The 72,089-nt window shown below is 39.3% G+C and overlaps 3 protein-coding genes and 1 long non-coding RNA gene across 4 annotated transcripts in view; 2 read left to right on the top strand and 2 right to left on the bottom strand.

Annotated features, from left to right (window-relative positions):
* Positions 1-4,323, top strand: part of LOC124280285 (arrestin domain-containing protein 3-like) — a 17,500-nt gene extending 13,177 nt beyond the window's left edge. The window contains exons 6-9 of the mRNA XM_046716184.1: positions 220-232; positions 3,347-3,589; positions 3,680-3,927; positions 4,165-4,323. Coding sequence (XP_046572140.1) covers positions 220-232; positions 3,347-3,589; positions 3,680-3,927; positions 4,165-4,323 — 663 coding nt within the window. The remainder of the gene's footprint in view (positions 1-219; positions 233-3,346; positions 3,590-3,679; positions 3,928-4,164) is intronic.
* A 756-nt stretch (positions 4,324-5,079) lies between these two features.
* LOC124280262 lies at positions 5,080-9,061 on the top strand. Its single transcript, XM_046716164.1, has 5 exons — positions 5,080-5,202; positions 5,600-5,705; positions 7,554-7,699; positions 8,340-8,663; positions 8,706-9,061. The coding sequence occupies exons 1-5, from the start codon at positions 5,181-5,183 to the stop codon at positions 8,954-8,956; spliced, it is 849 nt and encodes a 282-aa protein (XP_046572120.1). The 5' UTR covers positions 5,080-5,180; the 3' UTR covers positions 8,957-9,061.
* A 17,100-nt stretch (positions 9,062-26,161) lies between these two features.
* Positions 26,162-46,520, bottom strand: LOC124280257. Its single transcript, XR_006899631.1, has 4 exons — positions 46,419-46,520; positions 38,334-38,340; positions 33,403-33,406; positions 26,162-26,173 (listed from the first exon to the last, which is right to left on the bottom strand). It is a non-coding gene; the product is annotated as an uncharacterized LOC124280257 (long non-coding RNA).
* Positions 46,521-70,340: 23,820 nt separating this feature from the next.
* LOC124280274 overlaps positions 70,341-72,089 on the bottom strand; it is an 8,570-nt gene continuing 6,821 nt past the window's right edge. The window contains 1 exon segment of the mRNA XM_046716174.1: positions 70,341-70,384. Coding sequence (XP_046572130.1) covers positions 70,341-70,384 — 44 coding nt within the window.

Here is a 72,089-nt window from a genome sequence, read left to right as displayed (position 1 = left end):
ATTTATGGTGCCACGGTGCTGTGTACTGGTTTGCGGACTGTGTTAGGTTCGAATCCTAGATTTCCGCGACTAATATTCTTCGTGCGTCAGTACCATTTCTCTTTGGTTCAACCAATGTGGTTAACGTCTAACACCTCAGTGTCCTCAGTATTACTTTCCAAATTCGAACAACCTGAAACTGAAACCTTTCACCCATGAACACTTATGAATGCCTTTGAGATAGTGGTCAAATGTAAGTTACATATTATTGGGGATTACACTTTCTCAATACAGTACACATTCCAGTGCTTCTGGGGAATAACTTCCATTCAGGATTAGAATCTACACTCTCGGAGAGAGATGTATCTTATCACCACACAATACAGTCACAAGAAGCTTACACCAGTATTTCATTGTACTGTCTGTGGAATAAGAGCGGCTAACGGCATGTGAGTAACCTATGTGTCACATGATGTCAAATAAGTGTCATACACATGGACATAAGATGGGTTTTTTTATGTGTGCAATTTGAGAGTAAAGTTTTAAAAAGTTGAGTAAAAGCACTGGAAAGTTTTACAGGAGAACAGGTTTCTAATTCAGTAATATATATGACAAATGCTAAATCATTTCATCACTGTACAACCAAACTACTTGAGATATCCAGTGACCATCAGTCGTCAACTGCTTACTATTTTCTGTCTTTAATTCCGGTCAGACACTTCCTACATAACGGAAGCTGACCATTTGTCAGCATACGTTCAACATCACATTGAAAATTATCCATGCCATGTACTCATGATTACAGTCTGACCTTTAAACAGCGGAAGCTGACCGTATGTGACACTACACCCCGCTGAAAATTATCACCAACCATGTACATGATTACAGTCTGACCTTTAAATTACAATAAAGTCAATTTCTGGTCAATAGCCCAGACCGCTAACTTTGCGAGCACAGGAAGCCACACACAGGAAGCTAAAGACATTAACCCTCACAGGTCCGCACCAACTGTCACCTACTTGAACATATCTGTACTCGCATAAGCATAAGTGATACAAATGACAGCATTAAATGCTTAAAAATGGTGGTCAGTTTTAATGACTGGATGGAGGTGCTTTTAACAAACATAACACCTTACACTATTTCATCCAATCACAGCTGCCACATGTCTCTTCAGTTACGGCTCAGCGAGCAAGCGATTCTGCTGTTAGTAGTAGTACTGACAGCAGTGCATAGACAGCACCCTTATATGCGCTCTGATATTTTGACCTAATAAATAACAGCTAAATTCCCCCTCATTGTGTGATATTAATTCTACGTTTTGCTTAGTCTGTCTCACAGTCCCTGAACCACATTATTTCCCCTACTGCCATGCCCTCTCTGCAGTGCTAAAGCCCTAAATAAAGCAAGTCTAGATTTCCTCAGGTTCTGAATCTCTGGTGTCCCTAGGGCTCCTTTTCAGTTTAAACGGGCTGGTTTGTTACTATCAAAATTATATATATATTCAGAGACTAAGCATAAGTCTAAGGTTTGCTGTGTTTACACTCTAGTCGGCAAACTCATAAAATAATAATCCGAACCACTAAGGTGAACCTGAAGGTCACACACACACCGGAAGGGAACACCCGAAGGAGGGTGGGGTTCAACAATCGATTAGGTCACCCAAAGGTCACACCTATGTTACGTCATAAAAACAAAATGGCCGTCTTTTTGGGCCTCAACCCCTCCCCTTACAACATATATGTTCATGTCCCAGTTCGTCGGAAGACAAAGAGACACACAGTTTTAGATCCATGTATTTTAAGTGTCGTGCAATAGCGACTAATGCTAGTGTCCCAAGTCGTCAGAAGACACGAAGTTTTAGATCCATGTCTTTAAGTGTGGTGCAATAGCGACTAATGCTAGTGTCCCAAGTCGTCAGAAGACACAATGTTTTAGACCCGTGTCTTTAAGTGTTTTGCAATAGCGACTAATGCTAGTGTCTCAAGTCGTCAAAGACATAAAGTTTTAGATCCATGTCTTGTAAGTGTCACGCAAAAGCGGCTAATGCTAGGCTAGTGTCCCAAGTCGCCAGTCCCGGTTTATTCCTGTTCCTAGTCGTGTCAGCTCGGGTGTTTGTTCGACTGCGACTGAACAGTTAAAGGCACTGCATGACACCACACTTCTCTAACAATACATTATGCGTTTCTCTCAGTAATGCTAACTATCAGCCGTCGGGGAAGCTACCATATAATTTATTCCTAAAATAATTACGTATTTAGACTGCAATATTAAAATGAAAAGTTCGAATCCAATTAATGAAGCGTTTCATTAAATCGCCCTCCACCGGCCAAGCATTATTTCAAGCGAGCCCCATAGAGTTATGCGCCCCATAGAGTTATAAGTATATCTTACAACTGACCTGTGAATTAAATTAGTGCAACACCGCGTGCGATAGATTTCCATATTGGGGCGCGGTGGGCGAGCTGGCTAACGCGCGCAAGGCTAGTGATCCAGCGAAGTTGAGATGTCGGGGGTCGAGCTCACCTGTGACCGGGTGTAAAAACCTTTGAGTCAACTTTGTGTGCAGACTCTTTCCGTGTTGTCACAACCCCTAGTGTACAGTACACAGCCCTGTGCAGTTAAAAGAAACCACGAATCCATTGGTATATGACCAGATGGTGGCCACATGAATACGTGCAAACACCTAGTTGCGGGTACAGCAACGTGGAGTGAACTTGGACAAAGTACTGTGACTATGTGTTCCAGTCCACCCAGCTGTGAATGGGTACCTCGTTAGGATGAGAAAGCCACAATAACTCGGTGTGCCTAGTGGCTGCAAGAGTTGTATACTCCCCAGGCAGTTGAGTTTGATAATACAATGTGCCGTTGAGATTGACATCCAATGATCGAGGGAAATAAATACCAGCGCCTTGAGCATGCACTAGTTGCGTGGACATGTGCGCTATATATAAATATCCTATATTATATTATTATGGAGCAATTGTTCACATTCCATATATGGCAAGTGTTCTCTGTTTGGAAAATGCTCGCTTCGAAGTTTCAATTATCAATTTCAGGCAAGTTGTAATGTCTTATGTTGCATCAATAGGAAGCTATTGTGAGGGCATGCGCTCCAATATATATAACACAGGCCAAATTATTGTTGAAAATGTGTGTCTAAAAACCTTCTGGTTTTAGTGTGTATGAGTGTGTGTGTGATTCACGCCAACTTTGTCACTGCAGGGGACAAAGGAAATGGGCTTCACAATTTGTATCCATGCGGTGTATCCAACCACAAAACGTTGAATCTAAAATGTTCAGCGAAAGTGACATTGACACTGATTAACATGTACCATCAGGTTGCTGTTCATTTGGATCCTTTCAGGGATTGATGCCTCCAGTGACATAACCTACACCAAATGCAACCGGGGATTCCATGTCTGTCGGAAATCAGACGGCAATTTTGTGAATTTCAATTACATCCCCATGTGTGCCAACGTTGTGAACTACACATTTCCCCTTCCCCCGAGCCCTGCTGGTGGAGCTGGAGGGGCACGCCCTGCTGCAGCTGCTGCTTCAAGATCAAGCCCTGCTGCAGCTGTTGCTTCAAGACCAAGCCCTGCTGCAGCTGTTGCTTCAAGACCAAGCCTTGCTGCAGCTGTTGCTTCAAGACCAAGCCCTGCTGCAGCTGTTGCTTCAAGACCAAGCCCTGCTGCTTCTGTTGTTGTAGGACCACGTCCTGCCGCTGTCGCCACTAAAGCACAACCCAAGACGATTTCTCCAGCAACCTTTGTCCAAGCTCCATCTCCTGTCCAAACTCCTCTCCAAGCCCATCCCCAGGGCACTCCACAAGTCCCGCCACAAGCCAAACTGCAAGTTTCTACTTCTGCAATGGACCTGCCCCCATCCTACGAAGATGTTCTGGTGATGGATAATTTAGCTGCTACTACAGAAACTGCCTTCACAGTAAGTAGGCAAAGTTTCGGGAAAAGATAACCTCTAACAGCTGCAGATCTAAACGGTTCAAAGTGTTTATGGTCTGTGTTCTTTTCCAACCGGACCCGACTTGAGCAAAAATCTCCTTTTAAGAACTTGCGTATGTTGAAATGAAACCACTGAGTATATATAGTCATTATCTTTAAAATTGACTAAAAATTGTATATTTATGGCTAAAGTGCACATTTGTCGGTATTTCATTTCTAGGTAGTGATGGAATACAAACCGTATGGGGTTCTTTTCCTTCGGTTCCCAGACACCAGTGTTCAGGAGTTCAGAGACACCATTGGGAGAGACCACCAGAGTCGTGCGGAGTGTGAGGGAGAAATCATTGCATTTGCGCCACAGGTGATAAAAATTGTGTAATGCATGGATGGGAATTACCCCCTTGAAATCATCTGATGTACAACCATCGGTCAGCTCCAACAATGTTGTTAGGATCAGGATTTAGATCTGGGTACAGTGGGAATGTAACAAAGTATTAAATCGAACAGAAAATATAGATATTGTATATCCAGAATCCATGTGTATGCAGTCGTCTATGAATGAGTGAGCTTGGTTTTACCTTGTTTAAAACAATGTGGCAATCCCAATGCAATCAGATTTTAGGGCTCCTTTCTGCTGAACAAAAAAGATCCCCTCAGGACATCTCATTACATTTCACGTCACAACGACCAATGAAATGAGTGATATGATGTCGACACTAGCCAGTCAGAAAATAGTTTACTCAAGCTGTATGATGTTAGTTTCAAAATGCCAATACATGAATACAAAATATTTGTACAAAGTTATTAATGTCATTCAGGTTTTATTAAATATAATTATTATGAGTGGGTGTGTGTGTTTGGTTTTACGGCGCTTTTAGCAATATTCCAGCAATATCACGTCGGGGGGACACCAGAAATGGGTTTCACACAATTTGCCCATTTTCAATCAAACCCGAGTCATGACGAGCGAACGCTTTAACCACAAGGCTATACCCCAAAATATATATGAGGATGTGTCAGTAACAAACTCAAGTATTTTCCGAAAACATCAAATGTTCGTTTAGCATGCTGGATGTCCTAAAAGATGTCCGAAATTATTATAGGTTCTACACGATTCTAACGAATGGCCAGCACGAACGTCTGTCGCCATTTTGAAGTTCCCTTCTGTGGTTCAACAAGACTACAGGGGTCGCTGATCCAAAATGGCTGGGAACTTGCGAGGCCATTGCTGCAAAAATGACTGAACAGTACAGAAAAGGTGTATATATTTGCAATATATACTAGTAGTTCACAGACAAAAAAGCATACACGTTCACATGAAAAGTGAAATGAGTGTACATTTAACACTTTAATCGGCAATATTCACACGTCTTCCTGAAAATACTCGAATCTGGACCAGGCAAACACTTGGCTTAAGAGATTGGGGATGGTCTCAGGGGGTTATCAAATTTTGCCAAGAAAACGAACAGTGTTACGTTAGTTATTTTTCATGTGGGCAACCCTACCTGATTTTCATGACACCAGTCTCCTCTCCCTTAATCTCATCGTCTCACCACCCCACCATCCATGATAAATGACCAGTCCCTTGACTTCACTTTTGATAACTATTAGTGAAATATGTCAGTACCATAATCTGAAACCTTCTATATTGGCAGCTAACAGTATCTTTGCATTGACGGCAGCCAGGTACAAGCTACCAATGCAAAAAGCCAAAATGAACAAATACGTTAAACAGTATGCTAAGACGCTACGTCATTTAAGGTAAGTTTCGTTGCGATGAAATGTATTTCCATCCTTAGCGAAGGTTGCTGAATACACGTGTTACCTGTTTTCACGCAAGTAGAAAAAGAAAATATACCAAAATGATGGGTTTTTTTTCATATTCAGCCTGAAAGATATAATGCTTCAGTTATGAACGTATTGTAAAGACAAGCGCGAATAAAGAGTTTGTGGAAAGGAGGGGTACAGGTTTTATTTCATTAAAGAAAGAGAACTACTTGAAAGTGATTCATACACACGTGGTTGTACACTCTTAAAAGAAAAGAAACGCATAAGTCACTTTTAGAAGAATTTTTGCGTTTAAGAGCAATTATTTCAAGTAATTTCAATGGTAAAAGAATGAAAATTCACACGTCTATAGACAAAGTCTACAATATTGCGTCAAAGTCAGTACTTTTAATGACCACCATTGGCAGCAATTACTGCTCGGCACTGTCTCGGCACAGACTGGTTAAGTCGCTCTTGCGGAAGTCTTCCCCACTCTACCTGTAATGCGATGGCAAGTTGTGGAAGTGTCTGATGCGTGTTTTGACGTTGACGTACACATCGATCGAGTTCATCCCATAAGTGTTCTATCGGGTCTGGATCTGGTGATCGGGAAGGCCATGGCAAGACATTGACATTAGAATTGGCAAGGCAGCAGACCGAGACACGTGCTGTATGTGAAGTAGCGTTTTCGTGCTGAAACAACTCCCTCTGTCGATCCATAATCGGAATCATGTGACGTAAAAGGAATTTGTTGATGTACCAATTTGCTGTCAAATTCCCCTGAACCACCACTAAATTAGATCTTTGTGTATCTCAAACCACACCACGACACTGCCTCCACCAGACTCGCCTCCAGTTTTTAAGGTGCCAGTTCCGTACCACCGTAAGCATTTGTGCCGATGAAAGTCTCTCAAAACAGGGGCGACAATTGACCTTCTTGGTCGAATCCCCACTTTACGAAATCGATTCCTAACAGTTTTGGTCTGAATTTCTTCTCAAACCAGGGATGCGTTGTGCAATCTCCACATGACGCAAGTCAGCAACCCGGATGTAGCGGTCCTGGGCTTGGGTAGTAACTCTTGGACGGCCGCTTCTCGAGCGATCTAGGGTGGAATTGGTTTGCAGTTAAACGATCCCAAAGGCGAGATCCCAAAGGCAACTGCAGTCTGCGACTCGCCATCTTTAAGGTGGCCTATGGCGATGTTGCGATTGGCGGCACTCAGTCGTGACATGATGGTTTCCTCTTTTCCAGGCAAAAACAAATGACAAAATTAAACACAACGTTTGCATTTACATAGTGATCGGTATCGCATGCTTTTCCGCTTACTTGCACGGGCATTTTGCTTTGCATGTTTTCTTCGTTTTGGGGAATATTTCTTAAAATGCCTGTAAAACAATGGGAAAACCGAAAAATTGCCGCGTTTTTGCGCTGAAGCTATTTACAATCACACAAAGATGATGTTTTGGAAAGTAATAGAATATTTGTATTGTTGTTGCCGCAGCTACATACGTCAAATATTCTCAAAATCACCTATGCGTTTCTTTGTTTGAAGAGTGTATTAGGTATACAGTCTGAATCATACTATGGATATTTCTTACACTTACTGAAATGAGTTTGTCTTAAATATTTGACAATGATGCCACAAAGAGTGAGTGAATTTGGATTTTACGCCGCTCTCAGCAATATTCCCCCAAACCGAGGGAGACACCAGAAGTTTGCTTCACGCATTGTACCCATGTGGGATATTTAATCAGGGGCTACGGCGTCACGAACCGCTTTATTCCGCCAGGCCACCCTACAGCACCAACATGATATACAATGACATCGATTCGTTTTTACAGACTGTTACAGACGGGGGTGCTTCTAGTTTCTACTCCAAAGTTCACCACATTACGAGGCAGCTGGCTGGAAGACACAAATATCCTCAAGGTGACTCAGTGGGAGACTATGGATCTTTACTTTGAGTACAGACGCAAAAGAAAAACGGGTAAATATGTTTGTGATCAACCTTCAGGATTCAGAGCTTTTGGTGATAAGTTGTCATCGAAGCAACAGTATTTCAGCCTGAAATATATCGCCCCACTTGCTTAGTCTGGGAACTGGAACGTTCTTTAGAAACGTTTATGAAATGTACCGTTCAAGATTATCAGGGAAGGCCTAGTTACTCATAATGCTGCAAAGCATTATTATGTAATTACTTTTTGTCCTGAACAATCCTTGTCCATCTCACTATAAAGATAATTCTTTTTGTTATCTAACGCTCTAAAATCTAAATCAACATTCCAGCTATATGGCGGCGGTCTGTATATAATCAAGTCTCAACCAGACAATCCAATGATTAACATCCTGACCACGCAAGTCAGCGAATCTCAGTACTCCGGCTCAGCAATTTGTCGTAACTTACGACAGGCATGGGTTGCTGAAGACCAATTCTAACCCGGATCTTCACGGGTCTCACTAAAGAAGTGATGATTGAGGACTAGATGTGCAATGTTATGGCACTGGGTTCAAGAAGACGTCGGTAAAAGGGTTGTATTGCTGGCAAGAACCTGTAGTTGATTATAGCATCCAAAACCATACCATAAACATGTCAACTCTCACGTTAAAACATTGCATTTCGTCCACAGCTCCCTTCAAAGAAGCATGTGATTTGCTCGAAGAAATAATGGGCATACCGCCAGCAGTTATTTTCCAATCTGAGAATTTGTCTCTCTTTCAAATGACATCAATACAAATGACTGAGAGATCTGACAGCCCAGCCGTTGAATTCCAGTCACAGAATACTCAAGCTCAAGCTAAAAGCAATGCTGCAGGGGATGTGAGCAAGGCTTCAGGGGCTGTGGCTTCAGGAGAACGACAGGCAGAGTCTACAAGATCTGAGAGCCCAGCGGTCGAGTTGCAGTCAGAGGATATCGATAATGCTGAAACCCAAACTCAAATTGAGGCTTCAGGTGATGTGAACGAGGCTTCAGGTGATCTGAACGAGGCTTCAGGGGATGTGAACGAGGCTTCTGGGGATGTGAACGAGGCTTCAGGGGATGTGAACGAGGCTTCAGGGTGTGTAAACGAGGCGACAACGAGGCTTCAGGGGATCGACAGGCAGGAGTGTCTACAAGATCTGACAGCCCAGCGGTCGAGGTGCAGTCAGAGGATATCGATAATGCGGAAACCCAAACCCAATGCGAGGCTTAAGGTGATGGGAATGAGGCTGAAGGGGGAAATCAGGAAGAAACTGTTGACATGAAATCCCCAATAGCAGACTTATCGTAATGTATTTGAAGATTTGCCGCAGGACGTAAAAGCGTTCAAAATATGTTAACGGGCAATTGCAAGTGACATTTGTGGGAAGGGTCATTTCGTGTGGGGCTGCCTCCATGGTGTAGGGTCGTCCGCCCGGGGTCGCGGGTCGTGTGTTGTTACAGGCGAATTTGTTGTTTGTTGAATCTTAAGTCCAGGGAAGGCTGGGGCTTATTGACCTATTCCAATACATGTATAGTAATGGTCGCTTGATTATCCGTTCACCCTGTTGACTGGAAATCACTTGGTAATACCCATTCTGTACAGATGGAAGGATATAAGTAGATCCAGGAACTGGAGACTGGTTTCCAATATGATGTACAAGGAGTGTTCGTATGTATTACTGCAACCAGTGTGCTTGTCATTAAAGTGTCTGTGACATTTATTTGTGTGCTACCTGTAAATAGCGTGAAGGTCACCTGTAAATCATGTGACTGTGACCTGTAATTAATGTGACTGTGACCTGCAGTTTGTTTCACTGTGACACCCTGTTTCTAGGCATGATAAACAGTATGTCCAATTAGTGTTATTCTGTGTTACTACGACCGATAATTAGTGTGCTTCTAACCTGTAATTAGTGCGCCTGTGAAAGTAATAAACGTGACAGTTACCTGTAAAAAGTATTGCTGTTACCTGAGAATCATGCGGCTGTGATCTGCAATTAGTGTGACTGTGACACCTGTAATCAGTGTTCCCCAGACTAGTGGTTAGCGTTACTGTGTCCTGTAATTGTCCTGTAAACGCAATTGCTACCTTTAAATCCGTGACCTGTAAAAAGCGTGACTGTTTCCTGTACTTTGTGTTACTATGAGCTGTAATACAATTGCCTGTGACGTGATCGTAGTTGAGTGATCATAGGTTAATGTGACTTAAAGTATTATTGTTATCAAAGACTATTGTGACTGTTATCATTGGCTAATCTTACTACCATAGGAGGTAGATACAATTGTGAGTTTATCAATGATTTTCACGCAAAATGTAAATAACGTTGATACCTGTACATAGCGTGACTGTTACCTTTATTTTGTGTGACTGTAATACAACTGCCTGTGATTTGTAATGTGTGTGACTGTGATCATAGATTTAAATGTCTCTAATCAGAGGTTAATCTTACTGCCAGATGAAGTGAGTGAGTTTAGTTTTACGCCTGACTCAGCAACATTCCAGCTATATGGCGGAGGCCTGTCAGGACCAGACAATCCAGTGATCAACAACATGAGCATCGATCTGCGCAATTGGGAACCGATAATACCAATTATTATCATGCAAAATTCAGCAACCGACTTACTAATGATTTCAGAACCACATCTCAGAGCCTTTCTTATGGTTTACACATATGCAGTATGTTTCACATGATCGATGATAAAGAAATCCATTGATCACCCAGTGATTTTTCCAGTTTGAAATATAAGCATCCATTCGCTCACTTGTTATTGATACATGTTACAGAACATGTAAGGCAACAGGCTGTCCCCCAAACGAAATGTTTTAGCTATTCATCCATTTGGTTTACAACAGGGATGTATGTTGAGTCCAATGTTATTCTCAATATTTATAAATGCTTTTTGGTTTGGTTTGGTTGTTTAAAGCTGCACTCAGCAATATTACCGCTAGACCATGATGGCCTGTAAACAATCGAGCGTGGACCAGATAATCCAGTTATCAACATCATGTGCATCGATGTACACAATTCGGATGCGGTGACATGTGTCACCCGATCCCGTTAGTCGCCTCTTACGACAAGCAGAGGTTGCTGCACACAAATCCTAACCTATCTTAACGGATTATTTATATATGAACTTTTAGTAGTAATCACAAATTATGGCAAACATAGAATACAATTGTTTCAAGATATACTTGGAATTCTAATGATGTTATTTTCGGATGATGTAAATCTTGTGTGGTCTTCAGTGTAGTTAGACACTTGAGAATCGTATGCAGATAAGTGGGGAGTAACTGTAAATTTAGATAAATCTAAAGTTCCAGTTTTTGGGAGAGGTAGGAAATTAGCTGTTAAGGAAAACTGGTTGTATGGGAGTAAAATTAAAACGGTAAACAGTTACAAATATCTAGGTTTTGTGTTCACTTGTAATTTTATCTTAGACAAGTGACCTTTGAACTTTAAAGTCGTAGCAATAAAGGTTTAGTGGAATTAGCTATAAACGTAAGGAAATTAGAACCCATACCTATGGAAGTATTTTTAAATATTTGACACGCAAATTCAGCCAAGATATTTTTACGGGTCACAAGTTTGGGGATTAAAATATAGGAATGCATTGAAAAAACTCGCTTACAGGCATGTAAATAATTCTTAAATGTCGGTCTGCAAACACCAAATGCTATAGTATACTAGCCACATAAAGAAACTGTGCATTGTCAAAATACGATAACAATGTCAAAGGTACATATAAACTTTAATGGAGGGATTATGAGACCATAACAAGTCGGGAGAATTTCAACTGAAAAGTCAATCACAATGACGTCACGAGTGCACAAGCGGGACAGGGGTCAAACGACCATGTCACAAGCTCAATAACGGGTATGTCCACCATCGGCATTGAGAACAGCAGTGCATCGGCGACGCATAGAGCCTATCAAACGTGCAAGGAAGGCTTGTGGGATGTCACGCCAGATTCTCTCAAGTTCTGTTGCAAGGTCAAGGACGTTATCTGGCGGATGAGGAAGACGGCGTAGATGTCGATCCATCTCGTCCCAAACATGCTCTATCGGGGAGAGATCCGGTGAATTTGCAGGCCAAGGCAGTAAGTCAACGTTGTGTTGTTGCAAGAAATCCATAGCAACCCTTGCCGTATGAGGGCGGGCATTGTCCTGTTGGAATGTTAACCCAGGGCCATGACGTTGCAGAAAAGGAATTGCCACAGGACGAAGAATCTGATCCCTGTAGCCCACACCAGTTAAGTTGCCCTGAACAATCACCAAAGGAGTTCTTTGGCGTGCTGTTATTCCATCCCAAATCATCACGGAACCACCACCAAAGCGATTCCTCTCCAAGACACAGGCCTGTGCATAACGTTCTCCCACGCGTCTATAGGCACGTTGACGTCCATCACTATGGGAAATGTTAAACCTGGACTCATCTGTAACAACAACATTTCTCCACCAAAACAAGGGTCTGCGGACATGATTTGTCGATGACGTTGTGTCAGGATAGGCCGTATGGCGGGACGTCGTTGTCTGATCCCGTGATGATGTAAACGTTGTCGAACTGTGTTGGGGTGGATACGGCGAAGTCCTGGGATGGTTCGGGCAGTCATCACTGCAGTCTGAAACCTGTGGAGAAGATTGGTCACCCTTATCCTAATTTCCTGTCTTGGCGTTGTTACACGTGGACGTCCAGAACGTGGCCGATCGATGACGTCATTTGTGTTCTGGTAGCGTCTCACCAGTGCAGAAATGGTGTTCCGGTGGCAGTGGAAATGTGAAGCCACTTGTCGTTGAGACATTCCCCCACGGACCATCCCAATGGCCTCATGACGTTGTGCAGTCGTGAGCATTGGCATGCTATGCGTTTCAATAACCGGTTAATTTTTTGAACGATCGCAAGGGCAGGGGTTGAGCTTTCCAAAGTGACAGTATTGTGTGGCATTCATTTGCTCTAGTTCTCTTTCCCGGATACACGTGCAACAACGTATTGCACGTCTCAAGGACGAACCCACTGACGTCACGGAACGTGGCACGTGCATGCATGTCACTAATCTTGAATCTTGAATCCTTATGTATCTACACAGGTTTGATAAATTTAGATTTTAAATTTTTGTATGCACAGTTTCTTTATGTGCCTAGTATATATAAATCAAAAATCAAAAATCAAATTCTCCGAACTCGTCATGCGGCACCCGAACTGGAGCGGCTTAAGAGGACTGACTTCTACAGAGCATAATGTTTTATTTATACAAAGAAAACCAGAATGCTGAGACCCCACCACAAGAGGAAGAGTACGAAGACCATCATGTCCAAAGAATGCGTTAATATCATTTGTGGTCTGAGATGTGTCGGAACAGGAAGGGGTTACGTTTCTGTGGCTGCAACAAGGTCTTCTGTTGATGACGAGCACTGTGGTGATGATGGCGAGAGAACTCTGAGTGAGAATTAAAATCAGATAGACAACCATTCTTGACAGGGATCAAGACTTCGGCAATATATCAATGATAAAGACCAGAAGCACCGAATAAGACATGTATATAGAGATGAGGTACGACATCCTTTCTCCTGTGTCGATGGGCACTAGGAATGAACCATCGTTCAGGAGAGACAACAGACACATAGGAAACAAAATGTTAGTCACGTACAAAGTTGACTGATGTTCTATTTGTATCTTGTAGAAATTTGTATTTGATACAGTTTCCGATGATGCGTTTACAATGTGCCTCTCAGATACGTTTATGGTCGCAGTAGGCACAAACGTCCAAACAGATGGTATAATTTATCATAAGAAATGGAGAATAAATCATCTGACATCTCTGACTATCAAATGGAAACATCATGCTATCAACATTGCAAGTGGTTTGGAAGGTACTCGCAACTCTCGGCTAACCGGTCCGTCATTATTCACAACCAAAGGGGTATCACCTTCAACAAACGATCTTGAGCTGACACTGTTGGATATGAGATGCTTTGGTGACTAGACATCAGTGGGAGAGAGGATAATGACTGGAAGTCCGTCATAAGTGTTCGTATTCCACGCCAAACCAGAATCAGCCAATTGTGAGAAAAACTTTGCAGAAAATGTCGCAACAGAGTTAGCAAATTGTAGTCAAAGAACGGGAAATGGCCAATATATGCGAGTGATGTTAAGAGGTTGGAAATCTCTAGTCGTAGGTAATATCTCCGGAGAATAGTTTGTGAGTAGTTTTCTTCGTAAGACTTTACGTATCGCTCGATTGATGGTGATACTCAACTGAAGATTCACGATCACCACCAACAGAGTTACGACTAAGGCAGAAAAAGGCATGGCAGAGCAGCTGCAGATGTAAGATGTCACTGAGGAGCGATTAATTTAACTCTTGGTTTGTCGAAATGCATTTACTGTGGTCAACACTATGATGTCAGGCTATCCAGTTGATTAGGCAATCTTTTACATCCTGCAGACTCATGTTTAATAAGTGAAAAGCATTTGATTGTAGCTCTTGAGTCTTTTAGGATTTTGAAACATGGCCATGCAGAATGTACAATGCATATCATGCTTCCGGTGAATGTTTGCTTTTTCGAATTGTAAGATATACAGTCAATAGATATCAAGTATTACTGCTTATTGCCCTAGACACGCTTAAGACATTCCACAATACTGCAGCTAATCTCAATGTGAAGTCATACATTACTTTGATATTTCACCTGCAGTAACATTTTACACAGAGATGTAATGCAATAGAACTGGGACCTGATTCGTAGCTGTAAATGAATTATATCACTACAGGATATACCTACTTACTCATTACACAACCATACATTATATTCCATGAATTGCTGGACCACCCGAAGCATTACACGCTAGTTCATAGTTAAAACGACCATAGTTAAAAGGAAACGCATCTGGTTCAAGCTTGCTTATATCAGGCGATTTAAATTTCAATGCATCATGAATCCACACATGAATCCATGACAAGTGTGGTTGTATTGAGATATAGATATAGATTTCAGACGGCCTCTTTATAGCTGAAATATTGCTGAGTCCAAACAACAACAACCAAAAGATGAGAAATTACGTCCATACTACCAATTTCCATATTCGTTCTTGCATCCTGTTCCCTCCAACTGTAGGGAAGCCGAAGTATTCTTTACAAGGAACAAGGAATGACACCATCATATTCTACGAATTGCAATTGCTAGTTGTTACGGTTTAGGAATTGCCGTGACAAAAGGTTTGTGAATCCCCTTTGAACCAGCAAAATAGGTCACTGACAAGTCTACAATATTCAATAATTGGATAAACAATGAGCGAGGTTACAATGAATGACAGCACAAATTTTAACACAGTATTATGGAGTCACAAATCTAAAGTATTAGGTCACAAATCCAAAATATCAACTAAATGTCTATAATTACCGCATTCTTGATTCTTGTCAATGTACTGACTGAAGATTTGTTGATCTCATCAGTTGAGACGAGGTCAGCGGAGAGACAGATGAGCGTAAATCCAAAGCAGTCCTCCAGGTCCATTAGTTGTGGAGAAATCCAGCAAATACGACGACAGAAGACAAAGACTGAATCGCTTCTCGATTCTTCCGGAAGCAGAACATCAAGGGGTAGGTAACTCTTAGCGCAGCTCCTCAGTCCACTCTCGACAGGAGGAATTACATAGCTTAAGCAAGATGCGAGTTAAAATCATACTCAGCACCTTAAACAGTTGTAACTAGTTATAGTTATAGTTAATCAATGTGACATCCTAATTAACAAAAAGACAACCACACACTCATAACAGAGTTTTATATATCACGATGTCATCTTTCTATGTTTGCTGACTAGAACAAAATGTTCTTCTGTGATAATTAGAATCACGAAGGCATTCATTAAGTACAATACAATACAATACATTCTATACCCTGCTTGTCTCAACAATCGACATCGATTTATATCATCGCAGAATACTTGTTAAAAGGATCACTCTTATACAGATTTATTATGTCAGTCAAATAACAATTATCACGCAAAATAGATGATCAAAGGACAAAAGCATTGCAAGTAATTCCAATGCATGTGATTGGAAAAGGAAACAATGTTGTAGCTTGTATCTTCCGTAAACAAAAACGTAATTGAATACGACCGAAAACAGACTGATCAGTGGTATGTATTAATATTGCATAAATCTCACGATAACGTCATAGTCGACCATTTCTGATTGTGAATGTATTGCAAGTTTTATCCGGAGTCTTGAATAACTCATGGAATACTGAAGGTGAGTTCATTTCATTGATAGAGGCATCTGACGAGGTTTAGCTATACTATCTGAAAAAACAAACTATACATGGAAAAAGTGGATACATAATTGTTGAGAAATACCTCCATTTTGTAACTGTAAGAAATCCAAACAGCTCACATTTCACATACACAGTGTCTTGAATGAAACTTCTTTTGGGGTCACCCGTGAAGATCCGGGTCAGAGCTGATCTCCAGTAACCCATGCGTGTCGTAAGAGGCGATGGGAGGTAAGGCTTGCTGACTTGGTCGACACATGCCATCGTATCCAACATTCGTAGATCGATGATTATGCTGTTTGTCTGGTCCATCCTCGAATATTTGCAGACCGCCGCCATATGGCGGGGATATTGTTGGGTGCAGCGTTTAGCAACTTACAACAACCAACAACAATTGGGGCAGACACAAGCCGACATTTACAGAGCATGGTGTTCTATTTACACAAAGAAAACCAGAATACTGAGACCCCACCACACGAGAAAGAATACGAAGAACATCATGTCTATAGTATGGGTACCAGTTGTGTCATTAGTAGTATTAGATGCTTTGGGATAGGTAGATGGTATTTTTTCTTTGGCCAAAACAAGATCCTCCTTTTCTACAGGCGCCCTTTTTCATGATGACCAGTGTGGTTATGATCGCGAGACAACATTGAGTGAGAACTAGAATCAGATACACGGCCATTCTTGATAGGGATCCCGACTTGGGCATCACATCGATGATGAAGACCAGAAACACAGAATAAGACATGCATATGGAGATCAGGTACGACATCCTTTCTCCTGAGTCGATGGGCAGTAGGAATGAACAGGCATTCAGGAGAGACAACAGACACAAGGGAAACAAAATGGTGGTCACGTAGAAAGATGTGGAGGTATGGAGAGCTAACACTGTTCTGTGGTGATTTATAGTCCGTGTTTATAGTGTGTTATTCAGTTATAGTATATCCTTTTCCATGCTGTCAAGCTCGCTTTAACTAAAATGTTTTTACCGTCTAGTTACTGTACTGTCCTTTGCGGGGTTTATAGTGTCAGTGTCAATGTCAGTCTAATCTCGTCACGAGGTTTGTGAAATACGTCTGTGTGAACTTGAACTTGAACTCACAACACCATACTGATATCAAAACTTTACAAACAAAAGCAAGTAGCAGTCTAGAATTATTCCCACGAGATATCAGCTTCAAATAAAGATTATTAACTCAATTAGATTTACAACAAATCTCTGAACTTATATGCCGATTTTAACAAAGATTTCTATCAAAATATTCTAATTATCACCAAGACGTATTCAGGGTAGAAAGTTTATTTTGATTTCTTGCCCTGAAGACTTCCCTACATAATCACCATCATGAGTGACACATTTCTCCCAACATTCCTTGACCTTGTGCAGACCATTTGAACAGACCTCCCTGATTTCATTGAAAACCAACCCTCCAAATCTTCAATGACCTCATTGGTATCGTTAAAAATCTTGGCTCATCTGTGAGGGACATATGACCGGTTTGAAAATGCCTTTTCCATCTCCTAGCAGTATCATAAGATGGGCTATCTTCACCACAAACAGATTTCATCTCCTCGTGAATCTGTGGTGAAGTTCAAAAACTTGATAACGCTGCGTGCCTCTATTTTCTCCATACATGGGGTTATTCATGGTTTGGATCAACTAGCACAAGATTGAATACAGTGATGTAAATAGTTTTGGTCCATTAACTAGATAAGGATCACTTATGAATGTTACCTTCAATTTTTCGTCATAATTTTTCAATAAATTCATGGCGATAATTAGAACTTTTTGATATCGCCCGTATGGTTAAACGGCTTGGGCCAGTATGACCATTAAGAGATTTGACTGAACCACAACACAGCTATTAGGTTCGGTTGTGACTTGTTGCTCCTGTGTGATGAATGCAACAGTATCTATAGTCAATACAGTTATGTCATATACTATTTACCAAAGCAGTTGTCAACTGTTCCCCTACTTGAAAGAATGCATCAATTTATATACCATAAAATAGAATCCATTTTTCACCGATTCTGTTTAAGCATTAGTGTCTCAGCGGTGGCTGTACGAGGCGGCTGCCCTTGGAGAAATCCCAGTATGACCCAACGGGTACGCGTAATTTGCATACTTGCAGTAGGAAGGAACAGGTGTTTAGGAGAGACAACAGAAACATGGGAAACAAAACGGTGGTCACGTAGAACGTTGACTGACGATGCATGTGTAGCTTAATGAATACTACGCCTGAAATGTTTCTTATGATGTATTTACAATGTGCAACATTTCAGACCACGTCGCTATGAAGGACGACATAGACGTCGATAGTGATGGTATACTTTGGCAAAATAAATATTTGACATCTCTGACTTTCAAATGGAAACATGGTGATGTCAACTTTGCAAGTAGTTTGATTGGTACTCACAAATCTGTGGGAAACCCGTCCGTTATCAAACACCGCCAAATTATTATCACCTTCAAGAAGTGACTTCGAGTTGGGGATGAGAGAGATGGAGAGAGAATAATCATTGAAACACAATCGTAGTTCCTCCCAATCTTACTTAAGTAATGTAGAAAATGTCACAGCAGAGTTGGCAAAGGAGATAGTTGTTATTACACACTGCATTGTAGATTACATGCTCGCAACGAGGAGGTTGGGGCATAGTGGGTCTGGAAGGTGGCATTCTGATCATCACATGGTATGAGCTGGTATCACTAGTCAAATCCTTCTTGACATAGACTAAAGAGTACTGATTCTTTCCGGTGGAATTTCCCTGCATTCCTCCCGCAATGTATTGGAGAGTATGTGGCCATGTATTGATTTTAACGTACAATTATGTGTTTGTGGAGATCATTTCACAAGTGCACTCTTTGGTACAAATCCGGAGATGTAGAAAAACATGCTTAAAGTATGATGAAAGTCAACAGTGTCCTTTTTATGGGAGAATCACAGTGAAGCTTGGCTGTTTAGATCTCTCCCTCATACATGATCATTCATCATCGTTTTACGAAAGTCATGCTCAAGAAATAGAATTGTTTCATAAATTTGGGAAAATTGAATGGTGTTTAACTTAGTGTGGGATTATAGACGGCGGTGCCACTCAGGGGTTAAGTTCCATAAAATCATTGTCTCTCTTAAATGAAATGTGAGTACATCTTAATCAATTTATATACATTCAACTAGTATTGTAATTCATAGTTAATGTGTTGTTTTTTACTATTGATTGTACCATACTACTATTGATTGACTTACGTTCCCGAATTATTTCATTTGAATAATTGACTAGACTCAGCACATGTTTACAGTGAGTGCCACTGGTGGGGCAGGATACGCTCACCGTTTTGCGAACACCTGGTATCATCACTGTTTCATAGACACGTGCTGTGTAATCGTATCGCATATGGACAATCACTGGATTGTCTGATCCAGACTCGAGTTTCATTGTTCAATCGATTCTGTTTTAGCAGAGGTTTCTATTCTATATACAACTAAAGGGGGCGATGGGGTAGCCTAATGGTTAAAGCGTTCGCTCGTCACGTCGAAGACCTGGGTTCCATTCCCCACATGGGTAAAATGTGTGAAGACCATTTCTGGTGTCCCCCATCGTGATATTTCAGCAATACTGCTAAAAGTAGACTCACTCACAAGAGGCTAAAGTGATGGCACAGATCGTACCAGGGAAGTCGTAATGAAACGTAAGTTTCCATGATGCACAGTGAGGCGGTCTTGCATTAGTTACTAGTGGTCTAAGGCAAAGTTTTAGTTTGTCCTAAAAATCTTCTGTTTAAATAGTGACGTGGAGTCTTTTAAACTTGAACAGTAACATCCAACTTATTGTTTCATTGCCCGTCGTAAACAGGCATTTAATAACTAACTCTTTCTCATTGCTATATCGGTGCAAAATGCAAACTTACTCACTCAATTTATCTGTGGACAATCTTTGAACGTTGAACTTTTAGAGTGACATCTGAGAACATGCATCAAAAGTCCTGAAATGTCCACACCAAAGGAGGTGCTGGAATATTTTTCCAAATAAAGTGAAAATTATTTGCTCAGTGTTATATATTATACCCCCATTCCGATGCAAACCCAGTTCTTACAGCTTTCATGCGAGGCTATTTGTTCAATAAGTAAATTTAAAAATGTAGTGTAGAATGCTCAACTAAAGTGAATTTCAGAGTGAGAAACAAAACACAGACCATTTAACCTTTTATTGCAACATGAAGCATGGTTACGAAGAAACACTGTTAGTGTAGAAAAAAACACCATCACCATCAATCAGTAATTTGCAGAGAAAGTTCAGTATCAGATAAGGACATTTATATCTCACAATCATTGAAATGTCCATTGCTATGAGTGAGCGAGTGAGTGAGTGAGTATGGTTTAACGCCGCTTCCAGCAATATTCCAGCAATATCACGGCGGTGGACACCAGAAATGGGCTTCAAACATTATACCCATATGGGGAATCGAACCCGGGTCTTCGCTTTAACCACTAGGCTACCTCACCGCCCCTCCATTGCTATGAAGTAATAGAAGCTTGGTATTTTCTTTCGTCGACGTCATATATTTTAAGTGTCTGCTGCTTGTCCAAGTCTACAACTCATATGCAACGTCTTAACATGTTGACTGTACAATGCACAAGCAGAAATGATTTACAAATACGCATAACAATTAATGCAATGTAATTACTTTCTTCAAAATAAGTTCATTGTTTGACAATATTCACTAGCAACTGACAAAACATAATTACACTTCTCAATTATTACTTTACATCTTCCACAAGCAGCTTCGACCCACACCCACAGCTTACAGCAGGCAATAGTAGCTTTCATTGCTCAAATGTAACTTAAAACATTTCATATATCTAAATAGAAGGACAAAAGAAAACATGACATGTCGTACATTTTACATGACTCCCAGACTTGTGAAGGCGTTAGGAATTCCTTATTCAATCAATTTGGCGACACGTTACAGAAACAAGCACATATATCCCCTGTGAGATTTTCCTACATCACAAATATCTTCTCCCAAACCAGTCGCCTGGACGTGTGTGATCCGAAGCTGTGAAATATCTGTTACCAAAAAATGTTTCTCTGTTTAACGTTCTTAGACATCACTACAACAAAAGAAACACAAGGTGTTTCTGGAATACAGTTGCGCTTGATTATATTTCATACGGTCAGTTACGATTCATACTTTCATAACCATGGCCTAGATTTTCGAAGCTCTGTTAGCGCATGTTAATGCATGACACTTACGACTATATTAGCGCAACGAGAGCTTCGAAATTAGTTCTTGGCCCATATCGCATGCATTTCACGATACCGTTATAATCGACAGTTTACAAATGTCAAATGTGGTATTAGAATATGAGTTAACACACACGAGTCATTTGATTGAACGTTTCCGAAACGTTGTCATTTATGAAAACAAGTGTGTGACAAAAAAGTTGCAACCACTGAGACTTGGGAATGATGTATGCTTTCTGAGAAAAATATATATTGAAAACTACGGGAACATAATTGTTGAGAAATACTTCCCTTTGGTGGTTTTGTCACTGAAATACATATATGCACAGTGTCTTGAATCGTTTGTCCATATTGATAGACTGTATTAGACTATACAATGACATATCCTAACAGGTTTGTTTGTTTAGCTATGCCGCCAGGATCACTTGATGTCACGACTCGAATTGGACGGCAGGAAACATTCTGCCCGGAACATCTTTATGTTCTATGTCTAAACAAAGAAAACCAGAATGCTGAGACCCCACCACAGAAGGAAAAACACGAAGAACATCATGTCCAAAGTATGTGTACCAGAAATGTCAGTTGTGGTCTGAGATGTGTTGGGACAGGCAGTTGTTACTTTTCTGTGGCGAAAACAAGATCCTTTTTTGATACAGCTGCCCTTGTTGATGACAACTAGTGTCGTAATGATGGCAAGACAACTCTGAGTGAGAACTAAGATCAGATACACGGCCATTCTTGACAGGGATCCCGACTTGGGCATCACATCGATGATGAAGACCAGAAACACAGAATAAGACATACATATGGAGATGAGGTACGACATCCTTTCTCCTGAGTCAATGGGCAGAAGGAATGAACAGGCGTTCAGGAGAGACAACAGACACATGGGAAACAAAATGGTGGTCACGTAGAAAGTTGACTGTCTATGCATGTGTAGCGTGAAGAATACTGCTCCAAAGTTTGTTTCCGATGATGCATTTACAATGTGCCATTCAGACGAAGTTTCTATCCAAGTAGACATAACCATCGATACAGATGGTATAACGTGGCACAATGAAGGAGCTAAAATAATCATCTGACATGTCTGACTATCAAAGGGAAACATGGTGCTGTCAACTTTGCAAGTAGTTTCATACGTACCTACAAATTTTTGGGAAACACGTCCGTCATTAAACACTGCCAAAGGAGTATCCCCTTGAAGAAGTGACCTCGAATCTACACTGTTGGGTATGAGTGGCTTAGGCGTCCAGATATCGGATGGAAAGAGAATAATCATTGAAACACCATCGTAGTTTTCCGTATTCCATGTCAAATGAGGATCCTCCCAATCTGATTGAAATAATGCAGAAAATGTCACAGCAGAGTTAGCAAAATCAAGTCCCATAATGGAAAGTGGCTGAAATGTCAGAGATATGTTGAGAAACTTGAAGTCTTTGGTGGTAGGTAAAATCTCGGGCGAATAGTTTGATAGTAGTTTGCATCTCAGGTCTTGATGTATCTCTCTTATGATGGTGACACTCAATGGAAGATTCATGATCACCACCAGTACAGTTAGAACTGGGGCAGAAATATACATGGCGGACTAGCTGTGTCTGTGGCTTGTCAGTCCTGCACGAAATGAAATTCCTAAGGTCTACACTTCGAACTTATACCCTACAAATATCCATTTTGTTTGTACAGGACAAATGAAGTAATGTAGTTTATGTGATGTTAGAAATGTACTTAAAATATCGGTGTTTTTCATCCTGCTGTGTGATATTTGATCAATTAAAAGCCTGTTCCTCTCATTGGTCCGTGATTGAAGCATTTCAAGTACAATGCATACATGCATATCGATGTACTGTGTTTTTTCAAATCATTCTGCATACTGGCAATGAATGCCAAAGCATCATTATCTATAGATGGCCATGGTCATGTTTAAAGCATTTTAAAATACCTATACAAGTATGGAAAGACGTACGTTTGACATTTGCGCAAACATGTTGATCTGCATGAAAGAAAATAACGTTATAGAACACTGTTGCAATACCTGTCTTTATCAATAATTCTCTAGCACTATGGTTGAAGATATGCACCAGTTAACGAGTCGTCAGTGTTGTCATTTCAAACAACAAAGGCGTTATCATTGATTGAAAGGAGTTGGGAAATTATTTGATGAGGATCTGTGTCTTCTTTCAACGAGCTTCACGGGCAAAATTGGCTTTAAATCTGGCGGAATTGGAAATTGTTCAGGTACATGTATTTTCAGGTCATGAAGCCGGTCAGTGGCTAAAAGCCTAAAGCCAGACTCAAGAGTAGGACTCTTATATAGTGTATTCACGTGTTTGATTTACTATGCCTGTAGTTGTTTCCTCGGCAATTGCTATAACTGACGAGAATGTGTTCTCTGATACCGCGTCAATCACAATGAAATACACAATACTCACACAATTCTAAAAGCCTATTGGCTGATGTCAGTTTTTGCTTAACGGTAATTGTACTGATCACATAAGCATATGTCGAGTTGATCTCCCACCATGACCATTTTAATCACATGGGTTCTTACCTGAACAGATATACGGTTCTCTGCCTCTGTGGTGTGACAGTGATGAATGTTTTCAGCTGTGAAGGAACATGCCGTTCAATTATTGACGACTTGCACTCCCTCTTCATATTTCGAACACTACTCCCCAGTAGAGCGTCTTATCTGTGACAGACTAGATCCACATTTCATTTATATTGTACTATCTACCAGTGTATTTCTAGCTTATCTCTTGTTTGCTAATAATATACGTGAACAAGCGTCGATTTGAATTTCTGTATATGACAACTCTATGATGTTAGATGACGAACATATATTGTAAATGTCTCTTTAATTAAACAGGAAAAGTAAAGAGAGAGAGAGAGATATTATTTATTTCCTCAAGAAATCACGAGAGAGTTTCGTCAAGCCCGTAAAGATCGGGACAGGCCACATTTTTCATTTTTTTTCTCATTATATACCAACGGTTGAATGGCTCCTTCGCCTTTTCTGCGAACACATGTAACTTGATTTGTAATTTACCAATACATGGCATGATGCTGTCACGTCACAGTGGTAAGCAGCCTGTCGTTCCATCTTTGTTTACAGTGCATTCATGTACATAACACTGGAGTGATTTCCCGTTAGTCCTGGTTTCGTGGGGGTGTCCTAGTCCACCCGAAAAGGTACCAAGAGTCATTTCTTCTAAATTTCAAGCCTGAAGACAAATTTAGCAAGAAGGAAAATTCGGATATAGCAATTATATTATAAAAGGTAAATACTCACAAGAACGTACATAACATACACATCTAAAAAGTGATGGCAACAGAAATCCTGTAAATAAAGAAGTGCTAGACAAGGAAAAAAAGAAGAAGATATTGTTCTATAAGTTTTTGCCTCGGGAACTACTTTTTGACAGATAAATGACAAGGGAGGAAATAGTGTGTGTCACTTTTATTGGATGAACATTGTCTCACTGGACGTATGTTTATCATCGATCATTAGTTCTCGGTTGGAAGCGGATCTACTTTCAAGCGAAAAATCTGTTATAGAGGTAGATAATAAGAAAACAGCGTCATTCTTTCGGTGAAATATATTGTGATTGGTATATTTAAGATCAATATTGTCAGTTATATTTCAATTATTTCAATAATTTTTCTGTGTATTTCTTTCTTCGTTGATGGGTGTGTGTGTTTTGTTATGTTTTGTTTGCGTGTGAAATATAAGGTAGTCACTGATAGAATGATGGATGTTTTGGTCAAGATCATGGAAATACTTATTGTAAGCTAAATACCAGCCACGAAGATTTATCGGTAAACTACATGCTACAACAAATGTTACACGACTGTGATAACTGAACAAACCATCATTAGACACAATAAACAACGTACAATTAATGCATAACATTCATTTGTATAGAAAACAATTGTTTGGTTACAAGCAATATTCGTTGACAATAAGCTTCAATTTACATCTTGCACAATTTACATAAGAATAATTGTCGAGGGAAAACCATAAATAAGTATTATCATTTTTTAAAGAAAAGCGAGGGTAGCGTCTAAACATTACCATGTTTATATTTTAACACTCCTAGATCTACTATTCATCAGTATATGTATATGCTTACATAAAAATATATAAACACATGCTCAATTCATGAATTAATTTCTATGTAGGCATAGGTACACACACTCCACTGTCGCATCTAATATACATAAATACATGTGTGAAGAAAGCTCGCAATCGTTTTATAACTTTCGTCGAAGATTATTTGTGTTGGAAGTAATTAACAAAATTATAACATATAGCCTAAATAAATTTGGAAATCGAAAATGAATGGTATACGTTGCAAATTACAAATTTGTGTCTTTCCGTAGTGATCTGAATGATCGTCTTCACTTGACAGATCTTCTTCACGTTCTGTGCTGCTGTCAAAATCTATTTACACCTAATATTAATGTGTGCGAATATGTAAGGTCATTGTGCGAAAATTCAATATTTATGCTAGTGTTACGTTACTATCAGATGAGGCCATGGCGAACGCTAGGTATCTACAAAACACAGTACTGAAGCAGTGAGTCAACTATACACTAGGACGTAAGGTCACTTGATGTTCATTAACTATCGGTAGTTTCCGGAACACAAGTAGTTTGTTTAATGTTTTGTCTATAAATGTTGACTTTAGAAACTTTTTACATGCTTTATAAAGTATTTGATTTACGATTTTTACCTCACCTGATAACTCTTATATTACAATTTGGAGGCAAAGTACAGTCACAGGTATCTGTGCTCCACTGGCAATTTGAGCGGTATAAAAAAGTCTAAAAAGTGAGTGAGTGTAGTGTTACGCCGCGCTCAGTAATATTCCAGCGACATGGCGGCGGTCTGTAAATAATTGAGTCTGGACCAGACAATCCAGAAATAAACAGCATCCAATTACGCAATTGGGATACGATGACATGTATCAACCAAGTTAGTGGAGCTGTCCACTCCCGTTAGCCGCCTCGTACGACAAGCATGGGGTACTGAAGATAAATTCTAACCCGGATCTTCACGGGTTCGTCTTGAAAAGGTATCTTCAGTGAGTAGAATTGTAACCAGTGTTTTAATGAGGTTGTGATGAAATGCATATAAACATGTTATTTCTGAAGACAATTGTAGTAAGCGTACAACAGTTAGATAATGTACAATATATAAAGCTGGGGAAATTGTGCAATTACATATTGTGGAAGGCATTAAGTTACCTTAAGTATCTTGCTGTATATGGACATGACATTGTCCCACGTAATATGTCAGGTTTGTTTGGCAATACCATAAACATGTCTTTATGCCACTACACGATGATGACTGAGTGAAATGTTCTTTTAGGAACGTTCTTTTAGGTCCGACTTGATCCTGCGTCTTCAGTGCTTGATGTTCTATTTATACAAAGAAAATTAGAATGCTGAGAGCCCACCACAGGAGGAAAAATATGAAGAACATCATGTCTAAAGTATGTGTACCAGTAGTGTCATTTGTTGTCTGGGCTGTGTCAGAACTGATGTTTGATATTGTTGTTTTTATACAGCAGCACTTCTTGCTGATGACCAGTGTGGTTATGATGGAAAGACAACTCTGAGTGAGAACTAGGATGAGATACACGGCCATTCTTGACAGGGATCCAGACTTGGGCATCACATCAATGATGAAGACCAGAAACACAGAATAACCCATACATATGGAAATGAGGTACGATATCCTTTCTCCTGAGTGGTTTGGCAGTAGGAATGAACAAGCGTTCAGGAGAGACAACAGACACATGGGAAACAAAATGGTGGTCACGTAGAAAGATGACTGACGTTGCATGTGCAGCGTAAGGAACATTGCATTTGGCATCATTTCCGATGATGTGTTTACAATGTGCCACTCAGATGGCGTTTCTATCCAAGTAAACATAGACATCAGGGCTTGTGGTAAAACATGGCACAAAACAGGAGGTAAAATATTCATATGACACGTCTGGTTATCAAATGGAAACAGTGTGCTGTCGACTTTGCAAGTAGTTTGATAGGTACTCACAAATTTCTGGGTAACTTGTCCGTCATTAAACACCACCAAAGAAGTATCACCTTCAAGAAGTGATCTCGAATCAACACTGTTGAGTATGATTGGCTTTGGTGTCCAGATATCGGTTGGGGAGGGAATAATCATTTCAAGACCATCGTAGTTGTCAGTATCCAATGCCAAATCAGGATCCATCCAGACTGACCCAACAAATGCAGAAAATGTCACAACAGAGTTAGCGAAGTCAAGTCCCAGAACGGAAAATGGCTGAAATGTCAGCGTTATGTTGAGAAGATCGAAATCTTTGGACGTAGGTAATATCTCTGGTGTATAGTTCGTGAGTAGTTTGCTTCTTAGGTGTTGGTGCGCTGATCTGTTGATGGTGACACTCAATGGGAGATTCATGATCACTACAAGTATAGTTACGACTGGGGCAGAAATATGCATGGCAGACAAGCTGTGTGTGGCTTGCCCCTCCTGAGCGACTGATTTGACTACAGGTTGTATGGAAATGCAATGGCTACGGTCATCAATATGATGTCATGTGACGAACTTATATTGTCAATATCCCGTACACATAATAAGTAAACTAATTAACTTGAACGACCCCACGTTAATTGCTGTTAATCAATATAATACAAATACATTTTATCATTCATCGGTTTCTGAAGAGGAATTCTAACCCTGATTTTCACGGGTGATATGTTTTACAACTTAACATAAATGGTATTCTTTTTCGAAAAGACCTGGGGTCTGTTGTGATATTATGATATATAATATGTGAGAATGCACGGGTATTCAGTTGCGGGAGAGTGTAGGACAACATTTAACATCTGTATTCAGAAGATAATGTTTAACACATAATTTCAGTTAAAATACGGATACACAAGTCAGCAATATTGGCATTCTTGCATGCATGACAATTTTGTTCCTGAACATATATTGAAACAAATTCAAAGAAACAGATTATTTTTCAGTGCAAAGCCCAACCCAATTTATATTATGGTGTTTAAAACCTATGGTACCCAATACATCTTGTCATTTACATGTTCAAACAACAGATTATAGCACTTTCTTTTTGTCACGATTTTCGGGCGTAGACAATTAAAGTCTTGTTTGTGGTGTATTCATAGTTTTCATATCACACACACACACACACACACACACACACACACACACACACACACACACACACACTTTATTAGGGTACCTGCTGGCAAACGAAAGCTTCCTTCACTCAAACACACGCTTTGATGATCACAGCTGGTGACTTTCCATTTTATCTGTTGAAACACTGCAGTAGTTCTATGCCTGTTATTACTGACACTTGTTTGGGAAATGCAAGTGTTGTTGCTGCATGTCCTATGTCGAATTTTCGCATCATTGACTTGAACGCAGGGACGTACATTCACTTTAAAAGCTTTTACTAATTTCACCAGGAAAATATATTGAGCTTGGTAAATAATATCCAAAACCAATTTGTGAAGAAACACGTCGGTTGCCCAATGATAAGAGACTAACGTGTTCGTGTCACATGTCAAATTCAGTGAAAGTCCTTGTTACTGGCATTCGTGGAGCACCCAGGTTGGGCGACCCATCAACGACGATGGAAATTGATATCAACAACAACACCTCCAGGCTGGCGTTTGTTCTAAAATATAGAGCAACAAAACAGGAACCCTACAACCAGGCAGTTATGTTTGCATCCATGTACAAAGATGTTTTTTCCTGTTTTTTGATAAACATTAATTGACTCATTGACTGATTGGAGACATGTAATCTTGTTGTCTCTTTTATTACCCACCTAATAGCTTTAGTTGATAGTATGATCGAAATGTATTTGTTCTCATTAGCCCATTCTGGTTCCATTATCTCAACAACGTATTTACTGATCACAAGTTTTATGCAGATGCGCTCATTTGTTTGACAATAAGTAAATGCCGATATACCAAGAATACTTTTATCCCAAAAAAGTGGTATGTAAACAGCATCATGACGTCAGTCCTAAACTAATTTTTCATTTCTACTGTTTATTTGCTGGGATGAAGTAAAATGACGATTTGAACTCTACGTGGAAGGATCTTTAGAATATTCCACAAACGTCCTGAAGCGTGGTATATCAAATGCTGAAGGTAATGGACCATTCCTCAATATGAAGCGAAAGTTATATCCGGCCGTCATGTTTTATCAGTAAAAGCATTTGATCGTAGCTACGATTTTAAAACAAGACGATGTGAGATGTCACTGCTGTGCGCATTAATTTAACTGTCGGTTTGTCGAAATGCATTTACTGTTGTTAACACTATGATGTCAGGCTATCCAATTGATTGGGCTTCACAAGCAATCTTTTTAACTTCTACAGTGTCATGTTTAATCAGTGAAAAGCATTTGATTGTAGCTCATGAGTCTTTTAGGATTTTGAAACATGACCATGCAGAATGTACAATACATTTATACATATCATGCTTCCGGTGAATGCTTGCTTTTTTCGATTTGTAAGATATACATTCAACAGATATCAAGTACTTACTGTTATTGCCCTAGACACGCTTTACTTAAGGCATTCCTCAGTACTGCAGCTAATCTCAATGTGAAGTCATATATTGATATTTCACCTGTTATAAGATGTTACACAAAGATGTAATGCAAAACGAAGTCGGACATGATTCGAATGTGTGAATGAATTATGTCACTACAGGCTATACCTACTTGCTTACCACACCGCCCTATCTACTTCCGCCATCATACTTAAAAGGAAACGTATTTGGTTCAAGCAGGCTTTTGTCAGGCGACTTAAATTTCAATACATCATCGGTTCATTCACGAAACTAAATCAATCGTTCGCTTTCCAAAACCAACAAACTGTGCCACCTAATCTACATTTTAATGCCTTCAAATGTGGGCACGAATTAACGCGAATCCATGACAGGGGCTGAGATGTTCTGTGTAGTAGCGAGGTTTTCTTGAAAACAACTGAAACACACACTTGATGAAATGCTTTGCTGTCACACCACATTAGCGGAAACAAAAAGAAAGAAGCAATATCATGGAATGGAACAACAGAAATGTGCTTCACACATTGAACTCGAACCGGGTCTTTGACAATCGGACGCTGTAACTAAGATGGAAAATTACATCCATATATACCTCCCATTTACGTATCTTCTTGCATTCTGTTCCCTCCAACAGTAAGACTCTACTATTAGACTCAACTTACGCTTGTATTAACTGATGTAACAAGGAACATGGAATTACATCATGGTATGCTACTGACTGCAATTAGGTGTTTTATATATCACGATTACCTCTTTCTATGTTTGCTGACTAGAACAAAATGTCTTTAATTGGCAATTAGAATCAAGAACATACATGCATTAAGCAATAATGGATATATAATTCTGTACTACTTTTCATTCTATACCTTGTTTGTGTCTCATAGATCACCATCGCTTTAAGCATCATTTAGACATCATCTCGGAAGACTTGTGCAAAGGAACACTATTTACACAGTCTTCTGATTAGGTCGGAATCACTTAAAAGAGGAAGACATGATCACAATCAAATCAAATATCCTTTGTTTGCTGTCCTGAAAAGATTTCATATCAAAGCTTCCCGTTAGTTAAATCCACATTCAAACGGTACATATACAGTACCTTAATTTAATCATCCAGTCCCAGAACAATCGGATGTTACACATCGGTTCCATCAGTTATTTAAAGCGGATGCACATCATATAATTTGCTAATAGTTATTGGTAATTGTTCAAGATATCAGGGTGAGATGAGTGAGTTTAGTTTTACGCCGCTTTAGCAATATTCCAGCAATATCACGGCGGGGACACCAGAAATGGGCTTCACACATTGTACCCATGTGGGGAATCGAACCCGGGTCTTCGGTATGACGAGCGAACGCTTTAACCACTTAGGCTACCCCCCACCGCCCCTTAAGATATCAGGACATTACTGTGGTCCACTCATATGAATTGGTATTAAGCAATGAGGACTGATATTCACCAGATGGTGAACCTCTGACTATCAAATTGAAACGTTTAAGTCCTCTCACTATATGTCATAAAAAATGTCAATTCAGAATCGAATCAATCAAGCACGATTTAAACAATACGGGAAAAGGGACTGAAGAGTCGTCCTGTTGGTACAATTTAATGAACAATGTTACTTGTTATAAACTAACTGTGTAAACTGAATGATATTATTTGTGGCTGTGCTCTGGACGGGGGTTGAAAATAGTGTACCCTAATAAGTTATACCTAGCATGGTTTCAATAGCAGTATATGTGTTAATTTTTTATTATTGGCAAAAACGTGTACACTCCCCAGGTAACCAGGGAGCCATGCGGAAGTAGTTTCAAAGGTACCCATGGCCCAGGTATGGAGAGCTAACGATGTTCTGTGGTGATTTATAGTCCGTGTTTATAGTGTGTTATTCAGTGATAGTATATCCTTTTCTATGCTGTCAAGGTCGCTTTAACTAAACTGTTTTTACCGTCTAGTTATTGTACTTTGCAGGGTTTTTAGTGTGAGTGCCAATATAAATTTAATCTCATCACGATGTATGTGAAACGTTTCTGTGTGAACGTATATTTTAACTCACTTACTAACAACACCACACTGATATACATCATATTCCATTAACTCGACAAACATTGCCAAACCATAGGTAGCTCACCCTACCTCTGAGATATTACTTCAAGAAAGAAACATACGTATTTGCTTCCATTTTGCTTTAGGCAGTCAGCATAGACTCCAATAGCTCAACGGTTGACACACGTCAATTTTCAGTGACGTGCGTGACACAAGCAATATATTCCAACTAATTTATCAGTTTCCTGATTCCGTGCATGAATGCACACGAATCCATGACAGGATTAAAGTGGCATATAAGTTCAGACATTTGTTGTAAATCTAATTGAGTTATAAATCTTTATTTGAAACAGATATCTCGTGGGAATAGTTCTAGACTACTACTTACTTTTGTTTGTAAAGTTTTAATGTATTGTTAAACGGCTGGAGTCACTATGACCATTAACATGACCATAAAATGATATTTTGTACATTTCACATGACGGTAAGATAACTTCGTTGTATGCTTCTCTCGAGGGTAATACGGGATGGTGTACGCCTCTTTGTAGGAGTGTCACCGACCCAGTAGGCTCTGACTGAAGTAATGCAGAAAATGTTACAGCAGAGTTAGCAAAGTAGATATTGGTTATTACGCACTGCATTGTAGATTACATGCTCACCACGGGGAGGTTGGGGGTAGTGGGTAGGAGGATGGCATTCTGATCAGCACCTGGTATGAGCTGGTGTCATTACTCAAAAACGTCTTGGCATAGAGTGAAGAGAACTGTTTCTTTCCGTTGGAATTTCCCTGCATTCCTCCCACAATGTATTGGAGAGTATGTTGCCATATGTAGATTTTAACGTACATTTATATTATTGTGGAGATCATTTCACAGGTGCATTCCTTCGTATAAATCTGGAGATGTGGAAGGCATTGATGCTTAAAGTATGAAGGAAGTCAACAGCGACAGACATGACCCGTCCGTGGTATTGCTTTGTCACAAACCGAAACATCAGTCTCATTAACCTATTCAGACAGTGACCTACTTTGGTTACACTGAATTCCAATACCTTGTTTCATAAGAAAATGGTATTTACCACTTAAACTTTAATAACATCGTATTTCTATATTTTAAGGCGAGGTGTCGGCAGCATGACCTTAACTATGACGTCACAGACTGTCCCTGTTTGATGAGGTCGTAAAATGATTGACAATGCATCTGGCACACTAGTTACACCTGTTATGTGTTTATTTGCGCTTATTTATTGTAGTTCTGTAACGCATAATGTGATTGATATAATATATAATCCGTACCAGACCGACAAACTTTTCTAGCGGGAGAGCATCGTTTTGAGATTTCCACGTTTTCCAGGTTTTCGTTTGTCAGAGCTCGCTGTACGACAGAGCACGCTGTACGACGTGTTTGCAAGCATTAGAAGGAGCGTAGTGTTGCAATATACAAGTGCTTAGAAGTATCAAATACTACTGATTAATAATTGTGTTTCCAGTTAAATGCATTGGTCCCAAAATTCTGGATAAGTCATTGTACTAAGTTGCGCAATAGGACGGGACCCAGTCAATAGGAAACGAGACTGTTGTGTAATCAATGTTTTGACTTGCTTGGGTCACCTCCCTCCGTTGGTTGCTTATCGGAAGAAGATGATATGGTCGATGTACCGACTAGCAGCGAGCTTCCCATAAACCATCACCAAGTGAGATCACCGTTTGTGGGATATTGTTCCCACACCGTCCAGCTTCCGCCATTGAATCTGCCGATCTGTTGTTTCGATTGTAAACGCAATAGACGATCGTAGAAATCGTGGTTCATTATTAAACTAGACTTTCAGAGTCCATGCCCGAACATACAAACGTCGCATTAATCGGACGCAATTTCTTATTGTTATTCTTATTGCCCAACACCCTCCTCAAAACAGGTGCATGTCCAGGTGCACGTCAAAAGAACCGACTACGTAAGGGATGGTTGACGTATTTCTCCTTTAGTAATAATATTCCTTTATTCAACAAGTGTAAAAATATTTCACCTGATCAATAAATTATATATGAACAACGTTGGACAATAATGAAAAAACGATGTCACAAGGGATAACTTATATCCCGAGAGAGGGAAAGTAATTATCATATTGACGTCAGTTTGTTATTAGATAACTTTAAATGTACTTAATCGGTCTACCACCACCTGCAATTTGGATCGAACCTCATATTAGAGAAAGTAATGTCGACTTCAATATGATATATCCATACCGGATTCTGTCGACTCCTCCTCTACCACCACCTGCAATTTGATCGAACCTCATATTAGAGAAAGTAATATCGACTTCAATATGATATCTCCATACCGGGTTCTGTCGACTCCTCCTCAACCACCACCTGCAATTTGGATCGAACCTCATATTACAGAAAGTAATATCGACTTCAATATGATATCTTCATACCGGGTTCTGTCGACTCCTCCCTGGTAATTAGTAAGGCCTGAAGTAGATCTTTCCATCGCTTAGTTAAATACATCTGACACATATCGACTAATATATCAACAGGAATATACTATTACGAAATATGTATGATACCTATCATTCAATTGTAACAGATGGGTCCAAGGATGGTACCAAGGTGTCAAAAACCACTGTCGTTGGATCTGAAATTATATCCAGGATTCCTGATAATAGTTTCACTGCTTAAATCCCGGCTATCCAAATAGTCTGGGAATACATTCAGCACCAATCTCAGCATAAGCAATTTATCACCTGTTTTAGAACTGCACTGTCCAGTTGAGAACGTCTTGTGTTGGTTACCAAGTCAGCTGGTGACACAAAGGCTGATACTGTAGCAAAAGCCGTTCTTGATAAACCTGTGTATTCGTTATTTAATGCAAAGAAAGTGGAACATCCGAGTGGGTATAAACAAATTTTAGGTTATACTTACTGGGGTTGTCAGTCAAGACAGGACCAAATACGACTATTTCCAATTGGCCATGTGCAGTTTACTTTTGGTTATTATTTGTTAAAAAGTGAGGATCCTCCATTCTGTGTCCTTGTGATTGGAGAATCACAGTGAAGCACGTTTATCCATTATCATTCATCATCTTAAAATCGTTTTACGAATGTAATGCTCATTTAATTCTTGGGTTTTTCAAAAGAAATGAAATTGTTTGAAAACTTTTGAAATTTGAATGGTGTTTTAACTTAGTGTGAGATTATAGACAGCGGTGCCACTCAAGCGGTTCCATACAATCATTGAGTACATCTTAATCAAATTTAATACAATCAACCAGTATTGTAATTCATAGTTAATGTGTTATTTTTGACTATTGATTGTACCATACTACTATTGACTGACTTACGTTCCCGAATTATTTCATTTGAATAATTGACTAGACTTAGCACATGTTTACAATGAGTGCCATAGGTGGGGCAGGATACGTCGCTCACCGCTTTGCGAACACCTGGTATCATCACTAATTCATAGTGATTCATAGACAAGTGCTGTCATCGTATCGCATGGTGACAATCACTGGATTGTCTGATCCAGACTCGATTTTCATTGTTCTTTCGATTCTGTTTTAGCAGAGATTTCTATTCTATATACAAGTAAAGGGGGTGATGGGTAGCCTCATGGTTAAAGCGTTCGCTCGTCACGCCGAAGACCCGGGTACGATTCCTCACAGGGGTAAAATGTGTGAAGACCATTTCTGGTGTCCCCCGTCATGATATTTAAGGAATACTGCTAAAAGTAGACTCACTCACAAGAGACCAAAGTGATGGCGCAGATCGTGCCAGGGAAATCGTAATGAAACGTAAGTTCCCATGATGCACAGTGAGGCGTTCTTGCTTTAGTTGCTTGTGGTCTAAAGAAAAGTTCTAATTTGTCCTAAATCTTCTGTTTAAATAGTGACGTGGATTCTTTTAAACTTGAACAGTAATAACTATCTTACTTTATTTTATTGCCTGTCGTAAACAGGCATTTAATAACTAACTTTTTCTCATTGCTATATCGGTGCAAAATGTTAACTCATTCAATCAATTTATCAGAGGAAAATCTTTAAACGTTGAGTAACATCTGAGAACATACATCAAATGTCCTGAAATCTCCATGTGAGTGAGTATGGTTTTACGCTTGTAGCAATATTCCAGCAACATCACGGTCGGGGGCACCGGAAATAGGCTTCACACAGTGTACCCATGTGGGGTATCGAACCCGGAACCCGCCACACAAAAGGAGGTGCTGAAAGATTTGTTTTCCAAATACAGTGAACATTATTGGCTCAATGTTATATATTATACCCCCATTCCGATGCAGTTCTTAGACCTTTTATGCAAAGCCATGTGTTCAAGAAGTAAATTATAAAATGTAGTGTAGACTGCTCAACTACAGTGAATTTCAGAGCGAGAAACAAAACACAGATCATTTAACCTTTTATTGCAACATCAAGCATGGTTACGAAGAAACACTGTTAGCGTAGAAAAGACACCATGACCATCAATCACTAATTTGCAGAGAAAGTTCAGAATCAGATAAGGAAATTATATCTCACAATCATTGAAATGTCCATTGCTAAGTGTGGGCGAGTGAGTGAGTGAGTATGGTTTAACGCCGCTTCCAGCAATATTCCAGCATAATCAGGGCGGGGGACACCAGAAATGGGCTTCAAACATTAGACCCATATGGGGAATCGAGCCCGGGTCTTCGCTTTAACCACTAGGCTACCCCACCGCCCCTCCATTGCTATGAAGTAACAGAAGCTTGGTATTCTCTTTCGTCAACGTCATATACTTGAAGTGTCTGCTGCTTGTCCAACTCTACAACTCATATGTAACGTCTTAACATTTTGACTGTAAAATGCAGAAACACATCTCATGTAAAAATACGCATAACGATTAATGCAATCCCCTTACTTTCTTCAAAAGTTTATTGTTTGACAATACTCACTAGCAACTGACAAAACATGATTACACTTCTCAATTGTTACTTTACATCTTCCAAAAGAAGCTTCGACACACACCCACAGCTTACAGCAGGCAATAATAGCTTCCAATGCTCAAACGTAGCTTAAAACATTTTATATATCTAAATACAAGGACAAAAGAACACATGACATGTCGTACAGTTTACATGACTCCCTGACTTGTTAAGGCATTAGGAATTCCTTATTCCATCAGTTTGGTGACACGTCACAGAAACAAGCACATATATCCCCTGTGAGATTTTCCTTCATCACAAGTATCTTCTCCCAAACCAGTCGCTTGGACGTGTGTGATCCTAACTAGTGTTTACATGAGGCTGTGAAGTATCTCTGACCAAGAAAGGTTCCTCTGTTCAAAGTTCTTAGAAATCACTACAACAAAAGAGACACAAGGTGTACAACTGGAATACAGTTGCGTTTGATTATATTTCGTATACGTTTGTGTCTTGCCTTCTAATCAGTTACGATTCATACTTTCATAACCATGACCTAGATTTTTGAAGCTCTCTTAGCGCTAAGATAGTCGTAAGTTAATGTTAATGCTTGGCACTTACGACTATCTTAGCGCAAAGAGAGCTTCGAAATTACTTCTTGGCCCATATCGCATGCATATCAGGATACCGTTATAATCGACAGTTCATAACTGTCACATGTGGTTTCAGAATATTAGTTAACACACACGAGTCATTTGATTGAACGTTTCCGAAACGTTGTCATTTATGAAAACAAGTGTCTGACAAAAAAGTTGCAACCACTGAGACTTGGCAATAATGTATGCTTTCTGAGAAAAATATATATTGAAAAGTACGGGAACATAATTGTTGAGAAATACTTCCTTTTGGTGGTTTTGTCACTGACATACATATACACAGTGTCTTGAATCGTTTGTCCATATTGATAGACTATATTAGACTAAACAATGACATATCTTAACAGGTTTGTTTGTTTAGCTATGCCGCCAGGATCACTTGATGTCACGACTCGAATTGGACGGTATGAAACAATCTGCTCGGAACACCTTGATGTTCTGTGTCTAAACAAAGAAAACCAGAATGCTGAGACCCCACCACAGAAGGAAAAACACGAAGAACATCATGTCCAAAGTACGAGTACCAGAAATGTCACTTGTGGTCTGAGATGTGTTGGTAACACTAGTTACTTTTCTGTGGCAAAAACAAGATCCTATTTTGATACAGCTGCCCTTGTTGATGACGACCAGTGTGGTTATGATGGCAAGACAACTTTGAGTGAGAACTAAGATCAGATACACGGCCATTCTTGACAGGGTTCCCGACTTGGGCATCAGATCGATGATGAAGACCAGAAACACAGAATAAGACATGCATATAGAGATGAGATAGGACATCCTTTCTCCTGAGTCGATGGGCAGAAGGAATGAACAGACGTTCAGGAGAGACAACAGACACATGGGAAACAAAATAGTGGTCACGTAGAAAGTTGACTGACGATGCATGTGCAGCGTGAAAAATACTACGCCAGAGCTTTCTTCTGATGATGTGTTCACAAGTATCCATTCGGACGAGGTTTCTATCCAAGTAGACATATACATCGATACAGATGGTATAACGTGGCACAATGAAGGAGCTAAAATAATCATCTGACATCTCTGACTATCAAAGGGAAACATGGTGCTGTCAACTTTGCAAGTAGTTTCATACGTACTAACAAATGTTTGGGAAACACGTCCGTCATTCAACACCGCCAAAGAAGTATCACCTTCAAGAAGTGACCTCGAATCTACACTGTTGGGTATGAGTGGCTTTGGCGTCCAGATATCGGATGGAGAGAGAATAATCATTGAAACACCACCGTAGTTTTCCGTATTCCATGTCAAATGAGGATCCTCCCAGTCTGATTGAAATAATGCAGATAAAAGTCACAGCTGAGTTAGCAAAATCAAGTCCCATTATGGAAAATGGCTGAAATGTCAGAGATATGTTGAGAAATTTGAAGTCTTTGGTGGTAGGTAAAATCTCGGGCGAATAGTTTGATAGTAGTTTGCGTCTCAGGTCTTGATGTATCTCTCTTATGATGGTGACACTCAATGGAAGATTCATGATCACCACCAGTACAGTTAGAACTGGGGCAGAAATATGCATGGCAGACTAGCTGTGTCTGTGGCTGGTCAGTCCTGCACGAAATGAAATTCCTATGGTCTACACTTTGAACTTATACCCTACAAATATCCATTTTGTTTTTTGTTTGTACAGGATAAATAAAGTAATGTAGTTAATGTGATTGTTACTAATGTACTTAAAATGTCTGTCTTTCATCCCTCTGTGTGATATTTGATCAATTAAAAGCTTTTGCCTCTCACTCGTCAGTGATGGAAGCATTTCAAGTACAATGCATACATGCATATCGATGTACTGTGTTTTTTCAGATCATTCTATATACTGGCAATGACTGCCAAAGCATCATTATCTGTAGATGACCAAGATCATGTTTAAAACATTTCAGAATACCTGTACAAGTATGGAAACGCGTACGTCTGACATTTGCGCAAAATTGTTGATCTACATGAAAGAAAATAATGTTATAGAACATTGCTGCAATACCTGTCTTTATCAGTAATTGTCAAGTAATTTGGTTGAAGATATGCACTTATTAACGAGTCGCCAATGTTGTTACTTCAAACAACAAAGGCGTTATCATTGATTGAAAGGAGTTGGGAAATTATTTGATGAGGATCTGTGTCTTCTGTCAACGACCTTCACGGGCTAAATTGGCGGATTTGGAAATTGTTCAGATACATCTACTTTCAGATCATGAAGCCGATCAGTGGCAATTAGAAGTGGAAATGGACTTAAAACCCAGGTTCAAGAGTAGTACTCTTATATAGTGCGTTCACAGTACAACCAGAAACTATTGAGAATTTAAGATTGTATTATTTTTTTTCACTCATTACTCACGTATTAAATGTGAATATTAGCAGAACACAACTCCAGATTCAAAGACAGATGAACTGTTAGTATTTTGTCAAGTCACCATGGGCAGCAATGCAGGCTTCAATGCGGCGGGGCATACTTCTGATCAAAGAAATTAGAAAGTCGTGGTCCATGCTGTCCCAATATCGGAACACCTCTTCTTTCATTTCAGCAATATTTGTCCGATTTTTCTTATTGACACTTTCCTTCAAAAGTCCCCAAACATTTTCTATTGGATTTAGGTCAGGGCTATAGCTTGGCCAATCTAATAATGCCATTTTTTGGGTCCGAAACCAGGCCTGTGAATGCTTTGAACGATGTTTTGGGTCGTTGTCCTGCTGGTAAATCCAAACATTTCCACAGAACACGTGAGGAGATGGAAGTAAATGTCCCTCGAGAATATCTGTGTACCGTTCACTGTTCATATTCCCTTCAAATATAAAGAGGGGCGTTGCCCCTAACACAGATATGCCACCCCACACGTTAAATTTCGGACTGTACTTTGGGCGCTGATACAAAGGTTTTTAAGTTTCTTTGGTCCAGAATTTCAGTGTATTAGGAAACAGCCACACAGAACTTTCATCTGAGAAAATCACATTGTCCCAGTTAAAATTTCTATGCTGTAACCACCAGTTCAACCTTTGCTCCTTTTGTTTAGGTTTCATGATCGGTGATGGAATTCCTCGACTTTCCTGCCAACTCATTGCATGCAGCTCAGTTCTAATTGTCTCCTTACAGACAGCCGCAGTTCCTCTATCAATCATATCCAGCCTTAAGTTTTCTAAACTCCTTCATTTGTTTTTAGAAACAACATACCAAGCCGACTCCTGTCACCGACAGTCAATTTTCTGGGCCTACCTGCGCCTCCCTGGTGCTCAATGCGAATATTTTTCAAAACACGGTAAACAGTGGACAAAGGGATGCCTGTTCTACTTGAAATCACTTTAGCTGATCTGATGTCCTTGTTATAATACTCTAAAATCAGCTTCCTCTTCTCTAAATCATCCATACTGAGGATCACTGAAAATGTCGTCTGCTATCAAGTAAACAAAGGGGGATAACTCTTCACTAACTAATGAAAAATGATTAACGGAGTTGTCTCTCTTGAATGGAACCAAGCACTGGATAGCTGGTCAAGGTTGTTTATACTAGAAATCCAATTAAACATATTCCTAAAATTCTAAATAATTTCTGGTCATACTATATATGACGAGTTGATCTCCCTCCATGACCATTTCAATCACGTGCGTTCTTACGTGAACAGATATACGGTTCTCTGCCTCTGTGATGTGACAGTGATGAGCGTTTTTAGCTGTAAAGGAAGATGTCCCTGAATTATTGACGACTTGCACTCCCTGTTCATATTTCGAACACTACTCCCTAGTAGAGACTCCATTCACGTTCATTTATATTGTACTATCTACCAGTGTATTTCTAGCTTATCTGATGTTTACTAACAATATACGTTGTGAACATATTTTCTCGATCTTAATTTCTGTGAGCATCGCCCACCACTGTGTAAAAGTGTGTGCCGTCGGAATTTTATACGATTTCTTCATCTCTAGATCTGAAAACGAACACATGTTTTAAAAGCAGGCTTCTATGTAGACGTCTTTGCATTGCTATATATAAAGCACATGAGTTCCTGTATCACGTTTACCAGGGTGGCCTGCAAGCCGATCCTTCTCGTTGGTCACGTTCACGGGCATGTTGATTTCTCCTTACGTTTAAGTCACGCTTTGTACACTGAATAGGCACTTTAACAGTGCTGCGTGTGATACCGAGTCCAGTCAGTGAGTGGTTGAGTGATATGCAATTACTATGGGCAAACTATGATGTAACATGACGAACATAGATTATAACATTATATTTCATTAGACAGGATAAGTAAACTAATTTACTTGCATGATTCCACGTTTATCACTTTCAATCAATATCAGTGTTTTCTATTTGGGTATGTGAAGGTTGACCAGTATAAAGCATTCTGCTCTCATTCGTTGGGCAATAAAGCATTTCAAATACAAAACATACATGCATACCAGTGTACTAGCGAGTGCGTTCGATGTTTTTTGCCAATTATAGAATATGTAGGCAATAAATATTAAAGCATTAATGTTTCTTGATGGTCAAGTCACATTTTAATCATTCCACTGGAGCTGTCACTAATATGAAGTCACGAGTTTCGCGCTCTTCCCTCTCTCTCGGTCCACCAAGTTTGTTTGTGGATCTTCTGTTGTGCGCAGTTTTGACGTTTATGCTAAGACCAACTTGACCGTTTGCTGGATAATATCATAGGAGCTGATCTTATTCCAACAATGACAATCCATAAACAGATGGCAACTGATGCAGATGTGGTGTATCGATTTGTATTTTATTTTCGAATAAGGAACTATGTCTGAACAAATATATGAACACGCTTGAGTTTCCCTTTAGGTATTCTTTTATTTCGTTAATTGCATTTCATCGGATTATCAATGTTTAGATTCAATTAAACAAAAAAGAAAGCATATACTATTTCGTGTGTCTTGTGAAATATGATGTAACTGGCAACTCATGACCTAATTGACGTCGTATTTTCACTCTTAGCTTTGCCTCTCGTATAATATTCCTCGTGAAAATGTGTTTTTTCACTCCACTCAGTATAACAGCAAATGTTGTAAAATATAATTTGTTTATGACTATAAATTTACAAAGTCTCGATGAGGCAGATCTTAGCTTAATGAGAATATTACCAGTCAGGTTGAATTCAACATTTAACAATGCCTTAAATTGTTTATAATAATTGCACATGAAGGAATATGCAAGACTGTATTAAACTTGATAATTCTTAACCAGGTCTTTACTTAAACAGAGATACAGGAATATTTGCACCCCGAATTTCTTGTGATATCAAATCAAATAATTTTTTGGGGGAATGTTCACAATACCTCTGACCCAGTTAATGTTACCACTATCATCTTGTGTTTTCAACATCAGACAGCATTGAAAGTTCTGCAACATGATTTCATGGACATTGTCATATAAACCAGGAAAAGTGGAGTTCTCCCACATTCCCCCCTCTTCTTCGACGGACTTGTAACAACCACTTATAAAGTTCAACTTGTATGTTTTCAACATTTTAAAATATTTTTAACACCCCAGATCTCAGAGCTTACATTGGAACAGCAATAGAGTGAATGAATCAGATTTTTACACGGCATGCGACTAATATTTTGGACAAAGTGATACAATGGAATTAGTGCTTTATTAGCCCTACTGAAACAAAACCGTGCTTACTCCAAATACGCCTCGGAGTAAAAGATTCCATGGGTCAAAAATACCCATAAAGGGAAACTACCTTAATTTGTTCACCATGTAGATACCATTTCTTATAGATACATAAGTGAAGACCAAGATCTGAGGTGTATTTGGATGAGTTTCATACCAGTCAAACTAAAAATATTTCCAATGCATTTATTGAAGAAGAAGATATACCTCCCCATATGTTTCCCGTGCGTCACAATTTTCTAGATCACTTGTTAGCGTTGTATTTTCTTGATACAATTAACTTCCTTCTCACAGAAAATGATCTCTTAAACAGTAATCTCAAAAACTCCAAATCTGTTTCCAAACACCAATAGTCAACATTAATGCCCTGTATTTGTCCCTTTTAATTTCTTCTATACCTCTATACCACCATGTTGGCTGCTACTGTAAATTATGAATTATCTTTTGAACACTGTTCCAGCATGGTCAGCTGTTGATTATTGATGTTCTGTATGAGTATGATGTCGCTGATGTTGGTTAGATGTTACTGTATGAAGGTTAGTTGAGCTGATATGTCGCAAGGAAGACAGTTATAGTTAACGTATAGACGCGTTGGAGACGCTGTTGTTGTACATGTGTTAGGCTGGTAAGTGAACTTAATGGGATTTTAACATTTTAGCTAATATATTTGCTATTATATTTCAGTTGAATGGAATTTGATATTTGATGGTTATTGAACCATATTAGATCATCGATATACCTAAAGCTTCAGTATACGTCTTGGCGAAATGTCCTTGTTTTGATTTTGCCACCCGAGCAGACATTCTGATTTCATATGCATAAAGAAACAGATCCAAAAGGAGGGGAGCTGGTAAATATGGTGATGCCTACTTCTTGTCAAATACTTTACCCGAAATAATACTGGAATCTGGTGGTACATTTGATGGACCAAACATATATCTCCTTATTTGTAAAGAAATTTGTAAAATCTAAGGTGAAGCCGGTAGAAGTAGACGGAATAGAACAATCAAATAAACTTGATGACTCAAATATATAAAATGCGGCCAAGATATTTATGGCTCATGTGAGAAGACCAGTTCATGGACAGTAATGATGAAGATCATAATTGTGCACTTCTAACAATGCCTTAGCTAAAGTATGTTGACAATGAGAGATTTCAGATATATGAGTGTGATGAAATATGTACTTATTTTGTATTTCTTACTCATTGATTTAAGATTGTATATACTATATCATATGCACATCAGCATATAGAGTCTAAAATATGCTTGATGTATAATGTCATAAATACCGGGGCACATTTCTAAAGGAGGCAGGTATCGGAATGTGGAATAGTATGCAGATCATTTACAGTTATTTCCCTTTGTAAACAATTTTGTTAATTGATGTCTTCCTTGTCAGGTCCTGTAGGATGTCTCCGAGCATGGAGGCGTGATGTATTAGTTCCTCATGATCATGATGTCGCTGACGCAGGTTAGATGGAACTATATGAACCTCGATTTAGCAGGGTTGCAATTAAGTACATGTTGGAAAACTGTGATGTCGAACATGTATTTGGCTGGTAACAATATGTAATGACAATTAATTAATTTTTGTCATAACATACCAACGGTCGAACGCCTCCTTTGCCAGTGACGAAACCAATAGTATGATGAGCTGAATTATATTTAATAGTAGAAACACTAGACACAGATCATTTAACCTTTATTTCAACATCAAGTATTGTTACAAAGGAACACTGTTAATCTAGAAACATCACCACCAAGAAGATCACTAATTTGGAAAGACTATTCAGATCCAGTCATTCACTATAAAATTATTGTCTTTGACAGCCGGTGAAATGTTACATCGACAGTCACATGCCCGCTACGACTTCGTAAAATGACAGGAGAAACCAAGCCATGGCCAAACTGAATACCAGACGTTTTCCACGTCATGTATCCTTTGCATAAATCATATGTAATTACTTCAAGATAGGAACATCCTCACGCTGGACATCCCTGTTCAGTTCTATATGTCTTCATCGCATGATATAAATTCCAATGCCCCTATTATGGAGATTGTGTATTCTCTGGTGTTGACGATATGTATTAAGAATGTCCAAGTCTACAATGCATTTAAAACCTAAAGGGCCCGTAAGTAGTTCACGGTACTTCGCGAGACCACAGCACTTCCGGTGACAAACAGCGTTTCATACCTTTTCGAATGATTTCATGGTTGTCAGTTGATAGTAAGGAACCGACAATGCTTGCAGGAATAATACATTTCCGATCTAACCATCCCCAAATTAGCCAACTATTACGAAAGCTGTGACATTTGCAATTATGAATAAATGAACTGATGGGCTACATTATGTAATATAAATAATTTACTTGTTATCATTCTGTAGTGATTTTGAAAATATTTCACACAAAGCATTGACTTTATCATTAATTATGTTCAGTGACTGTTTTGTCACTCCTGCAGTGCAATGCTGCATTGCAAAAATTCAATGATAAAATAGGAAACGATTCTGCAGACATTATCCTTACTTTAGAAGAATACACGGCTTATTATGTATTATCCCTTGTCTAAAAGTGTCTTACTTAATGTTATTCCATTCATAAAGTCAGCTGTCACTCACCATTTTGGTGTAAAATCGCTGTTTTCAAAAGCTTGTTGACGATGCGTACTCCGAAATCGCTGTTGATTGCAGAGAAAAAATGCCCAGATGATGATGTCATTCTCACTTCCGGAATGGTAGAGTGGTATTTTTTAACAATTTTTTCATCTACAACACGTGCACTTATTGTATATTTTTTGTTACGTGTTTGTAGAGGGAATAATGGGCTATTATTATAATACAATTCAAGTAGTTAATTAACTACACACTTCGGAAATTTGTATTGCTTCAAAGTCAACATTTTCATCATAAGTTTCTCATGGTGCGGTCCCAGTAGCGACCTCGGGAGCTCGACCGACTCGACCTCGCAAACTACTCGACCGGTCTCGACCTGGGGTGTATCTCGACCTCAAAACGACCTGAAATCGACCTCATTACGACCTCGCAATGACCTTTACGACCTTAGTTCGATTTTAGTTCGACTTCAGTCGACCTATCTTGACTTAGGTCGGCTAAGTTGAGAAGACCTATACTCGACCAGCTAGACCCGTATATCGACCTAATTTCGAATTAATTTCGTCCTAAGTCGACCGGCCCGACTTCACCGCGACCTGTGTTCAACCGGAGCGACTGGTGCTCGAAGGAAATTCCGTTTTTCTGCCGAGTAGACCCTTGGTTTCCAAATTGTATAAATTACAGGGTGCATTTTCACCAGGTACCCATTCAATTAGAGGACTGCAAAGTAGTAACATCACCATCAGGAACCTTGACGTAAACCTGGTGAGCCCCGAGAAGCGAAAACTGCTTACCATTTGGGTGCAGATAGCCTGGCACCTGCTTGAACTGGCGGATGACCTGGAGAATGCCAACCCTCCTCCAAAGCCAAAGCCTCAGCCGAAAGCACATCAATCCTATCATTGAAGCCTTCAAAGTTGAGTATTGGTCAGAGTAGATGGAATACTGTAGCCCGTGCTTTCAAGGAAAGGTGGCAATTTCCATATTGCACCGGTACGTTTGATGGCAAGCACATACGCATCAAGAAGCCCCCCAAAAGCGGGTCCCTCTTCTACCACTACAAGACCTTCTTCTCTATTGTCTTGCTGGCACTCGCGTATGCCGACTACAAGTTCCCGTGGGTCAACGTCGGGGCCAAGGGATCAGCATCAGACGCTGATGGTCTTCAACCGTTCACGAGATCGGATGGAGGGCGATGACCTTGTATTCCCCGTATGGTGAGCCATACTTCATCATCGGAGACGATGCCTTTCAACTCCGCCCCTGGATGATGAAGCCCTTTTCCATGCGTCAGATGGACCCCGATCAGCAGATCTTCAACTACAGGTAATTATTCTTTTCCTTAAATACCTAAATCAAATTATAACTTAGTATCTTTGGGTGTCTGCAATATTATCTCAAAGGTTTTGAATTTTGAACGCATTTGACTTAAAAATGTTTAATTTGTGACTTTTGCAGACTGTCTCGGGCCAGACGAGTGGTGGAGAATACCTTCGGGATTCTGGCTATGAGGTTCCCTATACAGATATCCCAGGCCTGCGTCACTTTACACCACATGCTGAGAACGAGGAACCGGAACAGTCAGATGAACCTCATAGACCGGGGAATGGGGACTGTTCACTCACCCCAGGCAAGTGGCGCTCCTACACACAGCTGCTTGATTGGGATAACCGGGGTACGAGCAACGTTACCCCACTAGATGGCGCCAACCAAAGAAACTATTTGAAGGACTATTTCATGGGCCCAGGAGCTGGTCATTGGCAAGAGAAGATGATATCCAAATGACTCTAAAGTGTACTCTATTATTTAGGACTACTTCATTTACAAAGGATCTCTTGTTTGTATTTTATTTACACTATTTACAAATGGTAAATGCGAAAAAACACACAATGAAAACTAACTATATACATGATGAACAAAACAAACTTACAAGATGCATTTACATTTACACTTAGCAATGGATGGAAAATACCCAAAAAAATATCAGATAAAAAAGCTTTTAAATCTTGTATTGGAAACTCATTTAAATAATCTGAAGGTCACATTTCACATCAGTATAAAGTGCTCATGACAATATATGAGTACCAAGTTCACTGTCTTTGCTGAGAGTCCTGAACATGTGACTGATTCTCTGAGGTGTGTGTAGGGTCCAAGAGACCGCTTGGCAGGTACAGAGATATACCTGCTGCAGCACTGGAGTCAAAGCTAGGGAAGATACCAGCCTGTTTCGCTGCTTTGCGGTGTGTTGGAGAGGTTCGGTGTGCTCAGGGTGGACCTCTGGGTGGCAGCAGGTTGGTGTGGAAATGATGTGCTATCACTGGCTGCCGTTTGGCTTTTATGAAGCATCTGGGAAGATGGCGACCATTTATGCGGTCGGCGCGGACTCGATTAGGTCGTGTTGAGGTCGAGATAGGTTGACTTCAGGTCGACTCGGTCGACTCCAGGTTGAGTCCAAGTCGAGTCTAGTTCGGGTTGGTCGACTCAAGGTCGGGTCGAGGTCGAGTCGAGGCCGAGTACAGATCGACACTAAGACGAACACAGATCGGCATGTCAGGCCAGCTCGACCTTCAACTCGACAAACTCGACCTTATGTCGACCTTAACTCGACCTTTTTTTCGACCTAACTCGACCTATTCTCGACCTGGTCTCGACCCCATCTCGGACCGAAGGTCGAGGAGGAAGTCGGGGAAAATCTTTGACATGTCAAAAAAATTTCAAAAACTTGGTAGACCTGATTCGATCTGATTCGATCTGACTCGACCTAACTCGTTCTGAAACTCGACCAACTCGACCCCCAATTCGACCTTCAGGTCGAGAAGGTCGAGTAGCGTGAGGGCGGCACTGGGACCGCACCATCAGATACCAAATTGCGCACGCCTCACCTTATGTTCCTTCCTGTTATTGGCTAGCTAAAAATAACTGACCAATCATTCCTTTCGTTACAAAAAAAGCGTAGTGCTAAATGACCAACTGTTTTGCGCGATTTTTGAGACACGTTTTTAGGTCGAGATTTAGGGCGACAAGGGTTACCTCCCGCGGGTGGATATAACTACTTTCAAAAAAGAAACTGTCAAGGCAACAGAATAAAACTGTTGCTTACCAAATCAACATAAAATACATGTTTTATATTGAGAAATGAAAGTCTTTCCATACCATTTTGTATCACTTCTCCACACGTGGTCCTTCGACATTCTACTCTGCACGATATCTGCGTCAGCATGCGACGCTACACTTAAAAAGTGAATTAGAGTTACCTCCCATGATCTGAGTGGGAATTTACAAAAAGCGCTCGTAAAATACATAATCATTTTGGCCGCAACAATAAAGACTGACTGAGTTTAGTTTTACGCCGCTTTTAGCAATATTCCAGCAATATCACGGCGGGGGACACCAGAAATGCAACAATAAAGAAGTTGACATCCATAAAAATCCTTTTCCTTAAGACTCAGTTTGTTACAAACAACTTCGAACAGGTGTAATACTGTTGAAACAAATATTTTCCCATGACATTGTCAATTGTACAATCGACTCTGTTTCAGCAGAGATTTCTTATGGATACGTAAAGGGTTTTGTTGCTTCTATTCTATATACAACCACTGGAGACCAAAGGAGCCACGGGGGTAGCCTAATGGTTAAAGCGCTCGCTCGTCACGCCGAAGACCCGGGTTCGATTCCCCACAAGGGTACAATGTGTGAAGACCATTTCTAGTGCCCCCCGTAGTGATATTGTTGGAATACTGCTAAAAGTAGACTCACTCACTCACAAGAGACCAAGTGAGGCGTAAATCCTGCTGGGAAGTCATGCAGGAAGCAAAGGTAACGTTCCTATGAAGCTTTGGTTGATAGTGGTCTAAAGTAAAATTTGTCCTGAATCTTCTGTTTTAATAGTGACGTAGTGTCTTTTAAACTTGAACAGTAATATCTATCTTACTGTTTTTTGCCTTTCGTCAACAGACATTTAATAAATAACTTTTTCTCATCGCTATATTGGTGTGCAAAATGTTAACTCACTCACTCATCCAATTTATCAATGGAGAATCTTTGAACGTTGAGTAGCATCTGATAACATACATCAAAAGTCCCAAAATGTCCACAGCAAAGGAGGTGCTGGGATATTGTTGTATTTAAAGCGAAAAATACTTTTTCAATGTTAAATATACTTATGACAATAATGGTAGTCACCCCTTTCAATTTTACTAATAGGCTGAGGGGTGACAACCATTATTGGCATGAGTATATTATACACCCTTCCGATTCAAACCCAGTTCTTTCTCCTTTCATACCAAAACATATGCTCAAAAAGGTAACTTAAACATGTTGTGCAGAATGCTCAGGTAAAGTGAATTTCAGAGGGAGAAACCAAACACAGATCATTTTTAACCTTTTATTACAACATCAAGCACGGTTACAAAGAAACACTGTTAGTGTAGAAAAACACCATCACCATAAGCGTGGAATTCTCTTTCAATGGCGTTATATATTTAGGAGTGTGTCTGCTGCTTGTCCAACTCTACAACACACATGCAACATCTTAACATTTTGACTCTACAAAAGTACAATACACAAGCACATCATGTGTAAATGTATACAAAATGATTAACGCAACTTGTATAAATGTTTGGCTTTGCCACACTGATATGTTTGACAGGATATCAAATACTACTTAGGTCAAGTGTATACATGGTTGAAATACATTCACAAATAGTTTAGTTTTGTTATTTATAACCGTTCGTTCATTTTGAAAGATGAAGATTACTTATCAATATTATCTATCACTTGCAATACCTTAAGACTGCCAAGACATTGTATATACATCTACTTAATAACAAAGAAACTCATGACACTTGGTAACATGGGTAACATGTAGCAACACGCTGGTTTAAATCTCTCCTTGGTGACTAACACACAACCGTACATAACAGCAAATAACAACACTTAGCAGTCACCAAATAACAACAGTTTACTTCTTGCAATGTTTCTATCAAAACAAGATACTCGCATACAATACATGGAAGTTACTTGCTTTCCTCAACAGATGTTTATTGCATCTGATACAAAATAAGATTACACTTTTTAATATTACATTTTGCATACAGCAGGCAATGATAGCTTTCGATACTCAAACGTAGCTTCAAACAAATAACATCGGAAAAGGACAAAAACAACACACTTCTTTTTATACATTCTACATAAAACTATGACTCGTTAAGACATTGTGCTCAGTGCAGCGTAAAACTGAACTCACACACACGTTAAGACATTATGTATTCCTTATTCCCTCAATTTGATGACACAAGACAGAAACAACCACATATCTCCACTGTGCATATCTAAGAGATATTGGCGGTTTTCCTGTATTGGTATGCTGCGCTTCACTGATGGTTTTCGCGATTTAGATTTTCCTTCATTACAAATAGTTTCTCCCAAACCAGTCCTTTTTGCATGTGATCCTAACCACTGTTTAAATCATATTTTGATAGGTCTGTGACAAAAACACCCCAAATTTTCCTATGTTTTAAATTCTTAGAAATATACATGAGGAGAGCAACCCAAGCTGAGGGCACGTTATTTGCATGTGTTTGTTTGTCGCTTATATATTTCGGGTAAGTTTAAGTGCGTGTCACTTCTTGCGCTTTTATCAGTTACAATTCATATCTTCATAACCATATCGCATGTATCTCAAGATAACGTTATAGTGAACCATTGACAATTGTCATGTTACCTGTGGTATTAGAATATGAGTCTTGGATAACATGTTTATGTAAACTTGTCATTTGCGAATGAACTGTCTGACAAAAAATATCTATCTAGCGTAAAAAACATATATATTAAAAGGTACATGAACATAATTGTTGAGAAATATTTCCCTTTGTACTCTTTTAAACATACTATTGCATACACACTGGTGTCTTGATTGGTTGGTCAACATTGAAAGACTACATTAGACTATACAATGACATATCCTAACAGGTTTGTTTGTTTAGCTATGCCACCAAGTCCTCTTGACATCACGACTCGAATCGGATGGCATGAACCATTCCTGACAGGAACACATTGCTGTTCTATTTATACAAAGAAAACCAAAATGCTGAGAACCCACCACAGAAGGAAAAATACGAAGAACATCATGTCAAAAGTATGCGTACCAATAATGTCAGTTGTGGTCTGAGATGTGTCGGAACAGGAATCAGTTATTTTTCTGTGACGAAAACAATTTCCCCTTTTTATACAGCTGCCCTTGTTGATGACGACCAGTGTGGTTATAATGGCGAGACAACTCTGAGTGAGAACTAAGATCAGATACACGGCCATTCTTGACAGGGATCCAGACTTGGGCATCACATCAATGATGAAGACCAGAAACACAGAATAAGACATGCATAAAGTGATGAGGTACGACATCCTTTCTCCTGAGTCTATGGGTAGAAGGAATGAACAGGCGTTTAGGAGAGACAACAGACACATGGGAAACAAAATGGTGGTCACGTAGAACGTTGACTGTCTATGCATGTGTAGCGTGAAGAATACTGCCCCAAACTTTGTTTCCGATGATGCATTTACAATGTGCCATTCAGACGAGGTTTCTATCAAGGAAGACATAGACATCGATGCAGATGGTATAACGTTACACAATGTAGGAGCTAAAACAATCATCTGACATCTCTGACTATCAAAGGGAAACATGGTGCTGTCAACTTTGCAAGTCGTTTGATAGGTACTCACAAATCTGTGGGAAATCCGTCCGTCATTATACACCTCCAAATTATTATCACCTTCAAGAAGTGACCTCGAATCTACACTGTTGGGTATGAGTGGCTTTGGCGTCCAGATATCGGATGGAGAGAGAATAATCATTGGAACACCATCGTAGTTGTCCGTATTCCATGTCAAATGAGGATCCTCCCAATGTGATTGAAATAATGCAGAAAATGTCACAGCAGAGTTAGCAAAATCAAGTCCCAGAATGGAAAGTGGCTGAAATGTCAGAGATATGTTGAAAAATTTAAAATCTGTGGTCGTTGGTAAAATCTCGGGCGAATAGTTTGATAGTAGTTTGCGTCTTAGATCTTGATGTATCTCTCTTATGATGGTGACACTCAATGGAAGATTCATGATCACCACCAGTACAGTTAGAACTGGGGCAGAAATATGCATGGCAGACAAGCTGTGTCTGTTCACTAGACTACTTTGACTGCAGGTTGTTTGGAAATGAAATTCCTATGGTTCTATGTTGACGAACCTCTATCCTACAAATATCCTTTTGTTTATACAGGAAAAATAAGCTAATGCACTTACATGATCCAACGGTAATTACTTTTTATCGATATCAGTGTTTTCCATCCCGCTGTATGACTGATCAGGTAAAAGCAGTGGTCTCCCACTCGTTATTTAAGCATGCTAAGTACTTTGTATACATGTATATCATTACACTGGCGAATGTATTTTTTCCAAAACATTCAATATATTGGCAATAAATTTCGAAGCATCATTATCTGATGATGGCTCTGGTCATGTTTAAAACATTTAAGATTACATGTAAGTATAGAAGTACAGAAACAAGAACCTCTGACTTTTGAGGAACGTTTTTGAGCAGGACTAGCTTTATTGTGCTTGGCTCCCAACAAAGGATACTGAATAGACGATCCTCACTTCTTAATAAAGGCGGGGCGGTGGGGTAGCCTAGTGGGTGAAGCGTTCGCTCGTCACTCCGAAGGCCCGGGTTCGATTCCCCACATGGGTAAAATTTTGAAGCCCATTTCTGGTGTCCCCCGCCGTGATGTTGCTGGAATATTGCTAAATGAAGGGTAAATCCAAACTCAGTCAGTCAGTGAGTCTGGTGTCCCCCCGCCGTGATATTGGTGGAATATTGCTAAAAGCGGCGTAAAATCAAACTCACTCGCTCACTCTTAATAAAGGAACAAATGTGCCAAGCACATTGGGGTTAAAAAGTTGACAAGGGACCGTTCATAAAGTATGGCTAGGTAGGGTGATGATGATTCTTATGGAGAAGCATGTACAATGTGAATTATGCACAAAGTATGTGTTCGCCTGCGTGTCATGTACAATATCAATGATCCCCCTTGCCATAATTTTTAAGCATAGTTTTTTTTATTGTTTTCATGCACAAAATAGCTGATTCCCCTACCTCCCAAGCACAAAATGGGTACCCCCCCTTAATATCATCATCACCCAACCCCTAGCAATAAATTATGTACGATCCCTAATACAGTTTTGTGAACTGATATAAAAGACGACAGTACTTCAAATAACCGATGACGTAGACTTTCAGCATATACATAATGGCAGGTTGTTGGCACAGATGGCGCAAGGATGTCCTGTCGCAGGGCTAACTTCAACATAAAACACACTGTTATCGATCGACCTGTGTGGAAGCAAGCGGCCACCCGTGAAGTGCATGATCGTGCAAATTTATCTGGCAAGACTCATTTCTATATCCCCTTCTGGAGATGGAGAGGGCGAGTACGGTTGCTCATGTATTTAATCACGTTTAGTTTTCCTGACAACTTTACCGTCTAAAAGATTTTTGTGTGGAATGGGATATTTCTCGGCATTCGATTATTCCTCTGAGTCTTCTTATTTCTAAAACTATGCTACCAGGAGATCCGTCCATCTGTTAGACCACTCGTACAGTAATATGACACCATGTACCAGTGCATTACTATCTTGTCTTAATATATCCTGAAACTAGAAGCAAATGTATAGACTTTAAACATGTCCCACACAAATCCATGGAAATTGTTAGAATAATTACTGCATGTTCTATTAATCAATCCTCTGCGCTGGTAACACTGAAGGACATGTTTATTTCCGATGACACTTTATACCGAGTCCAATTGATGAACGCAGAAGTTTCACAGATTTTCGTTATTACCCACTGCATTGTGCATTTACATGCTCGCCATGAGGGTGTTGATGTTGGGGATTGACGGGAGTGAGGTGGGGGTGAGGGGTGAGGGGTGAGGGTAGCAATCTGATCAGTACCTGGTGTAACCACGTCTGTTCTACTGCGTCGTCTTATTTATAAGAATATGCTTCCAGTAGAACTTGTATCGGATAGTCTACTCATCCAGTAATATGATACCATGAATCTGGGGTTTGAAGAGGGCAGCATTCAGCATCTTGCATGACAACCGTGAGCTGTTATCATTGCTCACAACCTTCTTTACATTGACTGCAAAAGTCTATGGATTCTTTCCGGTAGAATTCTCCTTCCTCCCGCAATGCATTGGTCAAATATGGCAAATATTGATGTGACTGTACATGCATGTCTGTAGAGATCTACCTTCAGTTTCTGGCGATACTCAGCCCGTTTTTATATTGTACTGTCCTAATTTGAAATCCAGTGTTAGTGATAGATGATCGTTTTGATATTTGATATTGTGATATTCCAGTTGCTTTTACTGTCCTTCGTCGACAGGTTTTTAAAATGTATGGATTTATGATGAATTTATAACTACTTTTAGTCACGACATGACTGAAATACTGCCACTCTGATAATAAACTTTAGCTCATTCACTCACTTATCAGAAGAGGATGGTGTTGAAAAAATATGGCTGATGTGTCCATGCGATCTCCGTTTGGGGGATATGACTCCCCAAATTATCACACTTCCGCCAATGAATCCGTCGAACGCATTTTGGTGACAACTGTCCATTTCGACTTCAGTTGTCTTCTATTGACGTACTGACTCCATGTCTGAACATACGTTGTCGTTAAAACAAACACGGCAGTCCAGAGAAAAAAAAACGCTCTTCTAAATCTACTTCTCACCTCTTACAGACAAATCGTTATTGTTTTAAAAAGAAATAGAATTGATTGATACATTGTGGAAATTTGAATTGCGTTGTGGCTTAGTATGAGATTATAGATGGCGGTGCCACTCTGGAGGTAAGTTCCATAAAATCATTGTCCCCTTAAAATGAAATGTGAGATACATCTTAATCAAATTATATACAATCAACTAGTATTTTAATTTATAGTTAACATTTTGTTTTTTACTATTGATTATACTATACTACTATTTGTTGACTGACGTTCCCGAATCATTGCATTTGAACAATGGACTAGGCTTAGCAAAAGTTTATGAGGGGTGCCACCGGTGGAGCAGGATACGCTCACCGTTTTGCGAACACCCGGTATCATCACTGTTTCAAAGTGATTCATAAACACGTGTTCTCATCGTATCGCATGGTGACAATCACTGGATTGTCTGATCCTGACTAGATTTGTTTACAAACAAAAACAGCTGTAATACTGTTGAAACAAATATTTGCCATGATATAGTCACAATTGTACAATCGACTGTGTTTTTAGCAAATATTTCTTATGGATGCGGAAAGGGTTTTATTGCTTCTATTCTATATACAACCACTAGAGGTCAAAGAGGGCGACGGGGTAGCCCAGTGCTTAAAGCGTTCGCTCGTCACGCCGAATATCCGAGTTCGATTCCCGACATTGGTATGAAGACCATTTCTGGTGTTCCCCGTTGTGATATTGCTAGAATACTGTTAAAAGTAGACTCACCCACGAGTGACCAAAGTGATGACATAAATCCTGCCGGGAAGTCATGCAGAAAGCAGAGCAAACGTAACTTCCCATGGTGCGTTGGCCGCTAGTGGTCTAAAACAAAAGTTTTTATTTGGCCTGAATCTTCTGTTTTAATAGTGACGTGGTTTGTTTTAAACTTGAACAGCAATATCTATCTTACTGTTTCACTGTCCTTCGTCAACAGGCATTCCCCATCGCTATATGGGTGTGCAAAATGTTAACTCACTCACTCAATTTATTAGTGGAAAATCTTTGAACGTTGAACTTTAAGAGTAGTATCTAAGAACATACATCAAGAGTCCTGAAATGTCCACAACAAATGAGGTGCTGTAATATTGTTAATATAAAGTGAATATTATATGTTTAATGTTACATATCATACCGCCATTCCGAGGCAAACACAGTTCTTTCACCTTTCATGTGAAAACTACAATTATCCATTTGGTTGTATAGACATTTCCTTTTCTAAACTGATGTAAAATTTCATGTACTAAACTCTATTTGTGGACGAGTTATTCATGTTTGAAAATACAACATTTTTGCAACAGTTTCTGGGTTATGCGTTTCTTTTTTGGGATAGTATATATGTGTGTCATGAAATAAATATTTTGTAGTCCGACTTATTCATTTAACGTTGTATATATCATGTCACATTTCAAAAGGAGAGATTCTGTGAATGTGGAATAGTGACTCCAAATATGTAGCGTTATATCCCTTTGTAAACAGCGTGAAATTCTATATATCTTCCTTGTCAAGTCATGTAGAATGTCTCTAAGGATGCAAGTGTAATTTATTTGTTCTTAATGATCATGATATCACTGATGTTGGGTAACAAATATAAACCTCAGTTTAGCAGGGTAACAATTAAGTTAAAGTTGGAAAACGGTGGTGTTGTACATTTATTAGGCTGTTAACAATATGGGATGACAATCAATTATTTTTTCTCATTATATACCAACGGTCGGATGGCTCCTTCGCTTTTGTGCGAAAACATGTAATTTGTTTTATAGTGGCGAATCCATGATATGATCAGCTGAATTATATTAAATAGTAAACAGTGTGGAGGCATGGCAAAGATCATTTAACCTTAATTACAACATCAAGAATGGTTACATTCTGCACACTAATTTTACAAAACATTTATTTGTGACAGTAATCATTCGGGGGGGGGGGGCTTATCATTCGAAGTATTTTGTATCTACCACTTTGCAACGATATCTTGGAGTCATTGGGGTAGCCTATTGGTAAAACGTACGCTCGTCACATCTTAAAAAAGGGGTTAGATCCTCCATATTGCCACAATGTGTGAAGCCCATTTCTTGTGTCCCCCGCCTTAATATTGATGGAACATTACTGAAGCGGCGTAAAACTAAACCCACTCACTCACTCACTACCATATCTAAAAAAAAGGACAAAATACACAGTACAGCAAAGAACGTATTTCATTTGACATGTTCAGACATTGATCACACAAGACAGTCACAGCTATCCCCTAGAGGATAGGGGCGGTGGGGTAGCCTAGTGTTTAAGGTTTTCGCTCGTCACGCCGAAGGCCCGGGTACGATTCTGCACATGGACACAATTTGTGAAGCCCATTTCTGGTATCCCCCACCGTGAACTCATACTCACTCATCCCCTAGAGGTCATACGGAACACAGTTTTGACTAAATAGATCTAAAGATAAAGAAGGATTTCCTAGAGATCCACTTGCAGTTTTATCTAAAATGAATTAAAACACATACATAACATATCTGAATAGGACAAAACAGACGGCACAACAAGTAACATGTTTCATAATACTGTGACTCGTTTAGGCTTAATGAATTCCTTAAATGAGATGTACTGAATACAAATTTCTGAACATATGTTAAATGAACAAAGTATACTTATTTGCACTCAAGAAAAAGTCATTAGTGATTTTATTGTTTTCTAAAAAGCACTAAACAACTGTTCTAATTGCACAACCTGCGGGTATGAATATCGTATTCCCAGCCTCAGCAAAAACTCGGGCTGTGACGTCACAGTGGTGAGCCGCCTGCCGCTTCCATTTCAAGGTGATCTTCCCCTTATTCTCGGTATGTGGTGGACGTGGGGTGGCATATTTTTTCGTGGGAGTGTCAGAGTCCACCCCAAAAAGGAACCAAGCGTCATTTCTTCAAAATTCCAAGCATAAAGACAAATTGAGCGAGCAGGAAAATTCCAATATAGCATAACTATTATAAATGGTAAATACTCACAACAACGTACATTACATACATCTTTTCAAAAGTGAAGGCAGCATAAATCATGTTAATATATGTCGTTTTATAAGTTTTTGCCTACATGTACGGAACTACTTTTTGTAGATGAATCAGAAGGCGGGAAATAGTGTGTGGCAGTTTTATTGGATAAACATTGTTTTACTGGACATATGTTTATCATCGATCATTTGTAATCGGTCGGAGGAGAATCTTGGGTCTATCAAACGAGATAAATCATAGTGAGTGAGTGAGTGAGTTAATATTTAACGTCACATCGGCAATATCTCAGCCATATCGTGACAAAAACAATTTATACAATAAAAAAAGAAAATATTTTGAAGATGAAAACCTGTCGACGATGGACAGTAAAAATACTAGATAATCACAGATATAATATAAAACTAGCGAACAAAGCTAAAACATTCCAATTAAGATAAATGATAAGAATATAGCGTACATTCTTTAGGTAAAATATAGTATGATAAGCATATTTAAGATTAATATTGTCAGTTATTTCAATAACCTTTCTGTTTATTTATTTCTTTGTTTATGTTTTGTTTGCGTGTGTAATATAAGGTAGTCACTGATATAATGAAAAATGTTTTGTTCAAGACTAATAGTGTTGAGCTAAACACCAGCTGCGAGGATTTATTAGTGAAATACATGTTACAACATTGTTTACAAGTAGTAATAACTGAACCTACCATCACTAGACACACTAGACAATATACAATTAATATATAACATTCATTTGTATCGAAAATAATTGTTTGGCGTTAAGACATCACAAGCAATACGTTTTGACAATAATAAGCTTCAATTTACACCTTGCACAATTCACATAAGAATAACTGTCTAGCGAAAACCATAGATAACTATCTTCACATTTTGCAGATAAGCGAGGATGGCGTCTGATATTACCATGTCTGTATTATAATAGGTGTACTAGAGGTACACACACACCATTGTCACATATAAATCATTAATACTCATGTGAAGAAAACTCGCAATGGTTTCATGACTTTCAACTGAGATTATTTGTGTTGGAAGTAAGAAAAAAAAGTTAAACATCTAGCCTAAATACATTTGGAAATCGAAAATGAATGGAAAACGTTGCAAATTACAAATTTGTGTCTTTCCGTAGTGATCTGAATGATCGTCTTCACTTGACAGATAATAATATCTGTAATATCTGTATCTGTAATATTTAATCTATAATGATATGGTTTTATGATTACATGCCATTTTTACCTTCTGTGCGATGCTCTAGTATATTTACTGTTCATGGTCAACAGGTTCTTCATTTCTAAATCTATTCATGTTTACAATGATAATTGATTGTTCTAGTCACGGTATGGCTGAAATACTGCTGATGTGACGATAAATATTAACTCATCAGCATGCTGAGAGCCCACCACAGCAGGAAAACTATGAAGAACATAATGTCCTAAGTACGTGTACCAGAAGTACCATTTGTGGCTGCGTCAGAACTGATGGTTGATTTCTTTGTTTTAATACAGCAGCACTTCCTGCTAATGACCAGCGTTGATATGCTGGCGAGACAGCTCTGAGAAGAAACTAGAATTAGATACACAGCCATTCTTGACAGGGATCCGGACTTGGGCATCACATCAATGATGAGGACAAGAAACACAGAATAAGACATGCATACGGAGATGAGATAGGGCACCCTTTCTCCTGAGTCGATTGGCAATAGGAATGAACAGACGTTCAGGAGAGACAACAGGCACATGGGAAAAAGAATGGTGATCACGAAGAAAGTTGCATGTGTAGCGTGAAGAAAATTGCATTTGGCATGATTTTCCGATGATGTATTTACAATGTTTTCATCCCAAAAGACATAGACTTTAGTGTTTGTGGTATACTATGGCACAACATAGGAGTGAATGAGTTAATATTTAACGTCACATCGGCAATATCCCAGCCATATCGTGACGAAAACAATTTAATTTATATCAATATAAACAACAATAAATTTAGAAAACAAAAACCTGTCATCGAAGGACAGTAAGACTACTAGAATATCACAGCTCCTAATTTAACTAGTACGCTATCATAAACATGTATCACTATAGACATCCATACAATATAAAACCGGGCTATAGATCACCAGTAACTGTGGGCTGATCACCATACTTGGGGCCATGGGGACTTACAGTACTTTGGCTATCTGCATGGACCCTAGCTGGATTTACACCATCCCTTCAGCCACTGGTGATTGTAGTGAAATTTAGCCATTATTTAAAACAACAATTACTGTACGGGTAAAATTATGTAGGTCCAAATTGACTTTGAACGTTTTGGACTTACGTACCCTCTCAGGAGGACAATAATTTTACAATACTTCAAACCCTTTGAGGGTACAGCCAATAATAATCTCAGCTACTAATCCAAACTACCAATAATAAAATATTTAATTCTTGAAAGGGCAGTACAATCACTAACTAGTTTGTCAGCACGGAAACAATACACTATCACTAAACAAGACGACATGGTCATCAATATCCCCTTCGAGGATCCAGCCTCTGACCATCTAATTTGCAACTTAAACTCTACTAATTTCAAAACTCAACTGTCTACACAATATCAACCTTTATCGATTAATTCAATTTCTTTTAAAAATACCAGGATTAAATGAGGAGGAACACGATTAAAATGATCCTTCATTGTTTTTACATCTAAAAATTTTCCTTTGTGATGGAAAAATCAATACATTCAAGCAAGACATGCTTGACCGTGATTCTTTCATCACAAGGGCTGCAGAATGGAGGATCTTCGCCTTTTAACAAATACACATGAGTATATCTGCTATGGCCAATGCAACATTGTCGCATGATGACCTCTTCAAATCTGGACTGACAACCCAAGTAGATGTAACCGATGGATGCTTTAATTGCATGTAATTTATTGATACCTACTTGAGTGTCCCACTCGTTTTGATCAGATCACGGATGTACGATTTAATGACAGCTTTGTAATCAGAGTATGGAATGATAACTGGTGTCACAGATTTGCTGAGTGCTGCCTTAGCAGCAAAATCGGCCATTGTGTTGCCAGAAATTCCAACATGAATGGGTAACCAACAGAGGACGATGTCGTATTGGCCACTTGCAAGATCATTATATAATTCAACTATTTCACTTAAAAGTGGATGTTTACAAGATATGTTTTTAGAAGCCTGAAGGCAAGAAAGAGAGTCAGAAAATATGATATATTGTTCATATTTAAGATGTTCTTTTAATATTGAAGAGCCGTCAATAGAGCGTTGGCCACTGCTGTAAACAGAGAGCTGTGATCTGGTAAACGAGGAGAAATTGTTCTGGATCAAATGACAGTCGCAGAAGCCAAGCTAAGTTGGCGCTTAGTGTTAAATCTTGAGCAACAAACCAGGAACCCTGCAGTCACCAACTACATTTGCATCAAAAGATGTTTGTTTCCAATACACATTGATTGACTGACGGGAGACGTATTTCGCTGAGACTTGTAGTCACTTGACTAACCACCTATGCATTACTTGATGATATGACCGAAATGTATCTGTTCCATATTTCTCATTAGCTAATTCTATTCCATTATTAAACAACATATTTCACTGATCAGGAAGTTTTATGCGGATGCGCTGCTTTGTTTGACAATAAGTAAATAACGATATTACTAAGGATACTTTTCATCCCCAAATTGCTATTTTAAACTGCATCATGACGTCAATCCTAAAACTGATTTAATTTATACTGTTTATTTGCTGGATGAAGTAAACGACGCCTTTGAACACTATATGAAAGCATCTCAGAATATATCTCAAAAGTCCCGAAGTATAGACATCAGAGACTGAAGGTGCTGGAATATTGCTCAATATGCAACGAAAGGTAACTAACTTTTCTCATATTTAACCCTATCTGGGATTCGAGCACAGTATTTTCGTGTGAAAGCTTGTAAGTACTCAGCTAAATTAATAATGTTCTGTTCAGCTGAATTGAATTGCATTAAGTAGTGGAAACATAACACATCATCCAACCTTTATGACAACACAAATTATGTTACAAGGAAACATTGCTAGTCTAGAAACCTCACCATCAGCAGTACATGCACTAATGTGGAAAGGCCATTCACTCCTGGTAACCGGGTATGGAATTAATGTCTCTACAATAAGTGAAATGTGACTCATCGATTGGCCCTTGCCTGAAAATGCTAAAAAAAGTGTCCAGAAAAATCTAGCTGGTGCCATGACGAATACCGGTAGGTCTCAATGTTATGTTGACTCGCTTCATATTCCATTACCTCGATGTCTAGTGTTGGACCACAGGTGATAGCAGTCTGGAACTGAACAGGTATGTGCAGAGTGTGGATGTTTCTATGTTGAAGTAATCTCAGAAGTAGAAAGCCTTCCTAAAACACCCCCTGTGGTCCAGGAAGGCTTTCTACTTCTGAGATTACTTCAACATAGAAACATCCACACTCTGCACATACCTGTTCAGTTCCAGACTGCTATCACCATACAGTCATTTGTATACACACAAAAATGAAATATCACAAAATTCACAGACAAAAGGCAAAGCAAACAAATATTGCAAGCATTTTAGAAAAATATTTTCGCACAGACCATGCGTCATCGATCTTTGCAGGACTGAAATCCCAAACTTGAATTCAAACTTGTTTGTAATCAAAGGAGATAATGTGTTGTAAATTTCATTTACACGACACGCCTAAGATAACATTGTTCGCTATTTTAGGGTCTTAGGTATACAAGACTTATTGGAGTTTGTATGATTTAATGGAGGCTGGGTTTTAGCTGGTGTTGACGTTATATATTTCGATGTGTATGCTGTTTGTCCAACTCTACAACACAAATGGAACGTCTTTACAATGAACAGGCGTTTAATAAATATGAATATTGACTATCTAAACTTACATGACTTTGGCATATTGACAGGGCTGTTGTAATAACAAGTACTGTCGTGGTCGCGTGTGTATTCGAATTGGAGAGACATTTACAAATATACTTTTCTCGGTATACCTTGTCAATATTATCCACCATATGCGATGTATTACATAACACAGAATCTTGCAACGCATAGTAACAGGTTACAGTAAAGTGGTCTATACATCTCACATCTGCCACACAACCAGAGATTGCATCACATTACAGCAACTAACAACACTCAGTAGCCACTAATAACAACACTATACGTCATTCGGTGCCAATATGCATACTCGCTAACAATACGTGACAGTTAGTTACTTTCTTCAACACCCACTAGTGTCTGACATAACATGATGGTAGCTTGTCCCTCTCAATAAAACAATTCTACATCTCTCAACAGAAGTTTCGACACACAACCATAGCGTACTGGAGGAAATTGTACCTTCAGTACTTAAAACACATCCTTGCTGAAGAGAAGGACAAACCACAGCAAATAGCATTTTGCATAACACTGTTATGAATTCCTTATGAACTCTAATCATCTCTGTTTGGAGACACGTGACAAAAACAGCTATTCCCTGTGACAAACACTTTTGCAAATGTTATGTTTTTGATACGGTTGTGTCAGAATGCGAAATGAGCATTTCAAGTCAAAAGAGAAATGACGAGTTTCCGGCGTCTTGCAAGCAGCGATTCGTTGGTGGATTTAGATTATATTCCATCAGAAATAACTCTCCTTAACGAGTGCTATTTTATGTTATCCAAATCAGTGTTTTGATGACGTTGTTATAAAATGTTATATTTCCTGGCTGTAATTGTACCACAATCGGTTCTGAATGACTTGCCTTGATGGGAAATGGTATTAAAATGTGTAACATTTTTAAGATTTATGGTGGTAACGACCAAAACGTGTTGAATCGGTATAGAAATGCTAAGATTTTGTCGGTATCCGAAATATCTTCTCTCAAACGAGTCCTCTGTGTATGTAATCAAAATCAGTGTTTTAATGAGGCATTTTGTGCCACTTCGTGCGAGAGTCTATAATATCTGATAAAGTATTTTCGAATTACATTCTAAGTGTGGGATTATCAGTGATATCCTGTGGAAAGATATAAATTGAAATCACAGGTACGTGAACTTTAAGAAATACCTCATTTTCGTGTTTTTTTAAACAGACCGTTTGCTCAGGACTGTGAATATTTAAAATATCACCTTGACGCAGTGCCCTGTATCATTTGTCAACATTGATAGGCTATTTGTAAAGTGTAATATGTTGGTTTGTATAGCTTTTCCATGATGGTGCACCTCGATTTGGATAGTATGCAGTATTTTTACATGAAGCGCATTAAGAGGTATGAGTTGCGCCGGCTTCTACAGAGCGTGATTTTCTATTCATGCAAAGAAAACCAGAATGCTGAGACCCCGCCACACAAGGAAAACTAAGAAGAAAATCATGTCAAAAGTATGTGTTCAAGCATTGTCATTTGTCTTTTGAGATGCGTTGGGATAGGAAGTTGATATTTGTCTGTGGCGAAAACAAGGTCCTCTTGTTGATGACCAGTGTGTTTATGATCGCGAGACAACTCTGACTGAGAACTAGGATAAGATACACGACCATTCTGGACAGGGATCCTGACTTGGGCATCACATCAATGATGAATACCAAAAACACAGAATAAGACATACATATGGAGATGAGATAGTACGTCCTTTCTCCTGAATCGATTGGCAATAGGAATGAGCAGGCGTTCAGGAGAGACAACATGGGAAACAAAATGGTGGTCACGTATAAAGTTGATTTACGTTTCACGAGTAGAGTAAAATATATTGACCGTGAAGTCATATCCATCCATACAGCTGTTGTCCATCAACAGACACATGGGAAACAAAATGGTTATCACGTATAAAGTTGATTCACGTTTCACGAGTAGAGTAAATATATTGTCCGTGAAGTCATATCCATCCATACAGCTGTTGTCCATCCAACAGACACATGGGAAAGAAAATGGTTATCACGTATAAAGTTGATTCACGTTTCACGAGTAGAGTAAATATATTGACCGTGAAGTCATATCCATCCATACAGATGGCATAACATTGCACAAAATGAGAGGCTAAAATATAATCCGACATCTCTGACTATCAAATGGAAACATTGTGCTATCAACGTTGCAAGTGGTGTGGTAAGTTCTCACCATCTTCTGGCGAACAAACCCTTCATTATACACCACAAAAGGATTATCACCTTCAAGAAACGGCTTTGAGTCTACGCTGTTGGATATGAGAGGCTTTTGTGTCCAGATTTCGGTGGGAGAGAGAAACATCACATCAAGGCCGTCATGGTTGTCAGTATTCCATGTCAAATCGGGATCAATCCATTCCATAGCAAACTTTGCCGAAAATGTCACAACAGAGTTAGCAATGTCAAGTCCCAGAACAGAGAATCTTCGAAATGTCAGAGGTGTGTTGAGAGGCTCGAAACCTTTGGTCGTAGGTAATATCTGAGGCGAATAGTTTGTGAACAGTTTGGTTCGTAAGTCTTGGTGTATCGCTCGATCGATGGTTACACTCAGTGGAAGATTCGTGATCACCACCAACAGAGTTACCACTGGTTCAGAAATATGTATGGCAGAGTAGCTTCAGCTATAAGATGTCTCTACGGAGCGAACAATTCCACAGTAAGTTGGTTAGAAATGCTTTTGCTATGTTCAGTACTCTGGTGACAGTTGCTGAGTATATACCTCGAGTATTCTATTGATTAAATAAGAAAAATAAACTATGATTGCCTTATGTTAATATTTTGTAATCAAGTATTTTTCATTCGGCTGTATGGTGTTTGATCAGTTAAAAGTATTTGTGTTCCACTAATGAGTTCCATTTAAGACCTTCAAACAGCGCCAAATAGTACACTATAAGTATCATTTTACCGGTGAGTGTTGGATTTCTATTTATAAGACAATCAGTAGATGTCATAACATTAGTATCTTTTTACTGTCCAGGCACGTGTAAGTAGAAGCGACAAAATCCTTAAAGATTTTATCAAAGAGATATATTTTATTGGTACATTGTGATTAACTAAGGTGTTCATTATCAATTGATAGTATATATAGATTAATATTGTTTGTGGCTATGCCTTCGTACTTTAAAAATATTGTCCCCTGATAATATCCGTGTCTTTCAATGGTTTCAATAGCAATACGTTTATTTTAATTTTTTTGTATTGATGGCAAAAACATGTACAATGGCAAGTAACCAAAGGTGTAGTGTAAAATCTGCGAAAGAAACATGCAGGTAGCAGAAATACCTATGGCCCTAGTATGGTCAGATAACGCTCTTTTGTGGTGATCTATGGTCCGTGTTTATATCCTCCGCCCTCGCCACGATCTCAGTCCGTCGGTCCAAGATAATGGGGACAGATTTTCTCAAAAACCGTGGTAGATAAGGAAACCAAATTTGGTTTGTGTTTTTAGGACATGAATGCCTTGATGGAGTTCGAAAACGGAAACCGTGTTACAATTTGTTACTGAGTTGTTGCCCTGGTCATGTGTTTCTTGACTTAGCGCTCGGTATCTCAAAAGGGGACAGATTTTCTCAAACGTTGTTGTAGATAGGGAAACAAAATGAGGTATGTGTTTTCAGGACATAAATGCCTTGATGGAGTTCGAAAACAGAAACCGTGTTACGATTTGTTACAGAGTTATGGCCCTTGTCATACGTTTCTTGACTTAATCCCCAATTGGAACAGATTTTCATTTAACAGCTTAAGTACCGCTATTTGTAGGAAAAATGAATAGTTTTCAAAATAGGAACAGGACACTGTGGAAAGGGATATTGATGACCATGTCGTCTTTTTTAGTGATAGTATATTGTTTCCGTGCTGACAAACTTATTAGTGATTGTACTGCCCTTTCAAGAATTAAATATTTTATTATTGGTAGTTTGGATTAGTAGCTGAGATTATTAGTGGATGTACCCTCAAAGGGGGTTGAAGTATTGTAAAAATATTTTCTTCCTGAGAGGGTACGTAAGTTCCGAAATAGTTCAAAGTTAATTTAAACCTACCACTATTTTTAATCGTAGCATTTATGTTATCTTAATTTATGGCTAGATTATCTAAAATTGTCAATAGCTGAAGGGATGGTGTAAATCCGGCTAGGGTCCATGCAGGTAGCAAGTTTCTAATTTCAAAGCTAATTGTATACCTTTCTGCCGTAAATACAAACTGCATAAAGACCCAGAACTACTTTTAAATGGCACTCCAATCAAAAGTTGTCAAGGAGGCCAAGATCTTGGGTCTGATTTTTGACACCCATTCAACTTTTCTTCCGCATATCAAATGCCTAAAAAGTAAATGTCTGAAGGCACTTGACTTGTCATTTCCAGTTCTAAGTTGGGAGGGGATCAAAGTACCTTCCTACACCTATATCGATCATTGGTCCGATTGAAACTTGATTATGGCTCCCTCGTTTATGGTGGGGCTTGTAAAAGCAACCTAAAACTATTAGATTCTATCCACCATCAAGGTCTGAGACTGTCCTGGGTCCTTCAGAACTTCTCTTTATGAGAAATCATTATGCCGAGGCCGATGAGCCATCTCTAACACAACGCCGTATAAAATTATCTTTACAACATGATACAAAACTATATTCTAACGAATATAACCCTGGATTTAAGTGTGTCTTCAATCCCCTCTATTAGGATTTATACAACAAGAAACCTTCTCTTGTTCCGCCTCTTGGGCACAGAATTAAACAATTCATTTCTGCTGCTGGCATCGAGCTAGAAAATAATTCTCCTTCCGTCTTCTTTCTTCTCCTCCTTGGCAACTGTCGTCCTAACATTAACTACATTTTATAAAATCAGAAACTAACGAATTACAGTATAAACACGAATTTAATCAATTAAAAAGTAAATAAAGTGCATACGAATCCTTATTGACAGATGGATCAAAGGATAGTGGCACAGTTGCTTGTGCCACTGTCATTGTATCCAGAACAATATCTTCTCGATTGCCGGACACCAGCTCTATTTTCACAGTAGAAGCAAATGCCATATTAACAGCCTTAAAAATCCACTTTTGATAGAAATTACTCAATTATATAATGATCTTGCTACTGGCCAATACGACATCGTCTTTTGTCCCGAAACATTCAAAGTAAATTACAACTTTCCACTTTTTTAATCGTTGAATACGTGTTTTTTTTATATATGGCTAGATTTGCTAAATTGCTGACGGCTGAAGGGATGGTGTAAATCCAGCTAGGGTCCATGCAGGAAGCAAATGCTCTGTAAGTCCCCATGGTCCCTAGTATGGTGATCTACCTTCAGTCGTTTGCAATCTACAGCCCGTTTGTATATTGTATTGCCATTTATAGTTCCAATATTTTAGATTTAATTACTAGTTTTAAATGGATATCTGTGATACACTAGTAGTTTTACTGTTCTTGTCAACAGGTTCTTAATTCTAACGTTATTGATCGTTAATGTAACTATAAACTGTTATCGTCACGATATGGCTGAAATATTGCCGATGTGACGATAAATATTAACTCACTCACTCGGTCAACGTTGGCAGAATATGTTGGCGAGTAGCAGCGAGAGTTATGCCAGGGAAACAATTCTTAATCGAACAAAACATATGTTGAATAACATTTCTTAACAACTTTGGAAAGATTAAAAGTCCATTAAGGACACGGCGTTGGCGATTAGAGGTTTGATCATTCGAGATGGTTTCGAATGGGACAGTTTACAGAAGGACGACTATGGTGCAGGTCAAAACGGCCAAAACACGATGTCAAATTATAACAGGCCAAAAGAAAATGTCATATAGCATGGGTTTGCTACCCTAGCAATGGCTTCGGGTAGTCATGCCTTCTCGATGGTAGGGATACTAATCAGTATCTTGTGTGACCTGTGTGAACTGTTATCATTGCTCAGATTGAATTCTGTCCGGTTTAATTCTCCTACATTCCTCCTGCAACACAGTGGTCAGGCGTGCAAGTAGCTGTGGTGTATGTTAACGTTAACATACATGTCTACTGAGTTCATTCCACAGTTGCTATATCAGGTTCAGATACCGAAATCTGGAAGACATTGCAAGACATTGACTTTTCAGTTATAAAGGAAGTCAACGGGACACATATGAGCTGTCGAAGCACCTACCTCTGTCAGATGTTTCTTTGAAGAGTGAGTGCGTGAGTGAGTTAGGTTCTACGCCGCTTTTAACAATGTTCCAGCAATATCATTATCACGGCGGGGGCTTCAAAGAATGTACACATGCGGGGAATCGAACCCGGGCCTTCAGCGTGACGCGCGAACGCTTTAACCACTAGTGCTGTTTGAAACGTACATTTCGATATCTCCCTTCTCCGCATTGAACACAAAATTGCCGCATATTTGTTCATATGTGTACAGTGCTGCTTAAATGCGTACGTTTTTGTCGATGGAAACGTCTCAGTAAATGTCTTCTTGGCCTCATTGAAAATGAGATCGGTTGTGATTGGTAGCATTCACTTTCTCATTTTCAATAAAAAGACAAACGTATGACAAAGCTCGGACTATCTGTAGTCACTGGTACTGCACATGAGTGAGTGAGTCATAATGGAAAGTCACTTTGGCAATATTTCAGTCATATCGTCATATTTAAATGATTCATATTATATAATAAAATCTAACTACTATCACAGTTACTACAGCTTGTTCAGTTTGACCTGATCAAGTGAATACTACTGCATTGCGTGACCGTGTCACAACTGGTTAGGTCTTATATTGTGAAGGGGTGCATCTTTGTTAGTTGATTGTTAACATGTCCGAACAGCAGAGAAAAGGCCGCCGTTTGAGATTGCAGTGTCGAGAAATCGTCAGCATGTCTTAACTTTCTTTAAAAAAGAAGCTTCAGATGGTTTAAGATTTAAGATTCATGAAATACCCATGCTGAAAATGGCAACACTCACGTGGATAAGCCATTAACTTCTAGTCATAGAGTAGGAAATATATGTCTTTACAATACGTGAAATGCGACTCATCGAGAGTCACTTGCCTGAAAATTTGCCCAAATTGCTATTGCAATCGCCATGCTGTAAACCAGCGGTCCCCAACGCCATGCTGTAAACCAGCGGTCCCCAACGCCATGCTGTCATGCATCATAGTCCATCAACTCTATGGCCAGTCAAGGCTCCCTACGTTTAAGATTACCTTGCGACAGATACACTCATACGATGTACACAGCTGTTCAGATCTTGACTGACTGTTGGACGAAACTGGTGTTCTTCACACCAATATGATCAGTGACAGAAAGCTATAATGGTATACACATAGTATTTAATGCCTCTAAGTGCATACAAGACACAAATACAATCGTTTCATTCACAGAACCGGGGTTTCGCTGGACACTAATCAGCAAACATATACTAAAATACATCTCATATAAGTCAGATATTAATTATCATGCAAAATAGATGGTCAAAGTACAAATGTATTGCAATTAATTCCAATGCATTTGATTGGCAAAGGAAACAGTATTATTGCATATATCTTCACGTAAACAGAAAAGCATTTGAACACAGCCACAAACAGATTTCAATTTTCTGATAATACAATGGACAGTTCTTCTTTTGCATTACCACGCTGATGAATAGCATGTATTAATGCTGCATATATCTCACTATAACTTCATAGTCGACCAGTTCCGATTGACAATTGTCGTATTGAATGTTGTATCCGGAGACTTGGATAACTCAAGGAAAACTGAAAATGAGTTCATTTCATTGAAAAATGCAACTGACGAGAAATGTGGGTTAAGCTTCTTATGATATCTGCGAAAAACTATACATGGCAAAAACGGATATATAATTGTTGAGAAATACCACCATTTAGTTGGTTTGACAAGCCGCGAGTGGAATTGGATAGTTGGACATAGTCTTGAATGGAACTTCTCTTGAAATCGCCCGTGAAGATCCAGGTTAGAACTGGTCCCTAGTAATCCATGCTTGACGTAAGAGGTGACTAACGGGATCGGGTGGTCAGGCTCACTCACTTGGTTGTCTCATGTCATTATATCCCATTTGCGTAGATCGATGATTATGCTGTTGATCACTAGATTGTCTGGTCCAGGCTCGAATATCTACAGACCACCGCCATATGGCCGGAATATTGCTGAGTGCAGCATTAAACAACAATATTATGGAGCGTTTACCGAGCATTATGTTCTATTTATACAAAGAAAACCAGAAGGCTGAGACCCCACCACAGGAGAAAGAATACGAAGAACATCATGTCTAAAGTATGTGTACCAGTAGTGTCATTTGTAGTGTTAGATGCGTTGGGATAGGTAGATGATACTGTTCTTTGGCCTAAACAAGATCCTCCTTTTCTACAGGCGCCCTTGTTGATGACGACCATTGTGGTTATAATGGCGAGACAACTCTGAGTAAGAACTAGAATCAGATACACGGCCATTCTTGATAGGGATCCCGACTTGGGCATCACGTCAATGATGAAGACCAGAAACACAGAATAAGACATGCATATGGAGATCAGGTACGACATCCTTTCTCCCGAGTCGATGGGCAGTAGGAATGAACAGGCGTTCAGGAGAGACAATAGACACATGGGAAACAAAATGATGGTCACGTAGAAAGTTGATTCACGTTTCACGAGTAAAGTAAAGTATATTGAACGTGAGTCTGTTTCCGACGATGCGTTTACAATGTGCC

This window comes from Haliotis rubra, unplaced genomic scaffold (genome assembly GCF_003918875.1).
Source record: "Haliotis rubra isolate DU_JTF1 unplaced genomic scaffold, ASM391887v1 Scf1075, whole genome shotgun sequence".
Lineage (NCBI taxonomy): Eukaryota > Metazoa > Mollusca > Gastropoda > Lepetellida > Haliotidae > Haliotis > Haliotis rubra.
Note: the sequence above shows the minus strand (reverse complement) of the source record. Positions and strands in the feature narration are given on the sequence as shown.

Excerpts from the sequence above, each read along its gene's own strand:
- LOC124280262 (XM_046716164.1), top strand. The coding sequence starts at position 5,181 with ATGACTGAACAGTACAGAAAAG. Across the intron at positions 5,706-7,553 it reads AAGACGCTACGTCATTTAAG|ACTGTTACAGACGGGGGTGC; the intron begins GTAAGTTTCGTT and ends TCGTTTTTACAG. Across the intron at positions 7,700-8,339 it reads CAGACGCAAAAGAAAAACGG|CTCCCTTCAAAGAAGCATGT; the intron begins GTAAATATGTTT and ends TTTCGTCCACAG.